A 72,089-nucleotide genomic window follows, 5' to 3' on the forward strand; every position below is an offset into this window, starting at 1 on the left:
GATGCTTACTGTGTAAACAGTGCCTGACACTCATTATAAATGGCCCACAGTAACTCACTTGACCTTGCAGGATATTGGCTGTCTTGGCTCTAAAATAGGAAAGACTCACCTAGAGAGTTACCATGTCTCCTTTTGAATAATAGACTCTACAGTCTTCCTAAGTATATTCACATGATACATTAAAGAATTTGTTCTGAATATAGATATGAGAGGGTTAATTCTTAGGTAGGTTGATAAGGAGTCTGGAGCTCTGGAGAAGAAAAGGGTCTGGGGCCCTCAATGAGGAGAAAAGGACAAACATTTTTGTGTTTTACATTCCTTTAATCTTAGTCACATAATTTTTTCTTTAAGCCCAGAGATAATGATTACACAAAAAGTAACTCATTTTAAACTCTATACCAATCATGCTATGGTTTTTCTAGGAATCATGTATGGATGTGAGTGTTGGGCTATAAAGAAAGCTGAGCACCCAAGAACTGATGCTTTTGAACTGTGGTGTTATATATGATTATATAATAATAATGTATCCTGCTTGAGGACATGTTTCTCCTTAAAAACCTTCTGACTAATTCCTGTCATCTTAAAGTGTATGTTGTGGGAGTGGGTCTGGTAAGATCATTCTATTGTTAGTTCTAATCCTGTTAAAATGTAAATTGTGGGAGTGGGTCTGGTAAAACTTTTATAACCTTGAGATATTCTTTAATTTACTGTATTAACCAATTGAAAAAGTATATAGCTCCCTTGCTAAGACTAGCAAGTGGGGCACATTCTGTCTCCCTTCTGGTGTCTATAGCAGACTCTTTCTCTGTCCTTTTCACTGTAATAAAAATTCTGCCAAATAAAAACTCTTGAATGATCAAGCCTTGTCAATGGCCCTGAAGCTAAATCTTCTTTGGAGATCATGAATCTGACACCTTCACTGTAAGCTGTCAGATGGATATTGGTGTTAAATAAATCAGTTTAAGGTTTAAAATAGCCAAATTTTCCTCCATTGGGAAACTGGAGCAGATTTTATCTTTTTATATTGTATTATGCAAAGATGGAAAAGCTGAAATTGAATGGCTCTATGATGACATACAAGACATTATAGAACTAACACCAAAAAAAAGATGTTCTTTCATCAGGGGACCTGGAATGCAAAAGTAGGAAGTCAAGAAACACCTGGAGTAACAGGCAAGTTTGGCCTTGGAGCACAAAATAAGCAGGGCAAAGGCTAACAGAGTTTTGCCAAGAAAATGCACTGGTCATAGCAAACACCTTCTTTCAACACAAGAAACAGCTCTACACATGGACATCACCAGATGGTCAATACCGAAATCAGATTGATTATATTATTTTCAGCCAAAGATGGAGGAAACTCTATACAGTCAATAAAAACAAGACCAGGAGCTGACTGTGGCTCAGATCATCAACTCCTTATTGGAAAATTCAGACTGAAATTGAGGAAAGTAGGGAAAACCAATAGACCATTCAGGTATGACTTAAATCAAATCTCTTATGATTATCCAGTGGATGTGACAAATAGATTCAAGGGATTAGATCTGATAGAGTGCCTGAAGAACTATAGACAGAGATTCGTGACATTGTATACAGGAGGCAGTGATCAAGACCATCCCCAAGAAAAAGAAATGCAAAAAGGCAAAATGGTTGTCTGAGGAGTTCTTACAAACAGCTGAGAAAAGAAGAGAAGCTAAAGGAAAAGGAGAAAAGGAAAGATACACTCATCTGAATGCAGAGTTCCAAAGAATAGCAAGGAGAGAAAAGAAAACCTTCCTCAGTGATCAATGAAATATAGGAAAACAATAGAATGGGAAAGACTAGAGAACTCTTTAAGAAAATTATAGATACAAAGGGAACATTCCATGCAAAGATGGGCTCAATCAAGGACAGAAACGGTATGGACCTAACAGAAGCAGAAGAAGAAGTAGCAAGAATACACAGGAGAACTATACAAAAAAGATCTTAATGACCCAGGTAACCACGATGATGTGATCACTCACCTAGAGCCAGACCTCCTACAGTGTGAAGTCAAGTGGGCCTTAGGAAGCATCACTACAAACAAAGCCAGTGGAGGTGATGGAATTCCAGTTGAACTATTTCAAATCCTCAAAAATGATGCTGCATAAATTCTGCACTCAATATCTCAGTAAATATAGAAAACTCAGCAGTGGTCACAAGACTGGAAAGATCAGGTTTCATTACAATTTCAAAGAAAGACATTGCCAAAGAATCTTCAAACTACCGCACAATTGCAGTCATCAGACATGCGAGCAAAGTAATGCTCAAAATACTCCAAGCAAGGCTTCAACAGTATGTGAACTGTGAACTTCCAGATGTTCAAGATGGATTTTAAAAAGGCAGAGGAACAAGAGAGCAAATTGCCAAAGTACCCAAATTGCTAAATTTGGCAAAATTGCCAAATTGCCAAAGGACCAACATCCGTTGGATCATAGAAAAAGCAAGAATTTCAGAAAATCATCTACTTCTGTTTTATAGACTATGCCAAAGTCTTTGACTCTGTGGATCACAACAAACTGTAGAAAATTATTAAACAGATGGGAATACCAGACCTCCTGATCTGCCCCCTGAGAAATCTGTATGCAGGTCAAGATGCAACAGTTAGAACCATACATGAAACAACAGACTGGTTCCAAACTGGGAAAGGAGTACAACAAACCTATATACTGTCAGTCTGTTAATTTAACATATGCAGAGTACATCATGCAAAATGCTGGGCTGGAAGAAGCACAAGTTGGAATCAAGATTGCCAAGAGAAATATCAAAAACCCCAGATGTGCAGATGACACCATCCCTATGGCTTAAAGTGAAAAGGATCTAAAGAGCCTCTTGATGAAAGTGAAAGAGGAGAGTGAAAATGTTTGGCTTAAAACTCAACATTCAAAAAACTAAGATAGTGGCACCCAGTCTCATCACTTCATGACAAATTGATGGGAAAAAAAGGAAACAGTGAGAGACTTTATTTTCTTGGGCTTCAAATTCACTGCAGATGGTGACTCCAGTCGTGAAATTAAAAGATTCTTGTTGCTTGGAAGAAAAGCTATGACCAACTTAGACAGCATATTAAAAAGCAGAGACATTCCTTTGCCGACAAAAGTCCGTCTCGTCAAGGCTGTGGTTTTTCCAGTAGTCATGTATGGATGTGAGAGTTGGAACATAAAGAAAGCAGAGCACTGAAGAACTGATGCTTTTGAACTTGTTGGAGAAGACTCTTGAGAGTCCCTTGGACTGTAAGGAGATCCAACCAGTTCATCCTAAAGGAGATCAGTCCTGAATATTCATTGGAAGGACTGATGCTGAAACTGAAACTCCAATACTTTGACCACCTGATGCAAAGAACTGACTACTTGGATAAGACCCTGGTTCTGGGAAAGATTGAAGGCAGGAGGAGAAGGGGATGACAGAGGATGAGATGGTTGAAAGGCATCACTGACTTGATGGACATGAGTTTGAACAAGCTCTGGGAGTTGGTGATGGATAGGGAAGCCTGGCGTGCTGCAGTCCATTGGGTTGCAAAGAGTTGAACATTACTGATCGACTGAACTGACTGAATGATGATTTAACAATTAAATAATTTGAACAATACCTTCTAAGATTTAAAAAAAAAAAAATTTGATTTTTTTTTTTTTTTTTTTTTTTAGTTGGAGGCTAATTACTTCACAACATTTCAGTGGGTTTTGTCATACATTGATAGGAATCAGCCATAGATTTACACGTATTCCCCATCCCGATCCCCCCTCCCACCTCCCTCTCCACCCGATTCCTCTGGGTCTTCCCAGTGCACCAGGCCAGAGCACTTGTCTCATGCATCCCCCCTGGGCTGGTGATCTGTTTCACCATAGATAGTATACATGCTGTTGATTTTTTAAACAAATTAATACCTAGCAAAACCATGAATATCTGCCTCAGTGTATCTTCTCTTAGCCATTCTGACTTTATATCCCTGGACCAAATTGTTCCAGGTCCTAGTCAAATTGAGATAGAATTATCTTGTGTATGTGTGTGTGTGTGTGTGTGTGTGTGTGTTTGCCAATGTGTATCTGTTCGTCAATCACATTTAATTATCAGAAACTATTATTTCACTTTCCTGCCCCTATCTCAGTTCAGACTTTGGAGTTGTCAAGTGACAAAGTGTTAACAACTAGCAGATGGACTAGACGGGCAGATGGGGCTCTCCAGAAAGCAGCTCAAAACTGATTAAAATTACCAAAGACTGCACGCATTATTCCTCCTTTCAAAGGATGCTGTATTTTTCTTAACGTTAAATCTGATTAAAATAGCAAAGCAAACAATAGAAGAGAATCAATTCCTGTTATTCTCTCTCTCTCTCTCTCTCTCTCTCTCTCTCTCTTTTTTTAAGGAAGCCAAGGTAGTGGAAAATACTTCAAAATAGAATTTACAGAAACCACCTGCCAATGCTGGAGACATAAGAGATGTGGATTAGATCCCTGGGTTAAGATCCCATGGAGAAGGAAATGGCAACCCCATCTAGTAATCTTGCCTGGAGAATCCAATGGACAGAGGAACATGGTAGGCTATATAGTCCATAGGGTCACAAATAGTCAGACATGACTGAAGTGACTTTGCACATCATGGCCTTCCCTAAAATATTGGGTTGTGTATTAAGATTTTTCATTTTTACAAAATTTTAGATCTATCTACTCATTTGCACATATATTTGGGTGTCTATACCATTTTCTTATCTATGCAATCACTTAGCATTGCTGGCTAAAAAAATTAATCACAGCCTAAAAGTAGAGAGATATTTTATTTGGTGGGAATGTAAAGGACTCTTATCCCAGAAGACAGCATCTCAGTAGCCCTAAGAAAACTGCTCTGAGGAGGCAGGAAAGGGAGTCAGGCTATACACAAGTTTGCAACAAAGTGGGCAGATAATCTGAACATCAAAGGTTATCATTAAGTAAGGAAAACCAGGTGTCAAGTTAAGAAATTTAGCATTCTTCCATGTGTGCAAGCCTCTGAGCCAAATGAATTCATTCCTTTCATATGCACAACAGCTATCTGGGGCCAAATCTTATTTCTTGATTGATTACATCTTTAATTCCTTGTTCACTGTAAGGAATGGTAGATATAGTAAATGGTTGCTTCCTCATTCCACTCCCCACCTGAGATCCTCAGCACCACTGTAGGAGGTGGTGGCATCTGTTGGATCACAGGCCTTCTGTTCCCTTTTGGGAGCCCTCACTCACATTTGGAGACCCAAAATCCTTGATGGCTGTGATATTTCTTGTCCAGAAAGATGGCAGGAAATATTTCATTTCACAACATGTATGTAGGAATCAGGACATTTCCTGACATTACAGTGAAGAGCAGTATAACCGCCCTAAATTTGCACTCTGATTGGACTAGTAACAGTCACATCCCCATGACTATGCAATTCAGAACATCTGTTTTGGAATTTTGTACACTTATCATAATAGCATTTCTCCTATCTGCATTTCTGGGACATCTCCTTACTAATCTTGCTAAATGTAAATGTACTGATTCTATTATTGGTCATAATTCCTCTCATCTCCTTTTCCCTTTGGCAATGCCTCAGTTCAGTTCAGTTTAGTCACTCAGTCATGTCCGACTCTTTGCAACCCCATGGACTGCAGCATGCCAAGCTTCTCTGTCCATCATGAAACCCTGGAGCTTGCTCAAACTCATGACCATTGAGTCGGTGATGCCATCCAAACGTCTCATCCTCTGTCGTCCCCTTCTCCTCCTGCCCTCAGTCTTTCCCAGCATCAGGGTCTTTTCCAGTGAGTCAGTTCTTTGCATCAGGTGGCCAAAGTACTTGAGTTTCAGTTTCAGCATCAGTCCTTCCAATGAATATCCAGGACTGATCTCCTTTAGGATGAACTGGTTGGATCTCCTTACAGTCCAAGGGCCTCTCAAGAGTCTTCTCCAACACCACACTTCAAAAGTATCAATTCTTCCATGCTCAGTGTTCTTTATAGTCCAACTCTCACATTCATACATGACTACTGGAAAAACCATAGCTTCGACTAGACCTTTGTTGGCAAAGTAATGTCTCTGCTTTTTAATATGCTATCTAGGTTGGTCATAGCTTTTCTTTCAAACAGCAAGAATCTTTTAATTTCATGGCTGCAGTCACCATCTGCAGTGAATCTGAAGCCCAAGAAAATAAAGTCTCTAACTGCTTCCATTGTTTCCCATCAATTTGCCATGAAGTGATGGGACCGGATGCCATGATCTTAGTTTTTTGAGTGTTCACTTTTAAGCCAACTTTTTCACTCTCTTCTTCTATCTTCATCAAGAGGCTCTTCAGTTCCTCTTCACTTTCTGCAGTAAGGGTGGTGTCATCTGCGTATCTGAGGTTATTGATATTTCTCCCAAAAATCCTGATTCTAGCTTCTGCTTCATTCAGCCTGGTGTTTTGCATGATGTACTCTGCATATAAGTTAAATAAGTAGGGTGACAATGGAAATGCCTACATCCACTAAAATGCTGATAGCTTTCAAGCCTGGCAGCAGGGCTAGGGCATGTAACCCAGTAATATATAAGAGAAATTCTGCTGGATATTCCTTGGAAATCTATTCCACCCTGATAGAGACTGAAATATATGGAAACCCTTCTCTTACTCGCCTTCCTAAGACCTAGATAAAATCATGACTTGTAAAAACACTTCCTTACAACCCCATTCTATCCCTTTCTGCTTTGAATTTCTGTGCTACTGATGGACATTTAACCCAATGATCTTTGCCTCTGTGTGTGTGTGTGTGTCTGTGTGTGTGTGTGTGTATCTTCCCTCTTTATTCCATTCTGGAAAGGCAAAAACATTGAGTTGTGAATATATATATATATATATATATATATATATATATATATATATATATACACTAAAATCTAAATTTTATTCATATAGAGTGCAAGTGGTATGTTTTGCTGCTACCGATACAATTTTTTTTTTTCCAAATTAATACTGGTGGCACAATCTGATCAAAAATGGAATTTTACCTTAGCACCAGCAATACTCAACAAAGGATTGCCAAAACCTTGATCCTTTGTTGGGGTAGGGAAGGGGAATTTTAAAACGCCCATTCTAAGCAACGTGAGGTGTCCACAGGAAAGATTCTGCACCACAGTAAAGCAGAATCATACTATGAAGACAACAGTATTTTAAGTGCAACAAACAATATGCAAACCCAAGGCAGCCAGACAGTCATACTATATGCTAACAGTAGAGACTAGACATGCTGACCTGACTCCCTTGAAGCTCCCTCACTCAGATAGTTCTTGCTTAGGTATATCCTACAGTCTCTGTTATAGAGAAGTGTTTGTGACCCCAAATTTATATGTTGAAGCCCCTAATGTGATGACATTTAGACGTGGGGCATTTGGGAAGTATTTAGATTGAGAAAGTCATGAAGGTAAGGCCCCCACAGAGGATTACACTGTGCACCATGCTTAGTCGCTCAGTCATTTCTGACTCTTTGTGACTCCATGGACTGTAGCCCACCAGTCTCCTCTGTTCATGGGGATTCGCCAGGCAAGAACACTGGAGTGGGTCACCATGCCCTCCTCCAAGGAATCTTTCCAACCCAGGGATCAAACCCAGGTCTCCCGTATTGCAGGCAAGTTATTTACCAACTGAGCCACCAGGGAAGCCCCACGGAGAACTACTGCCCTTATAAAAGAGGTACTAGGAAAAGGGGTGGGGGGCGGAGGGAGGCACCAAAAGGTGCTTTCTTTCTCTCTCCACCATGGGAGGCACAGCAAGAAGATAGCTAAGTAGAGTTAAGAAAATTGTCATCACCAGGAATTGAATCAACTGACACCTTGATCTTGGATTTCCCAGCCACCAGAACTGTGAGAAACAAACATCTGTTGTTTAAAAATTCCATTTATGGTATATCGTTATGGGATCCCAAGCTAAGGTAGATTTCTCAATCCTACCCTCTGCTATACATAACAATGCTCCCTTATTGTTACTTCCGTCTTAGTGCCTTTTTCTCTGGTAAATACTCATCTGAAGTTTTTCCTGTCATATTTAAGCCCCAAAGTGGCTTATTTAATATAAATGTATTACAGTTGTGGGTGTTACTGGTGATGGAAGTAAAGTCTAATGCTGTAAAGAACAATACTGCATAAGAACCTGGAATGTTAGGTCCATGAATCAAGGCAAATTGGAAGTGGTCAAACAGGAGATGGCAAGAGTGAATGTTGCATTTTAGGAATCAGTGAACTAAAATGAACAGGAATGGGTGAATTTAACTCAGATGACCATTATATCCACTCTGTGGGAAAGAATTCCTTAGAAGAAAAGAAATAGCACTCATAGTCGACAAAAGAATCTGAAATGCAGTACTTGGATGCACTCTCAAAAACGAAAGCATGATCTCCATTTGTTTCCAAGGCAAACCACTCAATATTACAGTAATCCAAGCCTATGCCCCAACCAGTAATGCTGAAGAAGCTGAAGTTGAAGGTTTCTATGAAGACCTACAAGACCTTCTGGAACTAACACTCAAAAAAGATATTATTTTCATTCAAGGGGACTGGAATGCACAAGTAGGAAGTCAAGAAACACATGGAGTAACAGGCATATTTGACCTTAGAGTATGGAATGAAGCAGGGCAAAGGCTAATAGAGTTTTGCCAAGAGAATGCAGTGGTCACAGCAAACATCCTGTTCCAACAACACAAGAGAAGACTCTACACATGGACATCACCAGAAAATCTGGAAAACTCAGCAGTGGCCACAGGCCTGGAAAAGATCAGTTTTCATTCCAACCCCAAAGAAAGAGAATGCCAAGAATGTTCAAACTACCACACAATTGCACTCATGTCACATGCTAGCAAAGTAATGCTCAAATCTCCAAACCAGACTTCAATAGTACATGAACTGTGAACTTCCAGATGTCCAAGCTGGATTTAGAAAATTCAGAGGAGCCATAGATCAAATTGCCAACATCTGTTGGATCATTGAAAAATCATGAGTGTTCCAGAAAAAAAACATCTACTTCTGCTTTACTGACTATGACAAAGTCTTTGACTGTGTGGATCACAGCACACTATAGAAAATCTTAAAGTGAAAGTTGCTCAGTCATGGCCAACTCTTTGCAACCCTGTGGACTTAGTCCCTGTAATTCTCCAGGCCAGAATATTGGAGTGGGTAGCCTTTCCCTTCTCTAGGGGGTCTTCCCAACCGAGGAATTGAACCAGGGTCTCCTGCAAAGCAGAGGGCTTCTTTACCAACTGAGCTATGGCAGAAGCCCAAAAAGTCTTATAGAGATGGGAATACCAGACCACCTGACCTGCCTCCTGAGAAATCTGTATACAGGTCAGGAAGCAACAGTTAGAACTGGACATGAAACAACAGACTGGTTCCAAATAGGGAAAGTAGTACATCAAGGTTGTATATTGTCACCCTGCTTATTTAACTTAACTGCAGAGTACATCATGGGAAGTGCCAGACTGGATGAAGTACAAGCTGGAAGCAAGATTGCTGGAAGAAATATCAATAACCTCAGATATGCAGATGACACCACCCTTATGGCAGAAAGTGAAGAAGAACTAAAGATCCCCTTGATGAAAGTGAAAGAGGAGAGTGAAAATGTTGGCTTAAAACTCAGCATTCAGAAAAATAAGATCGTGGCATCCAGTCCTATCACTTCATAGCAAATAGATGGGAAAATAATGGAAACAGTGAGAGACTTCATTTTTTTGGACTCCAAAATCACTGCAGATGGTGACTGCAGCCATGAACTTAAAAGACTCTTGCTCGTCGGAAGAAAAGCTATGACCAACATAGATAGCATATTAAAAAGCAGAGACATCTCTTTACCAGCAAATGTCCGTCTAGTCAAAGCTATGGTTTTTCCAGTAGTCATGTACGGATGTGAGAGTTGGACTATAAAGAAAGCTGAGCACCAAAGAATTGATTCTTTTGAGCTGTGGTGTTGGAGAAGACTCTTTTGAGAGTCCCTTGAACTGCAAGGAGATCCAAGTCCATCCTAAAGGAAATCAGTCCAGAATATTCATTGGAAGGACTGGTGCTGAAGCTGAAACTCCAATACTTTGGCCACCTTATGGGAAGAAGCAAGTCATTGGACAAGACCCTGATGCTGGGGAAGATTAAAGGCAGGGGGAAAAGGGGACGACAGAGGATGAGATGGTTGGATGGCATCACTAACTCAATGGACATGAGTTTGAGTAAGCTCCGAGAGTTGGTGATACACAGGGAAGCCTGGCATGCTGCAGTCCATGGGGTCACAAAGGGTTGGACATGACTGAGCAACTGAAGTGAACTGAACTGAACAGATTTACAGCTCTTGTTTATAGTTTATAAGAGGGTAACTGAGGTCTAACAACTTGGTCTGGTGTATAAAAGAGAATTTCAGGAGATGCTAATGAAAAGGTGGAGAGGGAGCAAGGAACACTTAGAAATGTTATTTCATCCCACATGTTTTATCTCCCATCACACTGAGTATTATTTAATGATGCATTTGGATACACTCTTGAACTTTAATGGTGAGCATAACAACAGATGCAAGCCCATAAATGAGTTAACACCCTGAGAGTTTAAGTCATTTGTTCCCTCCCCTACTCTACTCTAGGAGGTTTGATTTGTTGATTAATGCAGTTTTAATTGTAGAATTCGCTTCTTTCCAAGAGTCACTGAGAAAGTTTTCAGAAACAAATAAAACATAAGATGATGCAATGTCAAAAAAATGTCAAAAAATAAATAATTGGGGACTTCCATTTTTGGTAATAGTGGATCAGATAATTTTTACCAACCCTATCTTTGAGGACAATTGGGAAAAACTAAACACTTAAAATTTGTAAACTTTTCCAATCAGGTTTTTAAAAGCTAAGACAGTAAAGAATTATGAGTCACAAATGCAAAGCCTGATATTTATGGTCACTTTTCCCCTGAGTGGCTGAGGGCTGAGTAAAGCAAAAGAAAATTAAAAGATAGCATATATCAATAAAAAAAAAAAATAAAAGATAATATGGTATCAATAAGGCCATATATGGTTCTTTGAAAAGACCAATAAATTTGATAGAGTCCTGTGACTAAAGGTAAAGGGCAAAAATAACCAGTGTTAGAAGTGTAGAGACATTTTTTATTACAAATATAATAAAAAGATTCTTATGAATTACTTAGCTAATAAAATTAAAAATTTTAATAAAATGAAAACATTGCTTAAATAGTACTATTTGACAAAAGTGATGCAAAAGAATAAAAAGTATGAATATTCATACAAATATAAAAGAAATTGAATCTTTAATTTAAATTATTTAAAATATTCCCATATAAAAAGTTAAAACAATTTGAGAAATGTCATTAGGTTAAATGTCCATCACTAACACATAAGTTCAGGGACTTCCTGGTGGTCCAGTGGATTAAGAATCTGCCTTTTAATGTGCGTGATGTGGGCAAGGCAGGCAGGCTCATGCACTCTAGAGCCCACATGCCCCCACCTAGAGAGCCAAGGTGCTCTAGAGCCCACAAACTGGAACTAGAGACAACCCAACTGCCATCAACAAAGACCCATCACAGCCTAAATAAAAATAAACTGATTAATTTTTAAAATAGCACATAAATTCAAAGCAGATAGTTATGGACTAGAGTTATAATGAAGTGTCTTTCCAAGACATAAAATTACCTAGATCTTAGGGAATGAGTAGGTTATACAAATATGGGAACAGGATATTTAATAGCTCAAAAGATCAGCATTTTAACGTTTACTTCATAAGCAATTACCTTTTATTCAGAAATAGATTATGTCTTTTGTTTTACCATAAATATGATTCTGCTGCTGCTGCTGCTAAGTCACTTCAGTCATGTCCGACTCTGTGCGACCCCATAGACGGCAGCCCACCAGGCTCCCCCATCCCTGGAATTCTCCAGGCAAGAACACTGGAGTGGGTTACCAATTCCTTCTCCAATGCATGAAAGTGAAAAGTGAAAATGAAGTCGCTCAGTCATGTCTGACTCTCAGTAACGCCATGGACTGCAGCCTACCAGGCTCCTCCATCCATGGGATTTTCCAGGCAAGAATACTGGAGTGGGTTGCCATAGCCTTCTCTGAAATATGATTCTAACTCATCACAATTAGAAACAAGATGAACTCATGCATCTCAGTTTAGATCTTTCCTTGAGAGCAAGACACATTTACCAGCAAGTTCTTCCAAACATTTAAGAAAGGAAAAATGCCAAAAAGATACTAATTCTTCAGTGTAATACAAAAAGAAGAAACATTTCCCAATTGCTTAATGAAAGCATCACAACTTTCATAAAAGAACTCGAGTTAGATTAAGAGAAAAAAAAAAAAAAAATAGCTAGTCTCATATAGAATACAAATGCAAAACTCCTAAACTAAATATGAGCAAAATGAACTCTGTAATATTTAGTAACCAAAACAAACAAGGCAGGTTTATTCCAGGAATGCAAGGTTAGTTGGAGCATTTAAAAATTAATCAATGTAGTTCACCACATTGACAGAAAAAATGAGAAAAAATTATACCATTATCACATTCATTTCAAAGTGTTAGTCACTCAGTTGTGCCTGACTCTTTGCAACCTCATGGACTATAGCCCACCAGGCTTCTCTGTCCATGGGATTTTTCCAGGCAGGAATATTGGAGTGGGTTACCATTACCTTCTCCAAGGTATTTCCCAACCCAGGAATTGAACACAGGTCCCCTGCATTGTAGGCAGATTCTTTACCATGTGAGCTACCAGGGAAGCCCTATTATCATATTAGATGCAGGAAATGTTTTATATAATTTAATATCCATTTGTGATTTTTAAAAAATCATGGGTAGAAGAGAGCTTCCTTAATTTGATCAAGGGTATTTATAATAAATCTATTATAAATATAGCAAACATTGTAGTGAACTATAAAATAGTAAAAGCCTTCTTTTTGAGACCAAGATCCATGCAAGGAAAGCTACTATCATTTCTTTTATCTAATATGGACCAGAGTTTCTAGCTAGTATGCTCAAGCAAGAGAAATAAATTCTTTTTTTTTTTTTTTTATTTTAATGGGAGGCTCATTATTTTACAATATTGTATTGGTTTTGCCATACATCGACATGAATCTGCCATGTGTGTACATGTGGTCCCCATCCTGAACCCCCATCCCACCTCCCACCCCATCCCATCCCTCTGGGTCATCCCAGTGCACCAGCCCCAAGCACCCTGTCTCGTGCATCGAACCTGGACTGGCGATTCATTTCACATATGATAATATATATGTTTCAATGCCATTTTCCCAAGTCATCCCACCTCACCCTCTTCCACAGAGTCCAAAAGACAGTTCTATACATCTATGTCTCTTTTGCTGTCTTGCATACAGGGTTATTGTCACCATCTTTCTAAATTCCATATATATGCGTTAGTATACTGTATTGGTGTTTTTCTTTCTGGCTTACTTCACTCTGTATAACAGGCTCCAGTTTCATCCACCTCATTAGAACTGATTCAAATGAATTCTTTTAATGGCTGAGTAATATTCCATTGTGTATATGTACCATAGCTTTCTTATCCATTCGTCTGCTGATGGGTATCTAGGTTGCTTCCATGTCCTGACTATTATAAACAGTGCTGCGATGAACATTGGGGTGCACGTATCTCTTTCAATTCTGGTTTCCTCAGTGTGTATGTCCAGTAGTAGGATTTCTGGGTCATATGGGAGTTCTATTTCCAGTTTTTTAAGGAATCTCCACCATTGTTCTCCATAGTGCCATACTAGTTTGCATTCCCACCAACAGTGTAAGAGGGTTCCCTTTTCTCCACACCCTCTCCAGCATTTATTGTTTGTAGACTTTTGGATAGCAGCCATTCTGACTGGTGTGAAATGGTACCTCATTGTAGATTTGATTTGCATTTCTCTGATAATGAGTGATGTTGAGAATCTTTTCATGTGTTTGTTAGCCATCTGTATGTCTTCTTTGGAGAAATGTCTGTTTAGTTCTTTGGCCCACTTTTTGATTGGGTCATTTATTTTTCTGGAATTCAGCTGCAGGATTTGCTTGTATATTTTTGAGATTAATTCTTTGTCCAGTTCCATTCTTCTTTCTCAAGATTGCTTTGGCTATTCGAGGTTTTTTGTATTTCCATACAAATTGTGAAATTATTCGTTCTAGTTCTGTGAAGAATACCGTTGGTAGCTTGATAGGGATTGCATTGAATCTATAGATTGCTTTGGGTCGTATACTCATTTTCACTATATTGATTCTTCCAATCCATGAACACAGTATATTTCTCCATCTATTTGCATCCTCTTTGATTTCTTTCACCAGTGTTTTATAATTTTCTATATATAGGTATTTTGTTTCTTTAAGTAGATATATCCCTACCTAAGTATTTTATTCTTTTCGTTGCAATGGTGACTGGAATTTTTTCCTTAATTTCTCTTTCTGTTTTCTCATTGTTAGCTTATAGGAATGCAAGGGATTTCTGTGTGTTGATTTTATATCCTGCAACTTTACTATATTCATTGATTAGTTCTAGTAGTTTTCTGGTGGAGTCTTTAGGGTTTTCTATGTAGAGGATCATGTCATCTGCAAACAGTAAGAGTTTTACTTCTTTTCCAATCTGGATTCCTTTGAGAAGATAAATAAAATTGACAAACCATTAGTCAGACTCATAAAGAAACAAAGGGAGAAAAATCACATCAATAAAACTAGAAATGAAAATGGAGAGATCACAACAGACCACACAGAAATACAAAGGATCATAAGAGACTATTATTGCAACTATATGCCAATAAAACGGACACCTTGGAAGAAACAGACAAATTCTTAGAAAAGTACAACTTTCCAAGACTAAACCAGGAAGAAATAGAAAATCTTAACAGAACCATCACAAGCACAGAAATTGAAACTGTAATAAGAAATCTTCCAGCAAACAAAAGCCCAGGATCAGATGGCTTCACAGCTGAATTCTACCAAAAGTTTAGAGAAGAGCTAACACCTATCTTACTCAAACTCTTCCAGAAAATTTCAGAGGAAGATAAACTTCCAAACTCATCCTATGAGGCCACCATCACCCTAATACCAAAACCTGACAAAGATGCCACAAAAAAAGAAACTACAGGCCACTATCACTGATGAACATAGATGTAAAAATCCTTAACAAAATTCTAGCAAACAGAATTCAACAACATATTAAAAAGATCATACAACATGACCAAGTGGACTTGATCCCAGGGATTCAAGGATTCTTCAATATCCACAAATCAATCAATGTAATATACCACATTGACAGATTGAAAAATAAAAACCATATGATTATTTCAATAGACGCAGAGAAAGACTTTGACAAAATTCAACATCCATTTATGATAAAAAATAAATAAAAAAATAAAAACTCTCCAGAAAGCAGGAATAGAAGGAACATACCTCAACATAATAAAAGCTATATAAAACAAACCCACAGCAAACATTATTCTCAATGGTGAAAAACTGAAAGCATTTCCCCTAAAGTCAGGAACAAGACAAGGGTGCCCACTCTCACCACTACTATTCAACATAGTTTTGGAAGTTTTGGCCACAGCAATCAGAGCAGAAAAAGAAATAAAAGGAATCCAGATTGGAAAAGAAGAAGAAAGAAATTCTAAAAGAGAAAGTTTGTAAGTGCTCTGGTATTTTGTCTATACCATCTCACTTTTAGCACTTCAGTGAACACCAGCCAACTACTAGCACTTTCATTCCTTTGTTTTCTCGCACTGTTGGGGTTATTTGATCTGCTCAGGTGGTAGGCTAAAAGTAATTTGCTCCTTGAAATTAATTTACCCCTGGGAGTTATCTCAAGAACAGCTGTACAGAATTTTTTAAAAACACTTTTATTTGCTTATTCCTTGGATGTGATACCTCTAATGCACACTTTCTACACTGGTTCATTAATTTCTTGGTGTGATTAAACTTTCAAGGTAACTTGATTGATAGGAACCTTCTGATTAGCGATCTTATTTGACTTTTTCACTCCTGATATAAACTCTAAAATAAACCACTTGCACTTGAATCCTTGTCTAAAGTCCTGCATATAGGGATCTCTAAACTTCAACAGGCAAGGTGAGTAGTGACAGATAAAGTCAGAAACCTTTAAAAGACAGAAAATGTGTCTGCACACTGGGAGAATATATTTGTAACATATATATCTGAAGAAAGGTTCATATTCAGAATACAAAAAGTACTGCTACAAATCAATAAGAAAAATAGAATCAATAGAAAAATAGGCAAGAGACTTGAATAGGTTAAGCATCTATCTCAGCAGTCAAAGATATTCAGCCTCCTCCATAATCAGAAAAACACCAATTAAAACCACAGTGAAATTCAACTGCACACTCACCAGGATGGAAAAACTTAAACATCAACAGCATTAGTATTAGCAAGGATTTGAAGCAAAGGAGATTTTAAACTGCTGGTGGAAAGTAAATTTGTATAACCACTTTGATGGACTATTTGGCAGTAACCACCGAAGTTTAATATGTGAATAATCCATCACATCACAGTTTCATTTTAGTTATATAGCCAATAAAATTGTGAAAACATGCATAAAAAGTCATAAGAACAACAGTATTTCTAGTAGTTAAAGATAGAAAACAACCAAAATGTCCATCAACATTCAAATGGATATATACAGCACATATTCTACTGCAATGAAAATGAGGAAATTACAACTGTATTTAAGAGCATGGGTGAATCTTACAAAATGATTCTGAATGACAGAATGAAGACATAAAACCATATATTTCATTATCCCAATGACATGCAAAAACAAAAAAACAACAAAAATCATGTGAAAACTATAAAGAAAGGCAAGAAAGTGATAATTATAAATTCAGAATAGATGTTGGTCATGTTCTTGTTCTTGATCCAGATGCCCATACATCAGTGCCACTCCAAGTATAATCTGAAAAGCAGTGCCAGTCTATGAACTGTTTGATATGTTACACTGTGAAGTTTAAGTCCAGTAAGTTTGGAATTGGCCTGAACTGTTTTGCTAATATACCTGCAGGGCACTGACCATTGGTAAAGAAATGAAATGTACTGACTAATAGTAGTGCTTTGTCAGGACTAATTTTCAAATACCCAAGTGGCTCATGTATCTCAGTATCAGAAAAACAAACAACCTGATGAAATAATCAGCAAAAGACCTAAACAGACATTTCTGTAAAGAAAACATTACTATAATTGTTCAGAATTTAAATCATGTCGGACTTTGTGAACCCATAAAATGCAGCACTCCAGTTTGCAGGGAAGGAAGTCTTACCTGTCCTTCACTATCTCTCACACTTTGCCCAAACTCATGTCCATTGAATCCATGATACCATCCAGCTATCTCATCTTTGGTCACCCCCTTCTACTCCTGCCCTCAATCTTTGCCAGAATCAGGGTCTTTTCCAATGAGTTGGCTCTTCCCATCATATGGCCAAAGTATTAGAGCTTCAGCTTCATCATAAGTGCTTCCATTGAGTATTCAGAGTTGATTTTTGTTAGGATTGACTGGTTTGATCCCCTTATAGTTCAACTCTTGTGACCCCATGAACTGTACCCACCAGGCTCCTCTGTCCATGAGATTTTCCAGGCAAGAATACTTAAGAGAGTAACTATTTACTTCCCCTGGGGATCCTCCCAACCCAGGGAGTGAGCCTGGGTCTCCTGAAATGCAGGCAGATTCTTTACTGATCGAGCTAATAGGGAAGCCCACCCAAAATTATTCTCCAGACAAGAATACGGGAGTGGGCTGCCATGCCCTCTTCCAGGGGATCTTTCCAACCCCAGGGACCAAACCCAGACCTTCTGCATTGCAGGCATATTCTTTACCATTTGAGCCACCAGGGAAGCCCAAGAATGCTGTAGTGGGTAGCCTATCCCTTTCCAGGGGATCTTCCTGAAATAGGAATTTAACTGAGCTCTCTGGCATTGCAGGTGGATTCTTTACCAGTGGAGCTACCAGGGAAGACCCCTTGAAGTCCAAGGAACTCTAAAGAGTCTTCTCTAGTAACACAATTTAAAGGCATCAATTCTTCAGCACTCAGCCTTTATTATGGTCCAACTCGCTCATCTGTACATGACTAGAGGAAGAACCAGAGCTTTGCCTAGATGGTACTTTGTTGGCAATATGATCTCCTTGCTTTTTAACACACAATCTAGGTCTGTAATAGCTTTTCTTGCAAGGGACAAGTGTCTTTTAATTTCATGGCTGCAGTCACCATCTACAGTGATTTTGGAACCCAAGAAAATAAAATTTGTCATTATTTCCACATTTTCCCTATTTGCCATGAAGTAATGGGACCAGATGCCATGATCACAGCTTTTTGAATGTTGAGTTTTAAACCAACTTTTTCATTCCCTTATTTCACCTTTATCAAGAGGCTTCTTGATTCTTCTTTGCTGTCTGCCATTAGAGTGATATCATCTGCATAACTGAGGTTGTTGATATTTATCCTGGCAATCTTGATTCCAGCTTGTACTTATCCAACCTGACATTTTGCCTGATGTACTTTGCATATGAGTTAAATAAGCAGGGTGGCAATACACAGCCTTGATATACTCTTTCCCAATTTTGAACCAGTCCATGGTTCCATGTCCAGTTCTAACTGTGGCTTCTTGACTTGCATACAGGTTTCACAGGAGACAAGTAAACTAGTCTGGTATTTTAAGAATTTACTTTAAGAATTTTTCACAGTGTGTTATGATCCATACAGTCAAAGGTTTTAGCCTAGTCAATGAAGCAGAAACTTTTCTAAAATTCCCTTGCTTTTTATATGATCCAATGGATGCTGGCAACTTAATCTCTGGATCCTCTACCTTTTCTAAATCCAGTTTATATATCTGAAAGCTCTCGGCTCACGTAATATTGAAGCCTAGCTTGATGGATTTTGAGCATGACCTTGCTAGCATGTAAAATAAACACAATTGTACAGTAGTTTGAACATTCTTTGGCATAGCCTTTCTTTGGGATTGGAATGAAAACTGACCTTGTCCAGTCCTGTGAACACTGTTGTTACTTATTTGTTTAAGTTATGTCCAGCTCTGTGTGACGCTATGGACTGCAAACCGTCAGGTTCCTCTGTCCATGGGATTCTCTAGCAATAGTACCATAGTGAGTTGTCATTCCCTTCTCCAAGGTATCTTCCCAACCCAAGGATCAAACCCAGTTTCCTGCATTGCAGGCAGAGTCTTTACTGTTGAGCCACCAGGGAAGACTGCTGCGTTTTCCAAATTTTCTGGAATATTGAGTTGAGCACTTGAAAAGCATCATCTTTTAAGATTTGAAATAGCTCAGCTGGAATTCCATCATCTCCACTATCTTTGTTCATAGTGATACTTTCTAGGCCCACTTGACTTTACACTCCAGGATGTCTGGCTTTAGGTGAGTGACTACACCATTACAGTTATCCAGATTATTAATACCTTTTTTGTATAATTCTTCTATGTATTCTTGCCACCCCTTCATAATCTCTTCTACTTCTGTTAGGTCCTTTCTGTTTCTGTTCCTTATTGTGCCCATCTTTTCGTGAAATAGTCCCTTCAGCTCAGTTCAGTTCAGTCACTCAGTCATGTCCAATTCTTTGAGAACCCATGGACTACAACACGCCAGGCTTCCCTGTCCATCACCAACTACTGAAGCTTTTTCAAACTCATGTCCGTCGAGTTGGTGATACCATCCAACCATCTCATCCTCTGTTGTCCCCTTCTTGTCCTGCCTTCAATCTTTCCCAGCATCAGGGTCTTTTCCAATGAGTCAATTATTTGCATCAGGTGGCCAAAGTACTGGATTTTCAGCTTCAGCTTCAGTCCTTCCAATGAGTATTCAGAACTGATTTCCCTTAGGATGGACTGGTTGGATCTCCTTGCAGTTCAAGGGACTCTCAAGAGTCTTCTCCAACACCACAGTTCAAACGCATCAATTCTTTGATGTTCAGCTTTCTTGACAGTCCAACTCTCACATCCACACATGACTACTGGAAAAATCATAGCTTTGACTAGACAGACCTTTGTTGGCAAAATGATGTCTTTGCTTTTTAATATGCTGTCTAGGTTGGTTATAGCTTTTCTTCCAAGGAGCAAGCATCTTTTAATTTCATGGCTGGAATCAGCATCTGCAGTGATTTGGTACCTCCAATTTTCTTAAAGAGGTCTCTAGGCTTTCCCTTTCTATTGCCTTCCTCTATTTGTTTCCATTACTCATTTAAGAAGGCTTTCTGAGTTCTCTTGCTATTCTTTGGAACTCTGCATTCAGTTGCGTATATGTTTTCCTTTCTCTTTTGCCTTTTGCTTCTCTTATTTTATTGGATATTTGTAAGGTCTCCTCCAATAACCACTTTGCCTTCTTGCATTTCTTTTTCTTGGGGATAGTTTGGTCACCACTTTTCATACAGTGCTACAAACCTCCACCCATCGTTCTTAAGCACTCCGTCTACCAGATCTAATCCCTTGAATCTATTTGTCACTTCCACTGTATAATCATAAGGGATTTCATTTAGTTCATACCTGACTGGTCCAATGGTTTTCCCTAATTTCTTCATTTTAAGCTTGAATTGTCCAATAAGAAGCTTATGATCTGAGCCACAGTCAGATCCAGGCCTTGTTTTTGCTAACTGTATACTGATTCTCCATCTTCACCTGCAAAGAATATAATCAGTCTGATTTTGGTGTTGACCATCTTGTGATGTCCATGCATAGAGACATCTCTTGTGTTGTTGGAAAAGGTTGTTCTCTATGACCAATGTGTTCTCTTCAGAAAAAAAAAAAAAAAAAAAAAGCTAGATTCTGTTCTTCATTTTATACTCCAAGGACAAATTTGCTTCCTACTCCACGTATCTCTTGACTTCCTACTTTTGCATTCCAGCCCCCTATAATAAAAAGGGCATTTTCTTCAGCGGGGGTGAGGGGAGCAGGTGTTAGTTCTAGAAACACTTATAGGTGTTCATAGAACCATTCAACTTCAGTTTCTTAGGTTGGTACATAGATCTGATTACTGTGACATTGAATGGTTTGCCCTGCTAACAAAATGAGATTATTCTGTCATTTTTGAGACAGCATCCAAGTACCACATTTTGGACTCCCTTGTTGACTATGTGTGCTACTTCTTTTCTTCTAAGGGATTCTTGCCCACAGTGGTAGATATAAAGGTCATCTGAATTAAATTCACCCATTGTCATCCATTTTTGTTTACTAGATGTCCTTTTCATTATAGGGGATTGGAATGCAAAAGTAAGAAGTCAAGAAACACCTGGAGTAACAGGTAAATTTGGCCTTGGAGTACGGAATGAAGCAGGGCAAAGGCTAATAGAGTTTCGACAAGAGAACGCACTGGTCATAGCAAACACCCTCTTCCAAGAACACAAGAGAAGACTCTATACACGGACATCACCAGATGGTCAACACTGAAATCAGATTGATTACATTCTTTGCAGCCAAAAATGGAGAAGCTCTATACAGTCAGCAAAAACAAGACCGGGAACTGACTGTGGCTCAGATCATGAACTCCTTATTGTCAAATTCAGACTTAAACTGAAGACAGTAGGGATAACCACTAGATCATTCAGATATGACCTAAATCAAATGCCTTATGAATATACAGTGGAAGTGAGAAATAGATTTAAGGGACTAGATCTGATAGACAGAGAGCCTGATGAACTATGGATAAAGATCTGTGACATTGTACAAGAGACCATCCCCATAGAAAAGAAATGCAAAAAGGGAAAATGGTTGTCTGAGGAGGCCTTACAAATAGCTGTGAAATGAAGAGAAGTGAAAAGCAAAGGAGAAAAGGAAAGATATTCCCATTTGAATGAAGAGTTCTAAAGAATAGCCAGGAGAGATAAGAAAGCCTTCTTCAGCAATCAATGCAAAGAAATAGAGGAAAACAACAGAATGGGAAAGATTAGAGATCTCTTCAAGAAAATTCAAGATACCAAGGGAATATTTCATCAAAAATGGGATCAATAAAGGACAGAAATGGTATGGACCTAACAGAGGCAGAAGATATTAAGAAGAGGTGGCAAGAATACACAGAAGAACTGTACAAAAAATATCTTCACAACCCAGATAATCACAATGGTGTGATCACTCACTAGAGCCAGACATCCTGGAATGTGAAGTCAAGTGGGCCTAGCAAGCATCACTACAAACAAAACTAGTGGATGAGATGGAATTCCTGTTGAGCTTATTTCAAATCCTGAAAGACAATGCTGTGAAAGTGCTGCACTCAATATGTCAGCAAATTTGGAAAACTCAGCAGTGGCCACAGGACTGGAAAAGGTCAACTTTCATTTCAATCCCTAAGAAAGGCAATCCCAAAGAATGCTCAAACTACTGCACAATTGCACTCATCTCACATGCTAGTAAAGTAATGCTCAAAATTCCCCAAGCCAGGCTTCAGCAATACATGAACCATGAACTTCCAGATGTTGAAGCTGGTTTTAGAAAAGGCAGAGTAACCAGAGATAAAATTGCCAACATCTGCTGGATCATCGAAAAAGCAAGAGAGTTCCAGAAAAACATCTATTTCTGCTTTATTGACTATGCCAAAACCTTTGACTGTGTGGATGACAATAAACTGTGGAAAATTCTGAAAGAGATGGGAATACCAGACCACCTGATCCACCTCTTGAGAAACCTGTATGCAGGTCAGGAAGCAACAGTTAGAACTGGACATGGAACAACAGACTGGTTCCAAATAGGAAAAGGAGTATGTCAAGGCTGTATATTGTCACCCTGGCTATTTAACTTATATGCAGAGTACATCATGAGAAACTCTGGGCTGGAAGAAGCACAAGCTTTAATCAAGATTTCTGGGAGAATTATCAATAAACTCAGATATGCAGATGACACCACCCTTATGGCAGAAAGTGAAGAGGAACTAAAAAGCCTCTTAATGAAAGTGAGAGGAGAGTGAAAAAGTTGGCTTAAAGCTTAACATTCAGAAAACTAAGATCATAGCATCTGGTCCCATCACGTCATGGGAAATAGATTGGGAGACAGTGGGAACAGTGTCAGACTTTATTTTTTTAGGCTCCAAAATCACTGCAGATGTTGACTGCAGCCATGAAATTAAAAGACACTTACTCGTTGGAAGGAAAGTTATGACCAACCTAGACAACATATTAAAAAGCAGAGACATTACTTTGCCAACAAAGGTCTGTCTGGTCAAGGCTATGGGTTTTCCAGTGGTCATGTATGGAAGAGAGAGTTGGACTGTGAAGAAAGCTGAGCGCCGAAAAATTGATGCTTTTGAACTATGGTTTTGGAGAAGACTCTTGAGAGTTCCTTGGACTGCAAGGAGATCCAATCAGTCCATCCTAAAGGAGATCAGTCCTGGGTGTTCATTGGAAGGACTGATGCTGAAGTTGAAACTCCAATACTTTGGCCACCTCATGCAGAGTTGACTCATTGGAAAAGACCCTGATGCTGGGAGGGATTGGGGGCAGGAGGAGAAGGGGACGACAGAGGATGAGATGGCTGGATGGCATCACTGACTCGATGGGCATGAGTTTGAGTAAACTCTGGGAGCTTGTGATGGACAGGAAGGCCTGGCGTTCTGTGATTCATGGGGTTGCAAAGAGTCGGACACGACTGAGCGACTGAACTGAACTGACTGAAAATATCAATGTTCACTCTTGTCATCTCCTCCTTAACCAAGTCCAAATACCTTGATGCATGGACCTAACAGTCTGGGTTTGTGTGCAATGCTGTTCCTTACATCGTCGAACTTTACTTTTACCGCCAGACACATTCATAATGGAGCATCATTCCCCCACAGGTCCAGACTCTTCATTCTTTCTGGAGCTATTTCTCTGATCTTCTCCAGTAGCATTCTGGACACCTACCTACCTGAGGGGTCATTTTCTAGTGTCATATCTTTTTGCCTTTTCATAGTTCCAATAGCACTACCATAGCCTCCTGTAGACTCCAGGCCTTGATTGCCTTAGGCCAAACAACTAATAGGGAGGGGGAGCAGCCCCACCCATCAGAAGACAATTGGATTAAAGATTTACTGAGTATGGCCCTCTGCACCAGAGCACCACCTAGTTTTCCCCCATATCCAGTCTCTCCATCAGGGAGCTTGCACAAGCCTCTTATCCTCATCCTTCAGGGGGCAACCAGAAGAAGCAAGAATTACAATCCCATAGCCTCCAAAACAAAAACCACAATCACAGAAGGCTAACCAAAATGATTATATGAATCACAGTTTTGTATAAGTCAATGAAGCTATGAGCCATGCCATGAAGGACCACCCAAGATGGACAGGGCACAATGAAGCGTTCTGACAAAACATGGTCAACTGGAGGAGGGAATGTCAAACCACTTCATATTCTTGCCTTGAGAACCCCATGAACAGTATGAAAAGAAGATATACAGGTGGCCAATATATACATGAAAAAATGCTAAACATTGCTCATTACTAAAGAAATGCAAATCAAAACTACAATGAGGTATCACTTCATATAAATCAGAATGGCCATCATCAAAATGCTGGAGAGGATGTGGAGAAAAGGGACCCCTCATGCACTGTTGGTGGGAACATAAACTGATATGGTCACTATGGTGAACAGTATGGAGATTCCTTTAAAAACTAAGAATAAAGCTACCATACGACCCTGAAATCCTACTATGGGTTACATACTTGAGGTAACCATAATTCAAGAAGATACATATACCCCAATGTTCATTGCAGCACTATTTACTCCTGGTACTCCTTGGACATTCCTTGGACTACAAAGAGATCAAATCAGTCAATTTAAAGGAAATCAATCCTGAATATTCATTGGAAGGACTGATGCTGAAGCTGAAGCTCCAATACTTTGGCCATCTGATGGGAAGAACCAACTCCTTGGAAAAGACGCTGACGCTGGGAAAGATGAAAAGAAAAAGAAGAGGGCAGCAGAGGATGAGATGGTTAGATAGCATTATCGACTCAATGGACATCAATCTGACTCCTGGACATGAATCTGGGAGAGAGTAAAGGACAAAGAAGACTGGCATGCTTTGGTCCATGGGGTTGCAAAGAGTCAGACATGATTAAGTGACTGAACAACAACAACAACCCCAATGTTCATTGCAGTACTATTTACAACAGAGGTCATAGAAGCAATCTAGAAGTCCACTGACAGATGAAATGATAAAGAAGTTGTGGTACATATATACAATGGAATATTACTCAACCACAAAAAGGAACCAATTTGAGTAAGTTGAGCTGAAATGGATGAACCTAGAGCCTGTTATACAGGGTCAAGTCACAAAGAGAAAAACAAATTTTGTATATTGATGCAAAAATATGGAATCTAGAAAAATGGTACTGATGAACCTATATGCAGGGCAGGGGTAGAGACACAGGTGTAGAGAGAATGAACTTGTGGACACAGTTGTGGAAAGAGAGTGAGAGGGTAACAGGCAGGAAGGCCAGAGGTCTCCAAACAGAGGAAATAGGCAAGCAAGTGCCAGACATTTTTATCTCTCTTAAGCGGCAGGAGGAAACCAACTAGAGTTTTTTGTTTTTTTTCTTTCTCTGTACAAATTTAAAAGGAGGTTTCTCTTAAAATGCTGTGTTGCCATGACACCTGGTTTCACCTGAAGCTAACTGTTCTCAAAACCTTGAGTTAACCAATACATTTTTCCTTATGGAAATATTTGTTTTAAGCTACGTTAATGTACCCCAGACTCTGTCTTCAAGTTGGTTCCGCCAAATGGCTCAAACTACTTGACAAACCAGTATGTTATACTCAGATATTGTTCCCCTAATCTATGTAAATGAAACTATTTGTGTGGTAATCTGCCATTCTACAAGATTCAAGTCAATCGTTTTATGGCCTGGGATGAATTATCTGGTGCCATTCTGAATTTTAAGACATTCCTTTCTTTTCATTAACAGACTGTGAATGACTATATAACATACAGCTGAAGACTAGCAGGAGGGGTACTCTTTCTGCCCCCTTCTGATGCCTATGTCAGAAGCTTTCTTTATCTCCTTTATACTTTAATAAAACTTTATTATACAAAAGCTCTGAGCGATCCAGCCTCGTCTCTGGCCCGAGATTGAATTCGTCTCTTCCAGAGGCCAAGAATCCCTGCATCTTATGGTTCAGCAACAACCTTTCAAGAGGAGGGAACAAATAGAAAGAGTAACATTGAAAAATATACACTACCACGTGTAAAATACATAGCAACTGGACAGTTGCTGTATAACACACGGAGCTCAACCTGGTGCCATATGATGACCTACAGGGGTGGATGGGGGGCAGCGTGGTAGGGACGTTCAAGAGGGAGGAGGTGTATGTATACTTATGGCTGATTCACATCATTGTACAGCTGTGCTGTGCTTAGTCACTCAGTCATGTCCAGCTTTTTGTGACCTCATGTGTAACGGAATGTTTAACAGTAGGATTCCTGTGTGCTGCTTCCTATCTCTCTTGAACCCTGTGTTCCTTATCAGTTTCTGTCAGGAGTGAGAGGAGCGGCAACCAGGAGTGAGATCAAAGAGATGAGATGCTTGCATAGGATTTCCTTCATTAGCTTTTCCATATGGTGAAAGGGATTATTTATGACCCTCTTTTGATATGGATTGCCTTTTAGCCTTATGGCTTCTATTGCTCCTTGTTTCCTTGGTAACTTGTAAAGTCTGGTTTTTTGATCTTTATCTGAAGAAGTTACCTTGTATTACAGTATACATACTCACAGAGAATTCAATAAAGCACCTTTGTTCCACCAGAGACTCAGGTCCCTGTGCCCCTTTCTCTCTCTCTTTCTCTCTCTCTCTCTCTCTTTCTGGCTGATTCCCTGTAGTGTGGAGGCCTGCTGTGTAACCCACGGAATATTGGCCTCCTTCCTTCTTTCACTTTCTTATCGTCAACTCCAGACCACCAGGTTCTGGTGCATTAAAGAACCCCAACAAGTGGCGCCCAGAACAGGGGCCTGATATACGCAGCACTTCGGATGGAGTGACTCAGGGCCTATTGAGATCGGTAAGTACAAGGAAATGGGTCAAACGTCTGGAAAGCCCCACCACTTTTCCACTTTACTTCATCATTTATTTAAATTTCAGGGACTTTCAGTTTAGTACCAGCGGATAGAGGCTTGCCTTCAAACAATAGTTGAACATAATCCCTGGTTACCTGATGAAGGCAGTTTTGATTTAGAAATTTGGCACTGGGTAAAAGAGAATGTTGAACAAGCTGCCAGACAGGGAAAAAATATTGCAATTGATTTCTGGCCCCTGTGGGCTCCCATTAAAGCTGTAATTCTGTCATTTCAAGGCAATTCTAGCCCTCCCAATATTTGAAAACAGACAGAACACTTATTACACGAATATGAATTATATGATGAAACTTTACAAAAGGACCAAATAGAACAACATAAAATATTTCAGATTTTTCCTATGAGCCCTGCCCCAGTTGCTCCAAATGCTCCTCCTTTGCCAACAGGCATGAATCCAAAAGTCTCTCCTTTGCTAGAACCTAATGATTCTGACAATGACTCTTCTGAGACACTTTCTGACACCAAAGCTGGCAATACTTTTCTGGATAATAATGATAAGTCTTTAGCACAAACTCATATTTGCAAAAAATTGCTACCTACTCACCCTCCTTCGCGACAGAGGCTCTCTGAATTGCTGGCTTTGCAATCACAAGTCTCTGAAGCCGATGGTTTTTCTGCCTTCCCAGTAACACTCAAGGGCAAATAATACCTCAATAGGAAGGTATTAACCTTTTTTACATGCAACAAATGAAAAAGGCTATAACTATTTATGGCCCACATTCACCGTTTACTAGACAGATTCTAAATACTATGGCATCTTCTATTGGAAATTTTATTCCCTATGATTGTCAAATTTTAATAAAAGCTGTCCTTAAACTAGGAGAGTATCTTCAGTGGACAATGTGGTTTCAAGATATAGCCAGAGATCATGCTAACAAGAAAGCTTGAGCTGGCGCTCCCCCAATCCAAATTACTTTTGAAATGTTAACTGGCACCTGACAATTTGATGCTATAGAAGCTCTGTCCTCCTCAGTTGCATAAACAATTAAAAAACAGTGGCCCCTGAAGCCTGGGATCCAATTACTCCTCAAGGGGAACCTACAGGTAGCTACACTAAAATATTGCAAGGGCCTAATGAAACTTATGCTGATTTCTTAGCTAGATTAGAAACTGCTATTTCCCATACTGTAATTGGAGAAGAAACTAAAAGGCAACTAGAGAAATTACATGCTTATGAAAATGTGAATCAGGAATGTCAAAAGTCTATAGCCCCAATTCGTGAGACAGGGACCATTATTGATTATTTGAAGGCTTGTCACAATCTAGGATCAGAAACTCAAAAAAATGCAAATGCTAGCTGAAACAATCGCTGCTTGCTTTAAAAGGGGAAATGAGGGATGTTTTAAAAGCAGGGATAAGAAACATTTAAAAAGGGATTGCCCTAAGAAAGCTAAAAAAAAAGAAAAGAAAAGAAAAAACAACTCCAAAAGTCTGCCCCCACGGCCATAGGGGAATGCATTGGGCCAAAGAGTGTAAATCTAAATTTGATATTGAAGGAAAACCTATTTTGGGAAACTCCAAGCAGGGAAACCCCCAGCTCCCCTTCAACAAAAACCAGGGGCAAATTCCATCTTTTTCCTCAAACCCTCAACATCCGGCAGTGCTGCCGTCGATATACCAGCCCTAAATGACTTTCTCCTTTACCCTCAAGCAGTCCCCTCTAGAATACCTACCAGACTTTTTGGGCCCCTGTCCCCACAAACCTTTGGTCTTTTACTTGGCTGATCTAGCTTGACTTCTAAAGGGATTTCTGTTCACCCTGGAGTAATTGATTCAGATTATAAAGGAGAAGTTCAAATTATGATGTCATCTCAGATTTTATGGCAATTAAAAAAGGGGGACAAAATTGCTCATTTACTCCTTTTATCTTGCATTTCTATTAACTCCTCTAATGATGTACAGACAGGCGGATTAAGCAGTACAGATCAAAGATAATCTTTATGGACATCATTGTTATATGAATATGCCCGACCATAAATAAATATCAAAATTAATGGTAAAAGATTTTCTCGTCTCCTCAATACTGGATCTGATGTTACTACTATATCCAAACATTTATGGCCCAAATCCTGGCCTATACAAAAAATCTCCTGGCAAACTGCAGGAATTTCTCAAACCAAAGTACAAGAAGTTTATCAAAGTGTTCAAATCTACCCATGTGAGGGACCAGAAGGCCAACCTGCAAGATTAAAACCTTATGTGATAAATACACCACTTAATTTAATAGGAAGGGGTTTACTTATGCAATGGCAAACTCAGAGAAACATTCCACATTTTTCCTAGGGGCCACTGCTCATTTAACAAATAATGCAATTATTAAAATAACTTGGAAGAATGATGAGCCTATTTGGACAGATCAGTGGCCCCTTACAAAAGAGAAACTACAGGCTGCTAAAGAACTTACAGATACACAATTAGAATTGAAACATATCGAGGAATCTTGCTCTCCTTGGAACTCTCATAATTTTTGTTATAAAAAAGAAATCTAACAAATGGCATCTCTTAACAGACCTTAGAAAATTTAATGCATCTATGAAACCTATGGGTGCATTACAACCAGGAATCCCATCACCTACCACTATTGCTCAAAATTGGCACATCATTATTATTGATTTGCAAGATTTCTTTTTTAATATACCTCTACACCCTTTAGAATACTACAGTATTCTTGCCTGGAGAATCCCACGGACAGGAACCTGGTGGACTACAGTCAATGGGGTCGCAAAAAATCGGACACAACTGAGTGACTAACAGACGCACACACACAACCTTTAGACCGAGAGAGATTCACTTTCTCCCTCCTTTGTCCTAATCATATCGGGCCTCATAAATGATACCAATGGACTGTATTGCCTCAAGGAATGGTGAATTCTCCCACCATTTGTCAGTACTATGTAGCTAAAGCCCTTGAGAATGTGAGTAAACAATGTCCTGACTTTCTTGTTATCCATTACATGGATGATATATTGTTTTCAGCTCCATCCATTTTAGAAACTCAACACATGTTTGATATAGCTCAACAATGCTTGAAAAACGCTGGATTAATTACTGCCCCTGAAAAAATTCAAACCTCTACACCTTATCATTACTTAGGATTTGTTGTTAATAGAAAATGTATTACTCCCCAACTAACTCATATTCGTACTGATAAATTATTAACCTTAAATGATTTATAGAAACTCTTAGGTGATATACATTGGATTAGACCTTCTTTCAGTTCAGTTCCATTCATTTGCTCAGTGGTGTCCTACTCTTTGTGACCCCATGAATCGCAGCACGCCAGGCCTCCCTGTCCATCACCAACTCCAGGAGTTTACACAAACTCATGTCCATCGAGTCAGTGATGCCATCCAGCCATCTCATCCTCTGTCGTCCCCTTCTCCTCCTGCCCCCAATCCCTCCCAGCATCAGGGTCTTTTCCAACAAGTCAACTCTTTGCATGAGGTGGCCAAAGTATTGGAGTTTCAGCTTCAGCATCAGTCCTTCCAACGAACACCCAGGACTGATCTCCTTTAGGATGGACTGGTTGGATCTCCTTGCAGTCCAAGGGACACACAAGAGTCTTCTCCAACACCACAGTTCAAAAGCATCAAATTTTTGGTGCTCAGCTTTCTTCACAGTCCAACTCTCTCATCCATACCTAACCACTGGAAAAACCATAGCCTTGACTACGCGGACCTTTGTTGGCAAAATAATGTCTCTGCTTTTCAATATGCTATGTAGGTTGGTCATAACTTTCCTTCCAAGGAGTAAGCGTCTTTTAATTTCATGGCTGAAAACACCATCTGCAGTGATTTTGGAGCAACCCCCTCCTAAAAATGTCTGACACTATTCCCACTGTCTCCCACCTATTTCCCATGACGTGATGGGGCCGGATGCCATGATCTTACTTTTTTGAATGTTGAGCTTTAAGCCAACTTTTTCACTCTCCTCTTTCACTTTCATCAAGAGGCTTTTTAGTTCCTCTTCACTTTCTGCCATAAGGGTGGTGTCATCTGCATATCTGAGTTTATTGATACTTCTCCCAGCAATCCTGATTCCAGCTTGTGTTTCTTCCAGCCCAGAGTTTCTCATGATGTACTCTGCATATAAGTTAAATAGCCAGGGTGACAATATACAGCCTTGACATACTCTTTTTCCTATTTGGAACCAGTCTGTTGTTCCATGTCCAGTTCTAAATATTGCTTCCTGACCTGAATATAGGTTTCTCAAGAGGTGGATCAGGTGGTCTGGTATTCCCATCTCTTTCAGAATTTTCCACAGTTTATTGTCATCCACACAGTAGAAGGCTTTGGTGTAGTCAATAAAGCAGAAATAGATGTTTTTCTGGAACTCTCTTGCTTTTTCGATGATCCAACGGATGTTGGCAATTTGATCTTTGGTTACTCTGCCTTTTCTAAAACCAGCTTCAACATCTGGAAGTTCATGGTTCATGTATTGCTGAAGCCTGGCTTGGAGAAATTTGAGCATTACTTTACTAGCATGTGAGATGAGTGCAATTGTGTGGTTGTTTGAGAATTCTTTGGCATGGCCTTTCTTTGGGATTGGAATGAAAACTGACCTTTTCCAGTCCTGTGGCCACTGATGAGTTTTCCAAATTTGCTGTCATATTGAGTGCAGCACTTTCAGAGCATCATCTTTCAGGATTTGAAATAGCTCAACTGGAATTCCATCACCTCCACTAGCTTTGATCATAGTGATGCTTTCTAAGGCACACCTGACTTCACATTCCAGGATGTCTGGCTCTAGTGAGTGATCACACCATCGTGATTATCTGGGTTGTGAAGATCTTTTCTGTACAGTCCTTCTATGTATTCTTGCCACCTCTTCTTAATATCCTCTGCTTCTGTTAGGTCCATACCATTTCTGTCCTTTGTTGAACCCATCTTTGCGTGAAATGTTCCCTTGGTATCTCTCATTTTCTTGAAGAGATCTCTAGTTTTTCCCATTCTGTTGTTTTCCTCTATTTGTTTGCATTGATCGCTGAGGAAGACTTTCTTATTCTCTTGCTATTCTTTGGAACTCTGCATTCAAATGGGGATATCTTTCCTTTTCTCCGTTGCTTTTCACTTCTATTCTATTCACAGCTATTTGTAAGGCCTCCTCAGACAGCCATTTTCCCTTTTTGCATTTCTTTTCCATAGGGATGGTCTTGATTCCTGTCTCCTGTACAATGTCACGAACCTCCGTCCATAGTTCATCAGGCTCTCTGTCTATCAGATCTAGTCCCTTAAATCTATTTCCCACTTCCACTGTACAGTCATAAGGGGTTTTATTTAGGTCATACCTGATGGCCTAGTGGTTTTCCCTACTTTCTTCAATTTCAGTCTGAATTTGTCAATAAGGAGTTCATGATCTGAGTCACAGTCAGCTCCAGGTCTTGCTTTTGTTGACTGTATAGAGCTTCTCCATCTTTGGCTGCAAAGAATATAATCAATATGATTTTGGTGTTGACCATCTGGTGATATCCATGTGTAGAGTCTTCTCTTGTGTTGTTGGAAGGGTGGTTGCTATGACCAGTGTGTTCTCTTGTCAAAACTCTATTAGCCTTTGCCCTTCTTCATTCTGTACTCCAAGGCTAAATTTGCCTGTTGCTCAAGGTGTTTCTTGAATTCCTACTTTTGCATTCCAGTTTCCTATAATGAAAAGGATGTCTTTTCTGGGTGTTACTTCTAAAAGGTCTTGTACGTCTTCATAGTACTGTTTAACTTCGGCTTCTTCAGTGTTACTGGTTGTGGCATAGGCTTAGATTACCGTGATATTGAATGGTTTGCCTTGGAAATGAACAGAGATCATTCTGTCATTTTTGAAATTGCATCTAAGTACTGCATTTCAGACTCTTCTGTTGACCATGATGGCTACTCCATTTCTTCTAAGGGATTTCTGCCCACAGTAGTAGATATAATGGTCATCTGAGTTAAATTCACCCATTCCAGTCCATTTTAGTTTGCTGATTCCTAGAATGCCCACATTCACTCTTGCCATCTCCTGTTTGGCCACTTCCAATTTGCCTTGATTCATGGACCTAACAGTCCAGGTTCCTATGCGATATTGCTCTTTACAGCACTGGACCTTGCTTCTATCACCAGTCACATCCACAACTGGGTGTTGTTTTGGATTTGGCTCCATCCCTTCATTCTTTCTGGAGTTATTTCTCCACTGATCTCCAGTAGCATATTGGGCACCTAAAGACCTGGGGAGTTCCTCTTTCAGTATCCTATCATTTTGCCTTTTCATACTGTTCATGGGGTTCTCAAGGCAAGAATACTAAAGTGGTTTGCCATTCCCTTCTCCAGTTGACCACATGCTGTCAGACCTGTCCACCATGGCCTGTCCATCTTGGGTGGCCCCACATGGCATGGCTTAGTTTTACTGAGTTAGACAAGACTGTGGTCCTGTGATCAGGTTGGCTAGTTATTTGTGATTATGGTTTCAGTGTGCCTGCCCTTTGATGCCCTCTTGTAACACCTACCATCTTACTTGGATTTCTCTTACCTTGGACGTGGGGTATCTCTTCACGGCTGCTCCAGCAATGCACAGCCACTGCTCCTTATCTTGGACTAGGAGTATCTCCTCATGGCTACCCCTCCTGACCTTGAACGTGGAGTAGCTCCTCCCAGCCCTCCTGCGCCCACACAGCCACTGCTCCTTGGACATGGGTTAGTTGTCCAACTCTTGGCCACCGCCCCTGACTTCAGGTATGGGGTAGCTCCTCTTGGCCACCGCCCCTGACCTAGGACTGTGCAGAAGCATGACGGCTGTGATGGCACAGGAGTGGCAGAGAGGAGCTACCCCACATCCAAGGTCAGGGACCGAGAGGAGACCCTCTTTAGGCATTGCTAATTATCAACTGACTAATCTATTTAATACTTTGAAAGGAGACCCTGATTTAAATAGCCCCTGGTCACTTTCTCAAGAGGCATGAGAGGAACTCTATTTGGTACAAAATAAATTATAAAAGCAATTTCTTACTCTCATTAGACTAGATTTACCTTTAGAACTGTTTGTACTCTCCTCTCTTCATTCTCCCACGGGACTTCTTGTCCAAGAAGAACACCCAGTAGAATGGATCTATACCCATTTTTGAGGAATAAAGTCACTTAAACCCTACCTTGATTTAATTGCTGTAATCATTATCAATGGAAGAAATAGGACTAAAACTCTAATTGGCTCTGATCCCCATAAAATTGTGATGCTTGTCAATAAGTCTCAATTCGAGAATGCCTTACAAATTTCTACTGATTTCCAAATAGCTTTTTTGGAATATTTTGGAGAAATTTCATTTCATTATCCTTCTAACAAGCTATGGAATTTCTTCAGAAATACTGAATTTATTATTTCCTGCATCGTCAGCTCAGAGCCTATACCTCAAGCTGAAGTTTTCTATATAGATGGGACTAAGAACACTAAAGCCTCATTCTGGTCTCTCAAAGAATATAAAGTTTTTTACACTAAATTCCATTCTGCTCAGCAAAATGAATTATATGCTCTTATTCAAGTTATTTACCTACATCCTTATCCCATTAATATAGTCTCTGATTCCTTGTACTCACTTTTTGTATTAAAAAATACAGAAACCTCCACCATAAACTCCAATCAACCTATTACTCAACAACTCTTTTTCGAACTACAATCTGTTATTAGAAACCTCAATTCTCCCATTTATATTACACATATTTGAGCACATTCTTACCGTCCCGGCCCCATGACTCATGGTAATGAGCAGGCTGATAAACTGGTTTCCTTTGCTACTCTGGAGGAACAGCATGCTCTGTTACACAACAATGCTGGCTCCCTACACCAGCTATGGAAAATCCCATATCGCCAGGCTAAAAAAAATGTTAATAAAATTGCTCTACCTGCAGACCTTACATCTTTGACCCATTGCACAAGGTATCAATCCTCGAGGATTACAACATAATGAACTATGGCAGATGGATGTAACTCATTGCCCTTAACTTCCTCCATCTTCTTTCCTACACGTCTGTATTGACACAAATTCTTCTTTTATCTGGGCCACACCTCTTCGCTGTGAAGCTACACAACACGTTATAACTCACCTATTAGCTTATTTTGCCATAATGGGAATGCCTAGCTCTATTAAAACCGACAATGGCCCTGCCTATATTTCTAGACACTTTAAACAATTTTTACAATCATTTTCTATTAAACGCATCACAGGTATTCCTTATAACCCACAGGGACAAGACATAGTTGAATGAGCACATCACACACTAAAATTGCAAATAAAAAAATTAATAAAGGGGGAATACACTGGAACATTGCTACCTTCCCTTTCTAAAGCAGACTCTACTAGATTCCAATATAAGATATTTTCTAAACCTATAACTATTGTTAATAGAGCTTTATTTGTTTTAATTTTTTTTTTTTAAACTTACCACAAGGAGATATCTTGACAAGAGCAGAAACAAATTTCAAGGAATTGAAGGACACTTCTCTTCCTCTGCCCATTTGGTATCAAGATGGGTTCAATAAACAATGGAAATCTGGGAAATTAATCCTACAGGGAAAGGGGTATGCTTGTACTTTCCCAGATGGATCCAACAAATTCACATGGCTTCCTTTTCGGAAGATTCGACCCAAGGGGGCCCCCAGCATTTAAAATGGAGATGAAACAACAAAAAACCCAGAAGGAAGAAATTCCAATATGGGCCATATCAGCTTTAAAGATCTCCAGAAAGCAGATGCCCTCAGCAACATCAATCTTATGACCTCCCCTCTTGGGGACAAATAAAACCCTTACTAATCAAGCTGAAAATCTGGTTTCTCAACAGGGAATGCCTCGGAGTCCTGAAAACCTTCTTATCACTATGCTTACTCTGTTGGCCTGCACATCCCCCAGTCGAGCCAGATTAATTAATCATACTTCCTGGGCTTACTTACCCAACCCCCTTTATTGCAGGTCGTAAAATGGAGAAAGGACCGATTGTATCAACCAATGACTCCACCCATATGCCCCCTCCCTGGAACGTGAAGGGGCCCTCACACCCTGGGGAGGAGGGAAAACTAATTAACATTATTTTAGGCTATGAATTCCTTCCGTTGTGCCTGGGCCCAGGGGAATTATGCATAAACGTGGGCCGACAAACTTGGGCTTTCCTCCTGTCTCCAAAAGAAGACTTTCGGACATTGCTTGGATTATTTTCGGCTCTTTCTTTTCTGAAAACCATGTCAACACTACTGAGACTCTAGGAAAAGAACAAAGAACATTATGTGAAGGGTTTACTTATAAGAACTTTAAATATACTCCTGTTCGTTGGGACAAATGTCAAGCCAAATCAGGAAAACTAATATTTGTGGCTAGTCACACCATTGTCAATTGGGGACCCCATGGTATGTGGCTGTCTAACTGCTCAGATGACATTAACAGCACTGTATGCGATTATGCTACTCAAGTCGCTTAGAAAGTTACTAACACTACGGTGGAACATTACCACGACAAAGGACTTCTTGGCTGACTTGACGGTGGAATGGCACCCCCTTGTCCTTGGATCGTCCTTGATCAACAAACTGGGCCTGAACAATGGGACATATGGAAACTTGATGCAAGCATCGAAGAACTTGGAACTTGGACCAGACATTTCACAGGAACCAGTTGTACTCATAGTAATTATTTCTTTTGCTATAATCAATCGTATTTCATACAAGCTTGTATTCCCCTTCCTTTTGTTTTAGCTATAGGAAACTTACAATTCAATAAGACTTTATGTTCTGTAATGTGTATAAATTGCAAATTATATACCTGTCTTAACTCTATTTCCTTAAGAAATGAATCCCTTTTGATTCTTCGATCTCGACGTAATTTGTGGTTACCAGTAAATCTCCAGTGGCATTGGGAACAAGGTCCTATGACCGGGCTTGCTTCCCGGTTACTTACTAAATTACTCTGATGATCTAAACGATTCATTGGATGGCTGATTCTTGGCATTTTGGGATTAATAGGTATTTGCACCACTGCTGCTGTCACTGGCATTTCTTTACAAACCTCAATTCAAGCACATAATTTTATCCAAAATTACTAAAGATGCTCATACTATGTGGGCCACTCAGGCTCAGATAGATGAGGATATTCAAGATGAAATACAGGAACTAAAAACAGCCATCAAATGGGTTGGAGATTAATTAATAGATGCACAAAAACAAGTGATACTAAAATGTGATTGGAATTCTACTCAATTTTGTGTTACTCCTGTTCAATTCAATCATAGTGCCTATAACTGGGAGCAAATCAAATTTCATTTACAAAATATACATGATAATGCCTCTCTGAATGCACAATTATTGCAAAAAGAAATTTTTGAAACCTTCTCTAAAAGTCTGCCCTCATCCACCAATCTGAAAATTTTAGCTGGACAACTAGCTGATCAATTATCTGAGCTAGACCCACGAGGATGGTTTCAAAGCATCACCCACAGCATCGGGTCTGGAACTGTAACTCTGGCAATTGTCTTGGCAGTTATATTTGTTGTTTACATTGCCTTTCTGCAAAAATTGTTAAAATTAAACAAACTCAAATGGTCAGGACCTTTTTTACAAATACAGTAAAATAGGGGGAATTGTCAGAGAATGTTTAACAGTAGGATTCCTGTGTGCTGCTTCCTATCTCTCTTAGGCCCTCTATTCCTTATCAGTTTCTGTCAGGAGTGAGAGAAGCGGCAAGCCTCTCCCAGGATTGAGATCAAAGAGATGGGATGCTTGCATAGGATTTCCTTCATTAGCTTTTCCATATGGTGAAAGGGATTATTTACGACCCTCTTTTGAAATGGATTGCCTTTTGGCCTTATGGTCTCTATTGCTCCCTGTTTCCTTGGTAACTTGTAAAGTCTGGTCTTTTGATCTTTATCTGAAGAAGCTGCCTTGTATTACATTATATATACTCACACAGAATTCAATAAAGAACCCTTGTTCCGCCAAAGACTTGAGTCCCTGTGTCCTTTCTCTCTCTCTCTCTCTCTCTCTCTCTCTCTGATTCCCTGGGGCGCGGAGGCCTGCTGCATAACCCAGGGAATATTAGCGTCTTTCCTTCTTTCACTTTCTTATTATCAACTCCGGACCTCCAGGTTCCAGTCCATTAAAGGACCCCAACACCCATGGACTAGAGTCTGCCAGACTCCTCTGTCCAAGAGGAGAGATTCTCCAGGCAAGAATACTGGAGTGGACTGACATTTCCATCTCCAGGGAATCTTCCCAACCCAGGGATCAAACCCAGGTCTCCCACATTGCAGGCAGATTCTTTACCATCTGAGCCACCAGATCAGAAACACAGCTGAAACTAACACAACATTGTAAAGTGTCTATAAAAAAGCAATTTAAAAAATAATAGTGCTTTGTTAACACGGGTTTGAGGAATGTAGAGGTAGTTTATACCATCTTGTCAGTCTTATTTTTTTATAATATTGAGATCGATGAATTTTACCTGATCTCAGTGTGATACCTGGAATGCTCTGTCACTGGGGAAGATTGTATAGCAAGAGTACAGCTACACAACTAGCCAGTATAAGAAGCACCAGATTAAACTCCATTTTGGCCTGAGTCAAAATTTGTTGTTGCTCAGTCACTAAGTCATGTCCAACTCTTTGTGACCATATGGACTGTGGTACACTGGGCTTCCCTGTTGTTCACTATCTCCTGGAGTTTGCTCAAACTCATGTTTTTTGAGTTGGTAATGCTATCCGGTAATCTATGCATGTATTGATGGTTCAAAAGAGAAAGTATGTCCAATAAGGCTCTGCACTGGTAAAACAACTGGAGCTTGTATCTGACCTCTCTGGATGCCTTGCTGGGAGAGAGCTTTACTTTGATGCTTTTGTCATATTGTATCCTTGTAGTCTTATCTAACAAAATGTATATTTGTCTATTTGCAAGCATCGTCATTTTGGGTCCGGTGATTTTTTTTTTTTTTTTTTTCAGTACTTGAATTCTAGTTGCCAACATTAGTGCTTGAATCCAAGTGAGACAAGTAGAGAAACTGAGAATAAACTCAGAATCTGTATTTGACCAGATAATTTTTATGATTTTTGAAGGTGATCAAAAGAGACAAACTTCCAGTTATAAAATAAATAGCCATGGGGATGCTGTGGTGGCTATAGTTAATGCTATATTACATATTTGAAAATTACTGAGAGTAGATCCTAAAAGTTGTAATCACAAAAAAAGGAACTATGTATGGTAACAGATGTTACCTATACTTATTATAGTGATAGTTTCATAATATATATGCATATTAAATCAATACCGTATACCTGAAACTAACATATGTAAATTGTACATCAATAAAAAAATAAAAAGCAACAACAACAACAACAACAAAAAACCCAAACTCTTAATTCCTTCCTACCTAAGAATAAATAAATTCAGTTGATGCTTGAAGAATATGGGTTTGAACTTCGTGAATCCACTAACACCTAGATTTTTTTCAATAAATGCATACTACAGTACTATACCATTCAAAGTTGGTTGAATTCACACATGCAGAACTTTGGGTGTGGAGGACTGACTATGAAGTTATATCAGGATTTTTGATTGTACAGGTATTAGTGCCTCTAGCCCCTTAATTGTTCAAGGGTAAACCATAAATACAATTTTAAAAACAAGTGGGGGATTTTCTCTTTTTTTTTTTCTTACTATTTATTTGATAATCCATTTTTACTGGTTCCCCAAACCATGTATTTTTATAAATCTGCATTTTTCCTATCCCTTTTTAGTATTTTACTTTAATTTTAATTTTTAAACTGATGAAATAAAAAGAAAACAGTCCACCACAGATTGGTTGAGAAGCATTGCTTTACCTTGAATGTTCAATTTGTGATAAAACATTATGTGATACAACTTTGTTCTACACACTTTTAAGTGTATTATATTACACAGTAAAAATTTTATAATAAAATTTAACAATTCCATGCAACTTGTTTTGCTGCAAGGTTGAGAGCACTGTCCCTCAACCCAAGACTTCTAATTGCAACTTCAAGAGTTATGGTTCAGCTACAGAGTTAGAGGAAAGAGCCCATAAAGCCCACTCTCACTTCTGAGAGCAATTGGAAGTTCAGAGTTTTCAGGGGAGGGTTTCCCAAATACACTCAGATTCAAAAATTTGTTTGTAGAATTCATTGAAGCCAATTATATTCCGAGTTATATTTTATTACAGGGAAAGTATACAGATTCTAACTATCCAAAGGAAGAGATGCATAAGGCAAAGTCTATGAGGGTTCTGAAAGCAAAGTCTATTATTCTCAGCTTGCATTACTCTCCTGGCATCAATATGTACGGAGTATTTCCAATCTGAGAAGCTCACTCGAGCTTTAGTGTCCAGAATTTTTATTATATCTTCGATATGCAGACATGATCAGTTGATTGCCCATGTGATTGTTGCAGATGGATTAATAATACAATATGACCTGAAGTCCCATCATAAATTACATGGTAGGTTTTTTTTTCAGCACAGCCAGCTCCTGCCCTAAACAGAAACATTCTTATCAGGTATGACATCCCTGGGTTTGGAAAATCTGCTGGAGGAGGGCATGGCAACCCACTCCAGTATTCTTGCCTGGAGAATCCGCATGGACAGAGGAACCTGACAGGCTACAGTTCATGGGGTCACAAAGAGTCAGACACAACTGAGCAATAAAGCACACATCAGGTATTGTTGCAGGAAGGGGGACCCCTTCCAGGGTCTGAAACTGGGCTCTTGCCTAATACTCCAAAATGAATTGTCCGAGGAAACACATGTGCAGACAAAGCAAGAGATTTTATTAGGAAACAACACCTGGGCAGAGAGCAGTAGGGTAAAGGAACTCAGGAAAACTGCTCTGCCACGTGGCTTGAAGTCTCGGGTTTTATGGTAATGGGGTTAGTCTGCTGGCTGTCTTTAGCCGATCATTCTGACTCAGAGTCCTTATGTTGGTGCACACCTCGTTCAGCCAAGATGGATACCAGCGAGAAGGATTCTGAGAGGTGATTGGACATGTGGTGTCTCCTTTTGACCTTTCCTGAAATCTTCCAGTTGGTGGAGGCTTACTAGTTCCATGTTTCTTACCAGAACCTCTGTCGTAAAACAACTCATGCAAATGGTTACTATGGTGCCTGGCCAGGGTGAGCAGTTTCAATCAGTGTGCTTCCTGTAACAACTCCCCCCTGAGAGACTTCATACTCAAGATACTTCTTGGGAATTGGTGCAGAGGTCTCTTTCTTCTGTAACTTCTTCCTGCTGTGCATGGGCCTAGGCCTGACTAGCAGAGCAGAAGTCTCTCTCTACCTGGTCTAAGTCGAGGTATTCTTTGTCTGAAACCAGCATTCACCCTTGTAATAACAGCAATTTAGCTTGAAACTGTTGGCCCCTCTCAGAGATGAAACAGACGGGGCCAAACAGGAGGCCTAAACAGATGGTCATCACCCTGCCCCCAGAAACAGAAGGTGACATGTGGGGTGACGGCTGCAGGGAGTATGACCTTGTTCTGATTGGTTGGTGGTGAGGCAACAGGGCAGTGATCTAGCAATCTTGTGTTCAGCATGAAGTTACCATCCTCCACCTGGGTGGGGGTCCCAGTTCTGTAGAAGAACTCAAAGACATTGTTATGCTTTTATTTATTTATTTATTTTAGTAGGACCCAGAACCCTGTCTCAAGGCTGTACCACCATTCGATTGTTCCTCCTCTGTTTCTATATCCCCTCCCTTCCCTGATTAGCAACTGTTTGAATCTGCTCTTTGGGACTCATGGAAGGTCAAGGAAGCTGAATGAATGTTTTTATCCTAAGAACAAGAAACAGAGAATACAGAACATATCTGTACGCCAGAACCCCATGGAGTCCTGCTCAGTTTTAATTTAAGGAACTGCAAAACTATGACTCTGATAACTTCCTGTCAAAATGGGGCACAGGACTGCCTCAGTTTGGAGAATAGACACTGAATTGCAAGTATTTCTGAGTTCTAAGTCCTAGATCTGAGTCTTGTATGATTAAAATTGCAATGTCTTGGTCTGCCATTTTAGTATAACAGACCCAACTAGAAGTAGTTGGAGGAGTGACCACTGAAATTTTAAGAGACAAAAGAAATCTCATTTAATTTTTAGAATAGGCCTGAAACCCAGTCTGGACCTAGTACTTTGGGGAGACTTGTAGCCAGGTAGCCAGTTTTCTAGTTGTATAAAAAGTAAAGTTGTAGCTGTTAGCTGCCAGCAGACATTGTTTTGAGAATGTCTGGTGGCATCCAAGCCTGACACAACTCAGAAAACTCAAGTGTTTAGAAATACAGGATCTAGCCTGAAATTACACCCATAGTATCCCCTAGTGATTTTCCTGGATGTCTGAACCATAGCTATTCTGTTTTGACTTTTAATTGTAAAATTCTCCTTAATAGTCAAAGCAGATGTCACCATTAACAATGTCAGTGTTTCTCTAGGTATGAGAAGATGCAAGAATTGGGACTCATGAAATCTTTTCCTTAAAAGATCTAACTACCTGAAGGCCTGCTCTGCCAGTTTTGCCCAGAGCACAGAGTACCTCATTCCTGATTTCCACCCTGAACCCCTTTCAGGGGTGTTGAAGATCAGCAGCTGCAGTGGCCATGATTTAATCTTTATAGAGGTAGATGGCAAGTGTCAGTTTTTAATTGGCAGAGCCCCTTCTTGGTCATAAACTTGATCATGATTTGGGCGGGGAGGGGGGTCATTTCATGATTATTTTATCCCATGGTGCTGAGACTGTCCATTCTCAGGTTTTGGCAAAGATTTTGTTGACAGGACACTCAATGTGCTATTACTGGACTAGGCCATAAAACAGTATCCAAAATTCTATGGACCACCTGTCTTACTAGCCTCTTGGTCCAGGAAAACATTCCCTCTTGTTGCTTCTTCCCATATGCAGAGTTATACTGTTACCATCATCAATCTCATATGGAACTATATATTATTTTATCAGAGGCCTCAGTCAAACATTTGGTAGTGTAAGAAAGAGCAATTTTGCAAAACAGGCGAAGTACAAATAACACAGTCAGCAGTATCAGTAAAGTCATAAGTAAGACTTAAGAGCTTCCATTAGGTGTAGCCCAGTATATCCCAGGTCATTGAACTTAGTCTACTCTGTAGGAATCTTTATCTTCCAGGGAAATTATATATTGGCACAGTCTATAAGGCACATAGCCCAGTTTTCTAATGTTACTAGACTGATTATCCTTTGTCTGATTTAATTGTTTCCAACATAGAGGAGACTTTAAATCTAAATTACCATAGCCTGGTGTTATCTATATAAATCCATCCCATAATTGTGGGAGATTTTTTTTTCCATTGTTAAAACTTTGCTTGTTGCTCTGATTGAGCTTGAGTAACAGAAGAAAACTCAAATTTATGGCCAGAGTCAGAGCAGGCATTATTAATTGGCCAGGTGAGAGGATCCCATCTAGTAATATCAATAGTGACTTGAATCTGACTATATATATATTTTTTTTTTTAAGTAAATTTTCTCAGGGCCAACCAGTTATTCTTGGAATAGAGAAATTCAGCAAGGTAACCCAGAACTAGACACAGGTAATTGGCCACAAACCCAATAATTGGATTGATGTTTAAAACTAGCATAGGTTCAGGCCTATGATCAGGCATTTGATTTATATGCAAAGGTCTAAGAAGTCAAGAAAACATTTTAAATGATCATATGAATCAGGTTCAGCATCTTGGGCAAGTTGTCTACCTCTGATGTTGTCTTCTTCTCTTCCTGGTGTAGTGTAGTTTCTTCTCTGTTTGAGCATCATTTTAAGGTGAGATGAGGTGAGCTGTCCTCTCTATAGACTAGTTCAGTGTAGGGTCCTTTGGAAGTGGGAATTAATCTAAGAGTCAGTTTCCCCTCAATTTCACTGTGCATGAGCCAGTTAAGAGTACCTGATAAAAAGTTCCTTCTATCCAGGTTGGAGACAGTCCCTTAAATTATGTCTTTGTCCAGTCCTGCTTGCAGCTCATGAGGCATCTGATCTTTATCCAAAGATAGATGACTGAGAAGCGCTTCAGAAGCAAACTTAGAGTGTTCTTTAAGAATTCAATTAAATTTCACATTAATATCACATAACAGGAAAAAACTATTCAGGAAATGAGTCTTACTAGATGCAGACTTCCATTAACAAGCTGGGATTTAATATTTAATGAAACACCTTTTTCTCCCTAAAATTACCCTCGTTTAAATCAAATATAACCAAATTAAGGCTAGTTTGCTTGCAAAATAGGTCTGTTCTCAGTAATTTTGGTCTGATGATTTATATAAACATAATTGATCATAGACTTTTTGCTTTGCTGAAACATTTATAGTCTCAGACTGAACTTTTAAAATAAAATAGGGCTGGGAAACTCACACCAAAGGCTTATCACAGATTTCACCTAACAAATCTAGGTGAATTCTTCCCTTTTCAGGGTCTCAAAAATTCCTTAAGATTTTTGCACCTGTTAGTGAGATAACTTTCCTAACTCATCTGATAAAGTTACTGGAAAGCTAAGAGTTCCCAATCTCTGGAGAAGTTAGATAGAGAGGAAATATAATTGTTTTGTTTATAATGTATACTTTTACCAAATTACTATCATAATTAGTTTGAGAGGAAGGCTTTCCCTACTCCCAGAAAACACAAGATCAAACCTGTAATTTTTCAGATAGAAACCATGAAAGTTATAAGCATATTCGCTGGCTCATTCAGTCCTTTTGTTAACTTTTGGGAAGTCATCAGGTTTTCCATTAGAATACCACGACATAACAGAATGTTAAGAATTACATATAATTTCTAGGATACCTATATTAGTACTATTTATCATACATTATAATATTAGAGGATTTATTACTCATTTGATAATATTTTAATGCAATTTAACCAATCAAATAAACATAATTAGGTTAATATCTTTCTTTGGAATGTTCAGGGGCCCTCTGAAGCACACCAAAGTTAACTAGATGTCAAAGGCACTTCAACAGAATTCGATATAGGGAGATTTGTCCAAAAAAAATCAATCAATTAAAAAGGTTTAGAACATTTGGTCAGATTTGGTTAATGCTAATGGTTGTACCATTGAGCTTGTTGATATGTCACAATGGGCATATATACCAAGGCTCAAGGTCTAGTGAAAGTCAACTCTACCATCTTGGACCTAGCTGGCTCTTAGTCAATCCTAACAAAATCCATTCATCTAACTAATCCAATTTTAGAAAATCCTGATCATGCATAACTCTTTTTAGTATTTTTTCATACCTTCTTTTACTGAAAACACTCCTCCTACTTTCCTTAAGCAACCAAGAACTAATTTTATATTAGCATTTTATAGATTAGTGAGCATAAATACCAGTGATAATTTCTAAAACATTTGCTTTCTTAGAACATTTTAGGATGGCACTAAACATTATTCATTTGTAGTCCCAAATCACTTTAATTTCTTTGTCAAAGGAAATTAGTGTTTGAAAGAAAGAAAGTGAAAGAAAGTGAAGTCACTCAGTCATGTCCGACTCTTTGCGACCCTGTGGACCATAGCCTACCAGGCTCCTCCGACCATGGGATTCTCCAGGCAAGAATACTGGTGTGGATTGCCATTCCCTTCTCCAGGGGATCTTCCAAACCCAGGAATCAAACCCAGGTCTCCTGCATTGCAGGCAGATTCTTTACCCTCTGAGCTACTAAATTAGTGTTTAGTAGTAAATGTTTCAAAATCTTATTTTATTTGGAAATGACCGAGCTATTCAACAGACTTTCAACACTTAGTTTAGCACAACTTTTAGAGATGTAAATTACCCCAATATGGAGAGACTATTTTAGAGACATTCCTAAAGCATAATTATTCTTAATAGAGCTTATTAAGAGCTCTTATTAAAAGCTCATATGTCATTTACATTTTTTAGAAGTTTCTTCACTTGAGGTAATTTCCTTGTTGACAAATTTGTAACAGATATAATAATATTTAACTTATATTAAACCTAGGTACAATGAAAATATTCTACTTAATGTTAATTACTCTAAGACATGTCTATATTAGTTAGATCAATAAACATTAATACCAGGTATTCAATATTGAAAATTTTCCAGTTCACATGAACCTGGAATTCATTGTTCAATTTAGAATGATTTCATTCGTAAGTGCTTACATTTTTCTAAGCCAATTAAATATAGCTCATTTACAAATTAATCTCAAAAATATTATCCAGAGACAAAGACATATGGAGACATATTCAGACAGACACAACACAAGATCTAGCTTCATTTTCAAAGCTTAGTTAGTCATGAATTACCTATTACAATATAAAATTCACTAGTATATAAATAACAGTTAGAATAAATAAAATTTTAAATAAAAGTTTTAAAAATTTAAATAAAAAATAAATAAAAATTTCCCATTTTTCCTCAGTCTTGGGAGTTAGAGATGGTCTAGATAAGTGTTCCTGAGAGCCCTGGTCTCACGGTACAGGGAAAGAAAATCAAGTTCTAACAAAATGATGGCAGGTCTAAACCAAACGGTAGCTAGACAAAGCAAAATGGCCATCACAAATCACTTCACAGAACACAGAGTATAAAACACACACATAGACCTGGCAGTCCTCATCAGGCACTCCCTTAAATACAACATTACAGTCTCTCAGAAAACTTCCTATAGAGACACAGAACTTCATATCCAAGTACTAACAGAGTAAATGAAAATATCTCAGGTCTTCAAAGATTTCAAAGACCAGACCAGACTAGACCAGACCAAAACAAAAATTGGAGTTCTCTGCCAAGAAGAGGTGATCAGTCTCCAATCCTCAGCTCAGGCTGAGGCCCTTCGACCATATTCCTGCATCCAGGACCAGGGGACTACAAAAAAAGGGTAGGCTAGGAAGGGTTAAGGACAGGAAAGAGAGAGGTCAATAAAGTCTCTTGTTCCTTACCCGGTTGGGGCGTTCTGGCCAGTTGTCTGTGTCAGGAGGAGACCAGAGACAAAAGGGTCCCAGTTGCAGCCATTGGGTCTGGTCCATCAGCGGGCAAGCTGGTTCCTGAGTACCGCAAGTGGTCAGGATGTCAGTCGCAGCAGACACCTGCCAGAGTCGCCATTTGTTGCAGGAAGGGGGACCCCTTCCAGGACCCAAAACTGGGTTCTTGTCGCTTCGGAGTGAAGTGAATTGTCCAAGGAGACACATGTGCTAACAAAGCAAGAGATTTTATTGGGAAAAGGCGGCTGAGCAGAAAGCAGTAGGGTAAGAGAACCCAGGAGGACTGCTTTGCCACGTGGCTCACAGTCTCGGGTTTTATGGTGCTGGGATTAGTTTCTGGGTTGTCTTTTGCCAATCATTCTGACTCAGAGGCCTTCCTGGTGGTTCGCACCTTGTTCAACCAAGATGGATGCCAGTGAGAAGGATTCTGAGAGGTGGTTGGACATGTGCTGTCTCCTTTTGACCTTTCCCTAACTCTTCCCATTGGTGGTGGCTTATTAGCTCCCTGTTCTTTACCAGGACCTCCTGTCCTAAAACAACTCATGCAAGTGGTTACTATGGTGCCTGGCCAGGGTGAAGGATTTCAGTCAGTGTGCTTCCCCTAACAGTATGACATACTGTGCCTCCACAAGGCTGAAGGCAAAGACAGTTTCTCTCTTAGAGCAAGGCTAGATTCTTTATTACAAAATATCCTTCACTCAAATAGTTTCAAATATTAATCCTTTACTGTATTTACTTTATTCTTGGCTATCAAACTCCATTCTCCCCTCTCTTTCTCCCTTTCCAGCAGACGCCACTCAAATAGAGGGAAGACTTGATCCGGTGGAGGGAAAAGTCACTCTATAGGGGTTCCAGTAGGAAACCAAACAAAAGAGTTGCCATTGGCCAAGAAAAGAAAAAGAAAAAAAAAAGCACCAAGAGAAGAGATGAGGTAGGCAGAAAACAAAGGCTACTGCTACCTTCTAAATTTGCCCAGAGATAACTTTGAGGTCTCTTTGCTCTTGTTCTTTTGAACTGTTGCGGTCTCAACCTGTGCAAGCTCTCGCACTGTAAACGGATAAATCAGATTTCAGGAGTTTCCCCTTGGAGTCTGCGGAGTGATACCCAGCAATACGCAGCACTCAGACCACTGCGCGGCACACTCCTGAGGCCGCGACTGCCCTTCCTTTGCCCTTCTCCAAGATGGCGGCCGCTCTGCCGCCAGCCGCCTTGGCCCCGCCCCGCCGCGACCCGCCCCCAACCCCGGAGCAGGCCCGCCCCGCCTAACCGCCGCGGGGCCGCGCCGCGCGCTCCCGCCGCCCCTTCCCGCCAGAGCCCCACCCAGGTCCGGGCAACGCGGACTGCGGTGCCTGTTTCCTGCCATTAAGCGAAGTGGAGACAGGGTTCCCGCGCCTGCCCGTCGCCTGCAGCGCCTCGCTGCCGCCGTCCTCGCCGTGGTTCTCTGAGACGCCGCGAGGCTCGCCCCGCGTGGGAGGGTGCGGGCGAGGGGCGGCCGAGCCCCGGAAGAGGTGCAGCGGCGCTAGACCCAGGGCGGCTCCGCCTCCGAGCCCCTGGCTAGATGCCCTGTGGGGAGGATTGGCTCTCTTTGGAGGATTTTCCTTTTCTTCTTCCTTTAAAAAAAAATATTTCTCCCTTCCTCTCTCTTTTCCTCACTTTATTCCTCTCTTCCTCTCACTCTTTTGTAATCTTTCCTTTCTATTCCCTTTTATAGTCTCTCTTTAAAAACAAAGTCATTCTCTATTTTTTTTATTACCACACTCCAGTTATCAAATAATTCAGATTTTGCCAGTTGCCCCAGTGTCTTTTTTCAGCAACAGAATATATGGTGTTGGGCCTTACCCCAGTTGTCACCCTTACATTCAGTTGTCATCTCTCCTTGGTAGGGAACAGTACCTTATTCTGAGTTAGAATTTCATGACATCGATATTTTTGAAAAGTACAGATCAATTTATTTTGCAATGTCCGTTTATTTGAGTTTGTCCGAAGAACTGATGCTTTTGAAGTGTGGTGTTGGAGAAGACTCTTGAGAGTCCCTTGGACTGCAAGGAGATCCAACCAGTCCATCCTAAAGGAGATCAGTCCTGGGTGTTCATGGGAAGGACTGATGCTGAAGCTGAAAGTCCAATACTTTGGCCACCTGATGTGTAGAGCTGACTCATTGGAAAAGACCCTGATGCTGGAGGGATTGGGGGCAGGAGGTGGAGGGGACGACAGAGGATGAGATGGCTGGATGGCATCACCAACTCAATGGACATGAGTTTGAGTATTCTCTGGGAGTTGGTGATGGACAGGGAGGCCTGGCGTGCTGCGGTTCATGGGGTCGCAAAGAGTCGGACATGACTGAGCAGCTGAACTGAACTGAAATGACTGAATGTTTCCACTGGGCTTCCCGGGTGACTCAGCTGTAAAGAATCTGGCTGCTAGTGCAGGAGATGGAGAGTCAGTCCCTGGGTTGGGAAGATCCTCTGGAGGAGGAAATGGCAACTCACTCCAGTATTCTTGCCTGGGAAATCCCATGGACAGAGGAGCTTGGTGGGCTACATTACAGTCCATGAGGTTGCAAAGAGTAGGACATGACTGACAGATTAAATAACTCTTTCCAAATTCCCATGTCATTTACTTACTCTGTCCTCTGTATTCTCTGATGTTTTAGCATAACTTCACCATTCTGGGTCATAATTATTAATCTAGATGTTACTATAATACCCTGAGCGCCCAGTGTCAAGATTAGATTTCAGTCTAGTGCGTGACATATAGTATGTCTTCAGTAAACATTTGTTCAATAAACAAATGGTTTTTAGACAGTGTTTGTTATAAACCCTCTAGCAGCTACATGACAGCCCTACTTACTTTTTCATTACACTTGTCTAAACCTGTCACCAAGTTTACTGAGCATCTAGTTTCTAGCCTGTGCGGAGACACAGTGCAATGTCATGAGGAGCATTTGGCTAGGCTTTAGGAAATATGTTTATACCCAGTTACAAATATGGGCTTCCCCAGTGGCTCAGCTATAAAGAATCTGCCTGCAATGCAGGAGGTACAGATTCGATCCTTGGTTTGGGAAAAGCCCCTGGAGAAGGAAATGGCAACCCACTGCGGGAGAATCCCATGCACAGAGGAGTCTGGTGGGTTACAGTCCACAGGGTCAAAAAGAGTCAGACAAGATGGAAGCGACTGAACACACAAACACAAATGTATAACTTGTTTTGTGTCTTTTTCAGCCAAAATAACCTCAGCTAGAGTCTAGGCATAACACAATTCCCCTACCGAAAATGGGAAAACAGATAAGAAAGTAGTTTGACACCTTAAGTAAAGCATGGCTGTGAAATAATGGTATAGTACTAGTAGGGATCTAGGGGTTATAGCAACTATACAAGGACTTGATTTTGAGTTAATCCACTCTGTTTTTATCAGTATCTTTAATATGCAGGCCCTGTGCCAGATAATGGGAATATGATAATATTGAGGTTAATGGTCTGCTTGATAACAGACCTCTGAGGAAGCCCTTCTCTCTCACCAAAAAGTCCTAAAGGCCTTTTGCCAAAACAGTACCAAAACCATGGAGTTTTGCTATAATTCTCCCTTTATACATGAAATCTCTGTTTTTTCCTGATTCAACAGCTTGCATTATTTTGCTCCAAATACATAAAAACACCATAAACTTGAAAAATCAATTTAGGCTGCTTAGACTTCTGCTCACATCCTGAACTCTCTATATCTTCCAGGGGCTTTCTTGTTATGCATCCTGGGTACTAGGCATTATTGACAGTGCCGTATTAGTGTTAAATGTGATTCAGACCTGCTTCCTGATAGATGGAGGCTAAGAAAGAAAATACCAAAAGTCTGAAGCTCACCACATAAATCAGAAACTGCTTCATGTTGTGACCATGATAAATAGATCTGAAAATATCTACCAAGGAAAGTTAAGTCTTGGGGCTTTGTGTCATACCTGAATTAAGAAGCAGTTTTGCAAAAAAATGAACTTTTCTCCAGGCCAGTATGCTTGTTGTTTTATGTTTATAAATGAAGTATAGCAAAAACTCTATAAGGTATTAAAGAGATCTTGCAGTTCAAACCCAGGATGCATTTTGCTAAGGGGTGGCCATTGTATTAGGCAGACAGAACAGATGGGTTATTTTTCTTAGAGCTAATAGATAAAGGCCCTCAGTGTCTATCAACTTCTTGCTTTCATGAACTTTGCTAATTTTATTTTTTCTTTCCATTTTGACTGATATCCATTCTCTGTCAGATTCCAATAATAACCTACTAAGGATTATTACTCAGTATTATTCAATATCTTGGAATTTAAACATTTTATTCTTTGAAGCTGTTATTTGGAAGTGCCAAGATCCTTGGAATAGGTTCTGACAACCTAAAATTATGGTGACAAAAAGCAGGTTAACTAAAATGACATAATAGTTGAATTTCACTATTGCAAAATCATAGGTCTATTTCTCCATTGATATTGTTTTGAAATAATTTCATATTTTGGTCTCAAATTGGTCTCTTTTTAGACAAGCTGAATTCATTTTGTTCTTCAAATTACTGACTTTAAGTTCATGGATGGATCTGGTGGGTTAGGATGTCTGTAAAGAACAAAATGGTCCCTTCTGTGATAACAGTCCAGAGAAAGAATGTGTCATGTTAGAAACCCACATATCCTGGACTGTAAATATTTCCTTACCAAACTTAAGGAGTATTTTTAACTCTCTTGTTTGTTAGTACTAGCATAACAGTAATAGAAAAAAGCACAGGCCTTCAGACAATGAAGTTATGTTCTTAATTACCATGCAGTACTGACTCAGCTTCCTGAACATAAAAGTGGAACTGTGCTATTTTGAATCCTTTGAAAATAAGGTTAGTAACTAACTAGAAACTCTATAGAAGTTTAGCAATGTGACTAAAAGGTTCAGCTCTGGAGTCAATGTAATCAAGGCTAAGCTCTTTCAACTTACTAACCCTCTTTCTTTTCTGGAAATAGAGATGCAAATAGGAATTTTTTTTCATATGGTTTTAGGAGTCAAATAATGTATATAAAATTATTTCAATTCTTTGTATAATGTTAGAGCTCAGTGGCATATTACATTGACATTATTATTATAGCATGTACAGCATGTAGAAAAAAAGGTAAAAGCATTGCACAGAATGGACAAGTTAATACTCAGTGGTGTCATGATTGAAGATTATCACTCATCCCTTCCGGTGCTAGCTCCTGAAAACATTGAGAAGAATTTGCCATTCCATAGTTGGGAAAACGTCAAAGCAAAACTGAGAAGTCAAGCAGCCTGGAGGTAGATGCCAAGAAGTTACACCTCCTGTCTATTAGGTGTTAATTACAACACACACACACACACACACACACACACACAGGAAAACATTTAATAAAATAAAATTTTACCCAAATTGCTTAAATAGTTCAGAGACTTTTAATGTTTATGTCACTTTGTTGACTTAAATAATTCAGAGACTTTTAATGTTTATGTCACTTTGGGGCAAGAAGGGACACATCAAGATAGAAAATCAAGACAAAGAAATGCCCAAATCTGTGAGAAGACTTGAATTCAAGATGCACTATTACAGAGAAGAAACCATATCTCGACTAAGTGAATTAGAAAGCCCAAATTTGCTCCAAAAGACAGGTGCAAATTCAGGTAATGTTAGGCAATAAACTAAATTCACTTGGAAAAGTGTTGGAAAATTAAAATATTTTTGAAGTATGAACACTTCAATGTTGCTTAATTTTGTGTGTTATGTGTATGTGCTTGGAGAAACACCCTATCCTTCCCAACACTACCATTACCACTACCTTACTATCTTCATTCCTATTGAATTTTGAACAGAAAAGCCTCAAAAAATCATGATGCTAAGGGTTTGAGCTCTGTTTTAATTGGTTATTAACTGTCTTTGAAGTCATTTGACATCACTTGTGGAATAAAGACAGGTGCTAGTCTTGAGTGAAAAGATCCAGAAGTCTGGAAACCAATCTGTAAGAGTTCTTCTGGAATAGTCTACAGCTTGGTAAGTGCCTAGACAAGTAGACGGAGTGAATGTCACATATGAGGGACATTTAAAAAATGTCCATGGAAGGGATCAAATTGAGGACAACTTGCTAGTCAGTACTGCCATTTTCACTTAAGTGGGAATTAGTACGTCCACCCAGAAATTTCCCTAGTCAGCCAAGAGTCCCATTTCGGTTGGAGTAAGAAAAGTGCCTACTCTTGACCTGAATTGTTTCTTACCACCTTATTTCATCATATAATGAAGATGTTTCCTCACAGAGCCCCAGAGTTACATGTTAAATAGCTGGAGAAGTTATTAATTAAAAATAAAATTTTCTCCCAACCCAGAAAACCTCTCCAGAATAGTTACAGAGAAAGAAAATAGCTTATTGAATAATCGTTAAACCAGAATCCCATGCACATCACAGGCAGTCCTCTGTGAGATTGCAAAATAGAAAGAAGTCTTATCCATTTATAACCAGGTAGATAGTACCCACTACCTACATGTTCTCTAAATAAACAGTAGTTAGTCCTCAAATAAGAGAATACAATAGCACCATTTATTACACACATGCTTACCTAAATTCACCTGGTAATTGGAGTGACCACCCATGTTTTTTAAATGGTTTATACAAAGGAAAAACAAATTTCTCATATCTTTTGGACAAGAGGTATTTTTTCAACTTGAAGCCAGGTATCCACTGAAGTTAGGCTCTTACTGTCCCACAGAAACTGCAAAATAGGGGTGCTATTTCAATTGATGTTTACTTTTCAAAGAGATATCTCCCAGACCCTTAAGAAAAGCATTCTTAAGTTATAAAGCTGGCAAGAGGTTTATTTTGTTTCTAGAAAGATTTACATACATTTTAAAGAGACAGTGAAAGAACTTACAAGTTTTCTAAAGTAAATATTCTAATAAAAGAGAAGGATGAGAAGACCCTCATTTACAACAGGGAGAATAAAGCCTCTTAAAAAAAAAAAAAGTATTCAAATGGGGACCTTGGACTCCGATGCAGTGGTGGAGAGACATCCCCATGCTGTTTGCTGTGAGTGAAATGAGCTGCCAAGGCAGGGCTCTCCCATTTGGAAGAGCAGCACAGGCGGTGGCCATTTCAGTGAGGAGAGTATTAACTATAATAATTGTTTATCAAAGTGTTGTTGAAAAATAATAACATAAAGAAAACCTAACATGTAACTTGAAGAAGAAGACATGCATAACGCATTTTAATGCCCAATGTCATTGTTCCAGGTCACTTAGAATGGTAATGCTGTAATTATTTCTTTCTGACTAGTCAAAACATGCCTTTTTCTCACCTGGTGGATGTTCAAACACTTCTTTCTTGTCTATGCTGAATTTAGAGACTCTTTTTTGTTTGTTTGTTTATTTATTTGTTTGGTTTTTCACCAGTGCATGGAAATTATAACTCTATCCCACAGTACCTCAAGTTATCTTATAAAACCTCACGACAGCAAGGATGGGAAAATGCTCCTAAAGTTAAAATGAAGTATTGTCATTGTTGGAAGTAAAATGACTTGCAATAATTCAAAGAATGGTCACTCCAAAAGACATATTAGGTTTTTGAATACATTATACAGAACTTGTATTTAAACTGAAATTCTGAATAAGTTCCCTGAAAATGTTAATTAAATTAACTTGTATGAGGCACACAGGAAGAAAACAAGAGAAGCAGTTCCTGTTGTAAGGCATCTCTCTTCCTTATGTCTAATATACAAAACATCAACAATTTTTTTCATTGGTTTCTGTCTTTTGAAAAATTTATGTTTACTATCTTTCATAAACACATGTGACCATCAAAGAATACAGTTTATCATATTTTGTTTTAGGGCTTCCAAATCACCTATATCTTAAGATAAACCTGAATTTTTCTCACACTGATATATCTACTTGAACTAGAGTTTATATATCTAATTTTGTTCTTATATAACTTAGCTTTTATAATCAAGTGCCAAACTTGATCTGACAAATGCATTAAGGGAAACAGAAAACTTTCAGAATATGTCCTAAAGTAAATAAATACAACCCAACTCCCATAACTTTCTTATTTCTATCTAATATTCTGTGTCATTAAATGTATCTTTAGAATGATGCTAAAACTTTGGAAAGGTCTTCAGATTGCTAAACATGTTAATGATATTCCACAGCATTTTAGTGGACATTAATTTCACAACTGATAATCTAAGTATAAAATGATTAATTTTGATTAAGCAGACTATTCATGTGATTGGACTATTGTTTTGTAAACACATTTCTGGAAAAATAGAGATTGACTATTCTTAATATACTTTTGTTAAAATAAGAAAATATATGGATGTTGATGGTTGACTTTTCATCAGCTGATGTCTGGGCATCATATGGGTGGATCAAGAAAGGTCCCTAGAACCCAGACATTATACATAAATGCTAAAGTGCTGTGATTACACTCAGTTTGGCTATTGCATACAAATTGTAATAATACTTACATGTCAGTCACCAGGAACAACTTAAATATTTTTTCCTATTGATTCTTTACACCAAATGTTAACCAAGCAGAATGCCATATTATTACCCAAAATGTTTCATAAAAATAATCAAGAAAAGATATATCTATATTATTCCCCAAATATATACTGGTGATAAGAATGTATGAGGTAGTTTGTAAACACATCAGCAGTGATCCTTCTTCTAACAGATGGTGCAAACTGGGCTGTACTTAGCTCCATTTTAATAATAAGCTCTTTCAAAACAGAAGGCTGGCTTCAGAAAGGAGCAGCTGGCAAAGGCAAAAGGAATAGAATGTATTCAAGGTTGGCCTGAATAGGTTTTCCAGAGCATTACTGCATGAATTGCTTTGTGGATTCCCACTAGACCTTACCCCACAGATAAACTGTAATGTTTCACATGATCCATCACATTCCTGAAATGAATGCATAGACAATGTCCTGGGAATAAAAATCCTCTTGTGACAGCTGCCCATTCCAACTTGTGTTTCAAACATGAAGGGAAAAAAATGAATGCATTCCACTGAATATTGCATTCATTCCTTGTTAACAAAAATATGCTCAGAAGAGAAAGGCACTTGTCTTAATTCAGGAAGGGCTCCTGTGGAAAAAGAATGATATTAAGGCTTATGATTATTTTTAAATAAGCTTATTGTATACCTGTTATTGATTGTCAACTTAAAAAAAAAAAAGGCACAATTTAAGAGTTGAGAGTTAAGTTTTATTTGAGGGCAGAATGAGGACTATTGCCCAGGAGACAGCATTTCAGGTAATTCTAAGAAACTGCTCTGAATAGGTACAGGGAAATGTCAGCATATATGTGAATTTGGTGAAGGGGGAGTACATGCAATTAAATACATATTTTTCAAGAAGATTTCTGCTATTCATGAGGAACAGTCATCACTATGAAGGATTCTATTGCTTTTCTGGATATGAGGAGATAAAAAAACTGGACTCATAAAATCAGTTCATAAAAGTATCCATCTGAAGACCTGTTCTGCCAATTTTTCCCAGAGCACGAAGTGCCTCATTTCTGCTTTCCATCCTGAACTCCTTTCAGGGTTTGTTGAAAATCAGCAGCTGCAGCAGCACGTGATTTAATCCTTGTAGAGGTAGATGGCAAGTGCCAATGGCAAATGCCAATTTGTAGTTGACAGATAGTACTACTTTTATGTTTAGTTTACTTTTGATATTCAATTTAAATGTAAACTTAAGCATATTGATCAAGCCAAATGTCACTGGGAGAATTATGGAGCAGTCCCTGTAATGTTTCTACTGATAACTGGGAGTGCTACAATCCTAGATATCAACTCTGACTAACGATCAGACAACACTAGTAAAGAGATTCTTACACCTACTTTGATGTCTTTTCCTCTAAAGAATGCTATGTCCTAACAAGAATGTGCAGGACATTCACATTCACAAATGAACCCCAAGATAGAAAACATAGTAATACTCAGCTGTTCTCAAGGAGCTCAATGTCCATTGCTGGAAAAAATCTAGAGTTGGTTATTAAACACATAGATTTTAAAGGTAATCACAGGGATAAAAATTTAAATTAATTAAGAAAAATCAAGCAACACTCACTATAGCAGAGACTAACATACAGCTAGAGAATAGAAGTGTGGTCTGTGAATTAAGAGCCTATTGTGTCCAAGAGAACTGCACGTGAATCCTAGCCACATACTAGATGGCTGATGCTGCATAAGTAATTACTATGACTGAGCCCCAATTTTTTCCATATATGTATAGTAACTGTAACTATGTTCATGATTAATATTTTGATGAATTTATAATGTGAGTATATCTTTATGTTAGGTAGTTAGAATAGGGAAAAGGAGTCCAAAATGGTGGTGGCTAAAAGACAAGGAAGGGAAAAGCCAGTGAAAATAGAACAAAGGAAGGTCAAAGAAAGGTCCGAGGACCAGAGTGAGGACTTCAGGTAGAACAGCACTCCTGGCTGAGCCCAATTTGCATAGGCCAGGCCCAGGGGGAAGAAAACATACAAAAGGAGGAGTCAAGCATGCTCTCTCTCTCTCTCTCTTTCCTGTCTACATACGCTCTTTCTCTCTTTCTCTACTCCCCGTCCCCCACCCCCCTCCCCACGTGCTGGCGTGCTCCTCCGCTCTCTTCTTCGAGGATGGATTCTCCTGCTATGTTCTAAATAAAATAGAGCTGTAACACTGATTTGTCTAAGAACTATCACATGGTTTGTCCAAGACCTGAGAGCTGTGACGCGCTGAGGGTTTTAATGTCCATCGCTCCAAATCATTGTTGTGATGAAACAAGAACTGAGGAGCATACACTCGCCTGACATTTATATACTATATCCTCTAGAGGTGTCGGAATACTTACTATTAATATGCAAATGTTTTAACAGGAGAGTCTAGAGTTAGAAATAACTGTGAAAGAACTTAAAGAAACTTTAAACCATTGGGGCCTGAATAACATTTATATTGTATAAAGTCATTTACTGTCACAGAAAAGAGGGGATGTTACTGAGTCCCAGCTCCCTCTGCTCACCACACAACAGGCCAATGAATTCAAGACAAGGTGTTGAGGCTAGGAACTTGACTTTATTCAGTAAATCAGCTGACTGAGAAGATGCAGACTGGTGTCTCAGAGTAACCATCTCTTCAGGGTCTGGATTCCAAGTTCTTTTGTAGGGTCAGAAAGAAGCAATGAGGAACTAAAGTCGAAAGGCAGAATAGAGAGGAGAGGCAGTGGGGGAAGTAAAGTAAAAGAGTCTTCAATCTTGCAAAACATCTCCAAGTGAATGGCCAGCCTTGGGAAGGTGTGTGTTAATCTCTCGCATTCACAGGTGGGCAGGGCCACATTATCTATGAACTAAACAAAAGCACTTTAGTTTACATATAAAAGGAGGAGTTTACAGTTTACAGTCAGGCAGAGGGGCAGGGTCCTCTGAGTCAAGTTGTTAAGTATGATTATAATAACAAAAGCAATGAAAAGCAAGTCAAAGAAACAGTTTCCAACATGGAGTCATAATTGGTTTCTTCTCTGCAATGGAGATAGTCACTCCTGCTGTTATTTCCACTTGATAGAAAGGCTGCTTAGAAACAAAGAGTTCTCTAGTCAGCTATCCCATAAGTTAGGGATGTTTGCTTTTGCCTGCTTCCAAATTACAACCATTGTAAAACATCTTGACCTATACCATGAACCAATTATTTAAAAATTTAACAGGGCAATTAAATGTCATTATGATAAAATCTCTTTAGCTCTCAACCCTGAGACATCTTGAGTAAATGAGGAAAACAATAAGAAAGAATTGATCAATTTTAAGGCAACAGTGAAGATTTTAGGGTTGATGTTTTTAGTGGCATTTTCCCCTATAATAAATCCATTTTACTGCATAGTTCTGTGAGATCTGGTTTCCAAAATAGTAAAAAAAAAAAAAAAAAATCTATAAAAGCAGCTTGGTATATTTATTTCTCTTATTATCCTTAAAAAAATAATCAGAAAATCTTGAGCCTGTAGTGGCCTGATAATAAATCCAAATCCAATTTTATCTACTGATGATAGTTTCTTCTTTGTTTGTATCTTTTCTTTAATTTTATTTTTTTAACACCAAAAACATTTTGTATTGGGGTATAGCAGATTAACAATATTGTAGTAGCTTCAGGTGAACAGTTAAGGTACTCAGCCATACATATACATGTAACCATCTCCCCCAAGGAGCCGTCCTATTCAGACTGACACATAACATTAAGCAGAGTTCCATGTGCTACACAATAGGTCTTTGTGGGCTATCCATTTTAAATATAGCAGTGTGTACATCACCTGGAGGCTTCCATGGTGGCTCAGCTTGTAAAGAACTCACCTGCAAAGTAGGAGCTGCAGGAGGTAACAGGTTCGATCCCTGTGTCAGGAAGATCCCCTCCAGGAGGACATGGCAATCCACTACAGGGTTCTTGCCTGGAGAATCCCATGGATAGAGGAGCCTGATGGATTACAGTCCATGGGGTCACAAGGAGTTGAACAGGGCTGAAGCAACTTGGCACGCATGGCACATACATGTTTTCTAAGTCTGTGAGTCTCTTTCTGCTTTGTAAGATCAATTGTATCATTTCTTTTTAGATTTCACATATAAGGAATGTCATATAAATTTCTACTTCTCCATCTGACTTACTTCACTCAGTATGACACTCTATGGATCCATCTGTTTTGCTGCAAACGGCAGTATGTCATTCTTTTTAATGGCTGAGTAATATTCCATTGTATATAAGTACCACATCCTTTATCTATTCCTCTGTTGATGGACATTTAGGATGCTTCAATGTCTCAGCTACTGTAAACAACGCTATGATGAACATTGGGATGCATGGATCTTTTGGGGCCATGTTTTTCTCTGGATATATGCACAGGAGTAGGATTGCAGGGTTATATGGTAGCTCTATTTTAGTTTTTTAAGGAACCCTCATATTGTTCTCCATCAAGTTTGGTCTTGGAATACAAAATGAAGCAGGGCAAAGGCTAACAGATTTTCTAAGAGAATGAGCTTTTCATAGCAAACACCCTGTTCCAATAACACAAGAGATGACACTACACATGGACATCACCAGATGGTCAATACTAGAATCAGACTGATTATATTCTTTTCAGCCAGGGATGGAGAAGCTCTATACAGTCAGCATAAACAAGACCAGGAGCTGACTGTGGCTCAGATCATGAACTCCTTAGTGCAAAATTCAGACTTAAACCAAAGAAATTAGGGAAAACCACTAGGTCATTCAGGCATAACCTAAATCAAAACCCATGGGGTCCAAAGAGTCAGAGACAACTTCACAACTGAAAAATATACTGTTCTACATAGGGACTGTACCAATCTACATTCCCATCAACAGTGCAAGAGGATTCCATTCTCTACACACCCTCTCCAGCATTTGTTGTTTGTAGATTTTTTGATGATAGCCATTCTGACTGGTGTGAGTTGATATCTCATTGTAGTGTGATTTGCATTTCTCTAGTAACTAGTGATGTTGAACATCTTTTCATGTGCTGATTGGCCATCTGCCCATTATGTTAGTGAGTTGTTTGTTTTGATGTTATTAAGCATCACAAGCTGTTTGTAAATTTTGGAGACTAATCCCTTATTGGTCATATCATTTGCAAATATTTTCTCCCAATCTCTGAGTTGTCTATTAGTTTGTTTATTGTTTCCATTGCTGTGCAAAAGCTTGGAGTTGGAGTAGGTCTATTTGTTTATTTTTGCTTTTATTTCCATTATTCTTAGAGTTGAATCAAAAAAGATGTTGGTATGATTTACGTCAGAGGGTGTTCTGCCTATGTTTTCCTCTAGGAGTTTTATATTGTCCAGTCCCACTTGTAGGTCTTGAATCCATTTTGAGCTTATTTTTGTGTATGGAGTTAAGGAGTAATCTAATTTCATGTTTTTTACATGTGGCTGTCCAGTTTTCCCAGTATCATTTGTTGAACAGACTGTCTTTGCAACATTGTGTAGTCTTGCCTCCTTAGTCATAGATTTCTTGACCATGGGTGCATGGGTTTATTTCTGGGTTTTCTACTCTGTTCCATTGAACTATGTTTCTATGTGAGTACCATGCTGTTTTGAAGACTATAGCTTTGCAGTATAGTCTGAAGTCAGGGAGCCTGATCCTTCCAGTTCTGTTTTACTTTTTCAAGATTGCTTTTCCTGTTCAAGGTCCGTTGTGTCTCCATAGGAATTTTAAGATTTTTTGTTGGTGTTTTTCTTCTTATGTGAAAGATACCATTGGTAATTCGATAGGAATTGTGTTCAATTTTTAGATTGCCTTGGATAGGAGAGTCATTTTGACAATAATGAGTCTTTTGATCCACAAACATAGTATACCTTTCCATCTGTTTATATCTTCTTCAATTTCTTTCGTCAACATCTTATAGTTTTCAGAGTACAGCTCTTTGTCTCCTTCAGTTCAGTTCAGTCAGTCAGTCGTGTCCAAATCTTTGCAACCCTATGAACTGCAGCATGTCAGGTCTCTCTGTCCATCACCAACTCACAGAGTCCCCAAACCCAAGTCCATCAAGTCGGTGATGCCATCCTACCATCCTATCCTCTGTCATCCCCTTCTCCTCCTGCCATCAATCTTTCCCAGCATAAGGGTCTTTTCAAGTGAGTCAGCTCTTCACATCAGGTGGTGAAAGTATTGGACTTTCAGCTTCAACATCAGTCCTTCCAATGAACACCCAGGATTGATTTCTTTTAGGATGGACTGGTTGGATCTCCTTGCAGTCCAAGGGTCTCAAGACCCTTCTTGAAGTCTCAAGAGTCTTCTCCAACACCACAGTTCAAAAGCATCAATTCTTCAGCACTCAGCTTTCTTTATAGTCCAACTCACACTTCCATACATGACCACTGGAAAAACCATAGCCTTGACTAGAGATGGACCTTCGTTGACAAAGTAATGTCTCTGCTTTTCAATATGCTGTCTAGGTTGGTCATAACTTTCCTTCTAAGGAGTAAGCGTCTTTCAATTTCATGGCTGCAATCACCATCTGCAGTGATTTTAGAGCCCAGAAAAATAAAGTCAGCCACTGTTTCCAATGCATCCCCATCTATTTGCTATGAAGTGATGAGACTGGTCGCCATGACCTTAGTTTTCTGAATGTTGAGCTTTAAGCCAACTTTTTCACTCTCCTCTTTCACTTTCATCAGGAGGCTTTTTAGTTCTTCTTCACTTTCTGCCATAAGGGTGGTGTCATCTGCATATCTGAAGTTATTGATATTTCTCATGGTAATCTGGATTCCAGCTTGTGCTTCCTCCAGCCCAGCATTTCTCATGATGTACTCTGCACATAAGTTAAATAAGCAGGGTGACACTATACAGCCTTGACATACTCCTTTTCCTATATGGAACCAGTCCGTTGTTCCACATCCAGTTCTAACTCTTGCTTCCTGACTCGCATACAGATTTCTCAAGAGGCAGGTCAAATAGTCTGGTATTCCTATCCCTTTCAGAATTTTCCACAGTTTATCATGATACACACAGTCAAAGGCTTTGGAATAGTCAATAAAGCAGAAATAGATGTTTTTCTGGAACTCTCTTGCTTTTTCGATGATCCAACGGATGTTGGCAATTTGATCTCTTGTTCCTCTGCCTTTTCTAAAACCAGCTTGAACATCTGGAGGTTCACAGTTCATGTATTGCAGAAGCCTGGCTTGGAGAATTTTAAGCATCACTTTACTAGCGTGTGAGATGAGTGTAATTGTGCAGTAGTTTGAGCATTCTTTGGGATTGCCTTTCTTTGGGATTGGAATGAAAACTGACCTTTTCCAGTCCTGGGACCACTGCTGAGTTTTCCAAATTTGCTGACTTATTTAGTGCAGCACTTTCACAGCATTGTCTTTCAGGATTTGAAATAGCTCAACTGGAATTCCATCACCTCCACTAGCTTTGTTCGTAGTGATGTTTCCTAAGGTCCACTTGACTTCACATTCCAGGGTGTCTGGCTCTAGGTGAGTGATCACACCATTGTGATTATCTGGGTCGTGAAGATCTTTTTTGTACAGTCCTTCTGTGTATTCTTGCCACCTCTTCTTAACATCTTCTGCTTCTGTTATGTCCATACCATTTATGTCCTTTATTGAGCCCATCTTTGCATGAAATGTTCCCTTGGTATCTCGAATTTTCTTGAAGAGATCTCTAGTCTTTCCCATCCTATTGTTTTCCTCTATTTCTTTACATTGATCGCTGAGGAAGGCTTTCTTATCTCTCCTGGCTATTCTTTGGAACTCTGCATTCAAATAGGAATATCTTTCTTTTTCTCCTTTGCTTTTCACTTCCCGTGTTTTCTCAGCTATTGTTAAGGCCTCCTCAGACAGCCATTTTGCTTTTTTGCATTTCTTTTTCTTGGGGTTGGTCTTGATCCCTGTCTCCTGTACATTGTCACAAACCTCCATCCATAGTTCATCAGACACTCTGTCTATCAGATCTAGTCCCTTAAATCTATTTCTTATTTCCACTGTATAGTCATAAGGGATTTGATTTAGGTCATACCTGAATGGTCTAGTTGTTTTCTCCACTTTCTTCAATTTCAGCCTGAATTTGGCAATAAGGAGTTCATTATCTGAGACACAGTCAGTGATATTGGCCTGTAATTTTCTTTGTGTGTGTGTGGTATCTGACTGGTTTTGGGGTCAGGGTGATAGTGGCCTCACATTGGGAAGTTTTCCTTCCTCTGTGACATTTAGGGACAGTTTCAGAAGGTTAGGCATTAAGTCTTTATCTAAATGTCAAATAAAATTCACCTTTGAAGTCATCAGGTCCTGGACTTTTGTTTGTTGGGAGATTTTTACTCAAGATTTCAATTTCAGTGTTTGTGTTTGATCTGTACATATTTTCTATTCTTCCTACTTCCATCCAGGGAGACTGTACCTTTCCATGAATTGCTTTGAGTTTGTCCATTTTATTGTTATGCAGTTGTTCATTGTACTTATGATTCTTGGTATTTTCGTGGGGTCCATTGTAGCATCTCCTTTTTCATTTCTAATTTTACTGATCTGAGTCCTCTCCCTTTTTTCTTGATGAGTTTGGCTAATCAGTTTTGTTTATCTTTCCAAAGAACCAGTTTTTCGTTTCCTTGATCTTTGTCATTGTTTTCTTTGTCTCTTGTTCATTTATTTCTGCTCTGATCTTTATGATTTCTTTCCTTCTACTGATTTTAGGATCTGTTTGTTCTTCTTTCTCTTGTTGTTTTAGGTGTAAGGTAAGGGGGTTTATTTGAGATTTTTCTTGTTTCTTGAGGTAAGATTGTATTGTTCTAAACTTCCCTCTTAGAACGGCTTTTTCTGCATACCATAAATTTTTGACCATTTTGCTTTCATTTTCATTTGCCTCTAGGTATATTTTTTTTCTTCTTTGATTTCTTCAGTGATCCAATGGTTGTTTAGTAGCATACTGTTTAGCTGTAACATGTTTGTGTTTCTTAAAATACTTTCCATGTAGTTTATATCTAATCTCATAGCTTTGAGGTCAAGTTTCTTCTGTTTTACAATAAAAGAGAGAGCTTTGATGATCATGAGCACACAGTATAAATATTGAGGTCACATGCTATCCCCTGCCACACTCAGGAGTTCATTTTTTCATAGCTGACATCTTTGCAACATCTTTCTCAGACAGAAGTGCTCTTCTGTTAACATCTGAAAGAAGCAGCTTGCTGAGAAGCTCCATCCATCTATCAATCATAGTGATCCAGATATCTTTTCAAAAGCATTCCTACAGTGAGAATTCAATCAAGTGTCAAAGCACAGTTGTAATTAAAAAGTTGATTTTTACCATAGTGGTTTTGAAATCTAAGAATTAAACTTGGTTATCCAGATCCTAATAAAATGCAAAAGCTCAGAATGTTTCATGAATTATGGAGAAATCCGCTAGATGGGCTGGGAGTTGGGATAGTGTCTAACATATTAGAAGATCCCCAACTCAGTCATAAGAGAATCTTAAAAAATCCTTGATGCAATTTCAAAGATAGGGGTTAGCGAATTGGGAAATTGAGAATTGGGAAAGTGGCTGACCTTAACAGTAGAACTGACCTCTGTACCCCCAAGGATGATAAATGTGGAGCCCTATACCAAGGTCACAGGACAAAAATCTCTCAAATTGACCAAGCCCAAGAGCAACTGTTGTCATGAGCCTCCAGATCTAAGCAAGCCATTTCTCTGATCCCATATTAGGTAAAAAGCCCACCACATAGCATCCTAATGAAACACTTAATCCCATCCTTCCAGTAGAAATTTTATTTGTCTTGAAGCTATAAAAATTGGCTCCTAGCCAGTGAAAGTGGTGGTCAGCTCTCCCTTGAGCCAGTACACTGTTTTAACAGCATGTCCCACTCTAATAAACTTTATTCTCCTCTCATTCTGCCTCATGTCTGGAATTTATTTTTTCAACCTGTGCACAGACCATGACAATAAAGAATATTTACATCCTCACAGTAAAAGAATATATGAAAAAAAAAAAAAAATCTGCTCCAAGTAAAATGGCAAAGTCACACAAACAGGGTGCAGACTGCAGTGTGGATTTCCCTAGGAGTTTTTAATCTTATCTCAGTAAGGAGAGAACTCATGGTGTGGATAATCAGTCACACTTTCTGGGGGAAGATGTGAAGCCAGGCCTGGAGAAGTACCTGTGGAAGAGAAAGGAAGCTACAAGGCTGACCAAATATTCAGGGGTAAGATGTAGGCTATGGTTGCCTCCCCTTAACTCTGCCCAACACTTCAGTCTGTTCACCCTCACCTGGCCTGCAGTCATAGCAAAGTATCAGTGCCACCATCAGAAATAAAACCACCTGTTTTGATGGGGTTCAGAATATGCTACCTCAAAATAGGGTACCTTGGCATACTGAATATTTCAGGCTGAAGGAATTTAAGAAAAAGCATGTGTAGGAAGGAGTTTCAGACTTTCACCTGAAGCAGGTGTTAAAACTCTCATTTGAGAGGTACCCTCCTCTATATCTGAAACAAAGGAACATCTTTAGATGGGAAAAAAAAATTCTGCCTGTCATTTCAACAAGCACACAGCAAAAGTTGCCAGCCACTAGGTCATCAGCCACTGAAGCCACTCCAATGATACCCTGAGGAAAACGAGGGGGATTTAGGATGGAGAAACACAGGATACTCGCCCGAGATAGTTAGGATGCTTTGATAAATGACAATTTGTGAGCACTGTGCTCAGTCGCCTAGTCATGTCCAACTCTTTGTGGTCCCATGGACTCTAGCCCACCAGGCTCCTCTATCCATAAAATTTTCCAGGCAGTAATTCTGGAGTAGAGTGCCATGTCCTACCCCAGGGGATCTTCCTGAACCAGGGATCAAACCCACATCTCTTTGTGTCCTCCTGCATTAGCAGGTGGATTCTTTACCACTAGTCCCACATCTTTACCACAGTTAAGGTGCATATCAAAAGAATCATTTCAATAAGCCCAGAATCTTGGATCTTCCTATGCATAGAAAACCACTAAAATTATGAAGTTGAGATGTCTATTTTTGTGATTAGCAGTATTATTTTCATGTCTGACATTTTTTTTTTCCAGTAAACTCCTATATATCTTGATATTTCCCTTACATCTTTGGAAAAATTCCTCAGAGTTATCTGAGAATCTGGGCTATAGTCCTCAGTAAGATCCAGGAATAAACATAACTCTCAGCTTTAAGATTACACTTTGTTGCCTGGTTGATTGTTTTGGTGGCCAACAAAGAGATCCAGAGCAGACTTCTCTCCTTCAGCTGAACTCTACAAGGAACCAGACCTTTGGTACCAGCAGAGGCTTCTTGCGCCTGTCCACCTTCTTGGATAGCCCAAACAAATTTGGGTGAGTATCTTCTGGGTCTTGAGTCTCCCATTATTGGCTGATAATCCTAAATTTTATTTGGTTACGTTAAACTACTCTCTTGAGGAGTGATTTTCCTTGAAACATACATTCATGAAGAGCTAACTGGGTTATCCTCAGTTAAAAGACACTGGAAAGATTTTGCTCAATTGAAAGACATTCTGTTAGGGGAACCCTGACCAAAACTTCCCTCTCTGGCCAGGTAAGATAGTAACCACTTGAATGATTTATCTTATAACTGGAGTCCTGGTAAGGAATATACAACTAAAAAATTACCACAAACTAGAAGAATTTGAGAAAGGTCAAAATGAGAGAGGAGCTTCCCAGGTGGCTTAGTGGTAAAGAGTCTGTCTGCCAATGCAGGACCCCTGGGTTGGGGAGATCCCTTGGAGTAGGAAATGGCAACCCACTCCAGTATTCTTACCTGGAAAATTCCATGGACAGAGAAGCCTGGTGGGCTAGTCCATGAGGTTGCAAAGAGTCAGAAATGACTGAGCACAAATGCATGCAAATTGAGAGGTGAAATGTCAGTCCATATGTCCTAGTAACCTTCCAGAATCCTTCTCGCTGGAATCCATCTTGACTGAGTGATGTGTGCACCATCAGGAAGGATCCTGAGTCAGAGTGATTGGCCAGAGACAATCTGGAAACGAATCCCATTATGATAAAACTTGAGACTGCAAACCACTTGGCAAAGCAGTTCCTAGATTCACTTACCCTGCTGCTTTCTGCCTGGGTGCCCCTTCCCAATGCTGCAATAAAATTAAAAATGAGCTTTTTTTTTTTTTTTTTAAACTAGGAAAATAAAAGGAACAATGAACAGGCTAGAGAAAAACATAAACTGGCCTGAAAGAGCTAAGCAATCCTAGTTTTACTTTAACTATTACTCATCTGTAATGTCTATCCTTCACAAAGCTCACCTATCACCCTGTACTCCTGTGTAGATTACCTCCTGAACCCGGTGTTTACTCTCCCTGCACTCTCTTATAGCATATCACCCTGTATAGCTGTTTGCATTTCAGAAAGAAGCTCAAAGGCCGATAACTCAATGAGTGGACCCAATTACTGAGCTGTTGGACCCACGTCTGCCTGATGCCAGCAGTGACTTTTATAATGATGCAAGCAGAAGAAAAATGCAAATCCTTCACCACTTTGATCCTCATCACTTACCCTGGACTATGTGTTTCACCTATAAAACACTCTGTATTTCCCCAAGAAGTGGGGTACAGTTCTTAAGGTTTTAGTCTACTGTGTTTCCTTTTGGCCAGGAAAATAAAGCTACTATTTTATATTTCCTCCAAACTCTGTCTGTGTATTTCCATTTGGCATCAATAGGCAAGGAGCTAAGATTTTTAGCAGTACCAATAGTCTCTAGCTGCATCAGCATGCATATCTCCTGGGACAATTTATTTCTGAGTGTTAGATAAAAGCCCACTCTTGGGCCCCTTCCTGGAACAATTCAGTGGTTTATTCTTAGTTGAAAGACACAAAGAAGACAGTTTTGGGGAATGAACTATATATTGATAGATCTTGTGAAGGCTACATTCTTGGTACTCTCCTGTGGGAACATCTCTTGTGTCTTTTTGGTTTGACTCACTATTAAGATACTACTCATCAATAACCAGACAGATCCTTCAAATTACATAAACTTCTAAATTGGTAAATTTTTAGAGAGCTCTCATTGTTAACAGGCTTCCCTGGTGGGTCATTTGTAAAGAATATGCCTGCCAATGCAGGAGATGCAGGTTCAATCCTTGGGTCAGGAGATTCACCTGGAGGAAGAAATGGGAACCCACTCTAGCAATCTTGCCTGAAAAATCCCATGGACAGAGTAGCCTGACAGGCTTATAGTCCATGGAGTTACAAAGAGTCAGACATGACTGAGAGACTGAACACACACACACATTATTAAAAACTGTTTTATTGGTACTTATTAAAAAACAAAATATTAATAGAGTGTGGATATATATAATGGCTTATATATATGTTTATATATATAAGAACTCTCTTAGTTTAAAATAAGCAAATAAAAAATGGATTGAGAAACCTTATTTGTGGTCATGGTTTCCCTCAATGGGTCTTACACCTCGTAATAAAACATCAGATTGCTAATTAGATTGATTAAAAAAAAGCTGAGGGAAAAATCAAGAAACGTCTTCCCCAAAAGGTGAAAATTTTAGAGACACATGTCAACTGGATAGAAATCTTTAGATAATTATTAAGAAATGGAATAAATAAAACTGATATTAACAGGATTAAAACAAAAGATTTTGATGCAATACTACATAAGGTTGGATGGACTAAAGGGATCCCTTATCAGTCCATAACATTAAAGGACCCCAAACAAGTCTGCTCTATTTATCCCATTATATGTGTTTTTGTATGTATATAATTTGACATTATATATATATAGCCAATTCCATAAAAGATATATATATATATAATCTGCATATGTTAAGCTGGAAGAAAATTATACTAAAGTACCTAACCAGAAGTGGTTTGGGGCAACAGTTAGGCCAATTAAGCAAGTTGAAAGGTTTAGCAAAAGTCTGGGTTCCTTGGCTCAAACCCTCACTGAGGACCCCAAAGCATTTATGCAAAAAATAGATAAAATGGCTGGGAAATAAAAAGGAAATATTCTGACACTTCTTAACATGAAGCCATGATGAGGAGGTTCTAAAGGAAAGTAAAGTTAAAGATATAAAGGTTGATAGAATTGAGATTAAAGTCTATAAACATTGGTATATTTAAATGGACTTTTTGTAAGATGGCTATATCATTGTTGCCTAATTATACTCTGAAATAGACACAGCTCACTGGGGAATGCTTCTGTGCCTGGTAGTATAAGACAGAGTATATAAATATGCCCCTCAGGAAATGTTAATTCAACATATTAAAAAAATGATCAGAGTAATCTCAGTTCATTTCCAAGGCAAAACATTCAACAACACAGTAATCCAGGTCTATGCCCCAAACACTGATGCCTAAAAGCTGGAGCTGTACAGGTCTATGAAGACCTACAAGAACTTCTAGAACACACACACACACACACACACACACACACACACAAAGGTGTCCTTTTCATTATACAGGATTGGAATGCAAAAGTAGGAAGTCAAGAGATACTTAGAGTAAAAGACAAGATTGGCCTTGCATATAAAATGAAGCAGGACAAAGGCTAACACAGTTCTGCCAAGAGAATGCGTTGGTCATGGTATGGTAATCCATTTCCAATAACACAAGAAACAACTCTACACATGTACATCACCAACTGGTCAAAACCCAAATCTGACTATATTCTTTGCAGCCAAAGATGGAGAATCTCTATACAGTCAGAAAAAATAAGACCTGAAACTGACTGTGGCTCAGACCATGAGAGCCTTACTGGAAACTTCACAATTAAATTGAAGAAAGTAGGAAAAACCACTAGGCCATTCAGGTATCATACAAACCAAATCCCTTATGATACAGTGGAGGTGATAAATACATTCATGGGATTCAATCTGGTAGACAGAGACAGAGATTTGTAAAGTGCAAGAGGTGGTGACCAAAGTTATTCCAAAGAAAAAGAAATTTAAAGTGGTTTTCTGAAGAGGACTTACAAATAGCCAAGAAAAGAAGAGAAACAAAAAACAAAGGAAAAAAGGAAAGATACACCCAACTGAATGCAGTTTCAGAAAATAGCAAGAAAAGATAAGAAAGGCTTCTTAAGTGAATGATGCAAAGAAATAGAGGAAAACAATAGAATGGGAAAGATTAGAGATCTCTTCTAGAAAATTAGACATACCAAGGGAATATTTCATGCAAAGATGGGCATAATAAAGCACAGAAAATGCAAGGACCTATCAGAAGCAGAAGAGATTAAGAAGAGGTGGCAAGAATACACAGAAGAGTTATACAAATATGTCTTAATGACCAGATAACCGTAATGGTATGGTTACTCACCTAGAACCATACATCTTGGAGTGTGAAGTCAACTGGGCCTTAAGAAACATTACTATGAACAAAGTAAGTGGAGGTGATCCTAAAAGATGACACTGTGAAAATGCTGTACTCAACATGTCAACAAATTTGCAAAACTCAACAGTGGCCAAAGGACTGGAAAAAGTCAGTTTCCATTTCAATCCCAAAGAAGGGCAATGTCAAAGAATGTTCAATCTACCTCACAATCGCACTCATTTCACATGCTAGCAAGGCAATGCTCAAAATCCTTCAAGATAGGTTTCAGCAGTTCAACTGAGAACTCCCAGATGTATAAGCTGGATTTAGAAAAGGCAGAGGAACCAGAGATCAAATTGCCAACATCTGTTGGATCATAGAAAAAGCAAGGGAATTCCAGAAAAATATCTAGTTTTGCCTCATTGACCATGATAAAGCCTTTGAATGGATCACAGCAAACTGGAAAATTCTTTAAGAGGTGGGAACACCAGACCACCTTACCTGCCTCCTGAGAAACCTGTATGCAGGTCAAGAAGCAACAGTTAGAATTGGACATGGAACAGTGGACTCGTTCACAATGGGGAAAGGAGTAAATCAAGGCTTTATATTATCATCCTGCTTGTTTAACTAATATGTAGAGCACATCATGTGAAATGCTGGACAGATGACTTGTGAGCTAGAATCAAGGTTTCTAGGAGAAATATCAACAACCTCAGTTATGAAGATTATACCACTCTAATGGCAGAAAGTAAAGAGAAACTAAAGAGCCTCTTGATGAAGGTGAAAGAGGAGGGTGAAGAAGTTAGCTTAAAACTCAACATTCAAAACACTAAGATCGATTTGTGGGAGAAGTTGGCAGAGGAATTAGAGGGGGAGATTACTTGCCTGCCCACAAATATATCAAAGACTCATCAAAATACAGAACAATTCCAAGAGAGCTACTTCTAAATGACAGCAGAAAACTCAGGACTCCAAAAAGGTAAGCTAATCTCCCTCGAATGATGTAGGGAAAAGATAAGGACATTAAAAAAAAGAAAAAGAAATACAGCAGACTTCAGAAAGCAAGTTTGTGCCCCAACAGAGGGAGAGAGTAGTGAAGGGGGAAAAGTTTCTGGGCACTGGGAAACCCTCTAACAGGTGGGACCAAGGGGTCGTTGTGGAGCCTCAGACTCAGAAGGCAATATACAGAGGAGGCTCAGAAGGCAATATACAGAGAAAACTCAGGAACAGAGCTCTGGAACAGCACTTCTCAGTCCATAAGCAGCTTACAAGCCTTAGCCTGGTCCAGAAGGAGAGGACAGGAAGCTGAAGAAAGCAGCACACAAGCCTC

At 39.2% G+C, this 72,089-nt stretch overlaps 1 long non-coding RNA gene across 2 annotated transcripts; it reads right to left on the reverse strand.

The window, feature by feature from the left end:
- Positions 1 to 13,061: 13,061 nt before the first annotated feature.
- LOC133047576 (uncharacterized) lies at positions 13,062 to 48,441 on the reverse strand. 2 transcript variants are annotated; one of them, XR_009690779.1, is made up of 4 exons: positions 48,300 to 48,441; positions 47,939 to 48,026; positions 46,938 to 47,189; positions 13,062 to 14,600 (listed from the first exon to the last, which is right to left on the reverse strand). It is a non-coding gene; the product is annotated as an uncharacterized LOC133047576 (long non-coding RNA). The 2 variants fall into 2 exon arrangements; XR_009690778.1 differs by lacking the exon at positions 48,300 to 48,441 and having other exon boundaries at positions 13,063 to 14,600; positions 47,939 to 48,157.
- Between the last annotated feature and the right edge of the window lie 23,648 nt (positions 48,442 to 72,089).

This window comes from Dama dama, chromosome 27 (assembly GCF_033118175.1).
Source record: "Dama dama isolate Ldn47 chromosome 27, ASM3311817v1, whole genome shotgun sequence".
Lineage (NCBI taxonomy): Eukaryota > Metazoa > Chordata > Mammalia > Artiodactyla > Cervidae > Dama > Dama dama.